Here is a 67,910-nt window from a genome sequence, read left to right as displayed (position 1 = left end):
ATTAGGTCACAAGCTTTTGTGGCTAAAACCCTCTTCCTCAGATGGAAAAAAAAGGTTTACAACACTGAATTTGTTACAATCCATATAAACAGGCAAAGATATTTATTATTTTTTCTTAACTTGTTTACACTTAGCACACAGCTATTTATTTAAATACTTGCAACTATGTTGCTTGCCCAACATTATTCTTTTCTTCCAGTGAACTGGTCCTAGAAATAACCAGCGTCAGCTGGGAATATGAGAGGACAGTCAAGAATATGAAAGCAATGCAAGTGCAGACAGATTAGATTCTTGCTGGGGGCATGGCAAGACACTTTCTCTACCCCATCCACAGTATGTGCATGTCACCAGATCCCATTATATAAATCATATGAACTGGCACGTGCCTGATTTTCTTTGCAGCTGCTAAAAAAAATTCAGACAGCTTTGCCTCTGGTGAGGAGCCACTTTAATGTCAACTGGCCTGTGAGCAAATACTGTTTAAAAAACACATAATGCTACGTCTCTCCTTTTGAAATTGATATAGTCTTAGTTATGCTACACCATAAAACATTACTGAATCAAACTGAGCATAGAAAATCTTTGTCTATCCAAATACTGGATCTCAGACCTGAACCGGTGAAATTTATGTTTATATACACTTGCAGATATTAAGCCTTGCCTGGATACTCAATTGCTCTTGTAACTGTTAATGTTACTGAATGATGTTGGGTTTAGACCAGGGGTCTGCAACCTGTGGCTCCACAGCCACATGTGGCTCTTTAAGGACATTTTTGTGGCTCCCATTATTATTAAAATTGCAAAGTAAAACAAACAAAAAAACCCAAACCCTTCTGATTATTTTCAATCAATGAACATCTAAAAGCCCAAAAATGAACAATTCATATCTAAATAGCAAACTATATGTGATCTTGAAACATTGGATAATGCCCCCCCGCCAGCATCCTCCATAGAGAGAGGAGGTTCGGGTGTGAAAGTCAGAAAGACAGTAGCATGCATACACACACGGAAAGTGTAAGAAAATAGCCTGTGTAAAAAGTTTGTGAACATCCTGCAGTAATCATGAATTGCATTACAAATCATTGTGGCTGTTTCTACACATGCCACTTTCCTCCAAAAGTGGCATGCTAATAAACCACCCAAAATATGCTAATGAGACGTGGATGCAAATTCCTGGTGCCTCATTAGCATAAGCTCATGGGATTTGGAGTCTGGAAGAGGTTTTTCCTGACTCAAAAACAACATGTAGAAGCATGGCCCTCAGGGGGTCTTCCAGAAGGAAGTCCTACTTCTGGAGGCCCCTTCTTCCCAAAAATTTTTGGGAAGACGGGGCGTGTGGAAGAAGGAATTCCTTCTGGAAGAACCCCCGGGGGCCGTGCTTCTACACGTTGTTTTGGAGTCCAGAAGAACATCTTCCGGACTCCAAATCCCATGACCTTATGCTAATGAGGCACCAGGAATTTGCATCCACACCTCATTAGCATCTTTTGGGTTGTTTATTAGCATGCCACTTTCCTCCGAAAGTGTCATGTGTAGAAACAGCCTGTGTGTGGACTGTTAAAATAGGAGTTACAAAAAGTATGTTTTGATGTTATTCATTAAGGACCATCTTGTATTCACATACATTGGAGCTCTTGAATTACTGAGTTTTTTACTGATTTAGAAAAATATGGCTTTTCTTGTTATTTTGGTTGCTGACCCCTGGTTTAGACTTAAAACAGACAATTGACATCTGGTATGCTTGAACAAGGAAGATGCCGTCATGGTTATTTGACAAGCAGCAACATTACTAGCATTGCAGGATAGGTTTCAACTACTGAATTCAGTTGCTTTGATTTCCTAGCAAGTTGTACAACATGATTCATTATTAGCTTCATCTTTCCATTGCTACAACATGACCCAGCTTTCTGAACTTGAAAATTACTGCAAAATGTTTGCTGCTGGTATCATCAATTTACATAATGTCCAAAACGGGGAGTGGAGGGTGGGGAAAAGTGGGGCGGGGGGGGGAGAGAGGAAGTTTACTTTAGTGCTTGGGTAAAGTTCTGAGCCTCCTAGACTATTCCCATCATAATGTTTTGAAACTCTTATTAAAAATGTCAGCATGTTTGGAAAGATCTATGAGCTGTGGAAACAAAACATCTGCTTATAAGGTTAAAAAAATACAACAGTCTTTTCTAGTCCAGAATGTCCTTGCCTGAACTTGCAAGAAATCTATTCTGTGTAACTAGTAAACAGGCTTGTAACTTACATAGAATGATACTTCCTCTAATTCAAAACCTACAAGTGTGTTTGTATGGGTGTTTGTGCAGGCCAGCCAATGTGTGGGGGGTGCATGCATGCACACAGGACAGCTGATGGGGTGTGTGTGTGTGTGTGTGCATGCATACATGTGTGCATGCACACGGAGCAGTTGATGATGGGTGTGTTTGTGCATGTGTACAAATTGGGCAGCTGCCCCAGGGAAGGGCAGAGCATGGTGCACTCAGAATGGTGCTAAAGGCTAGCTGTTCCCATCCCCACCCCTTTTGTCTGAAGCCCAACACCTTCCAGGAGCACAGAGCTGCCCCTGCCTTGGCCAAGGACCTGGCAAAGCTGTCATCCCCTCTTGTGCGCATGGTTACATCTACACATGCCCCTCCCTTTTGGAAGGGGCATGTAAATGAAGCAGATCAAAAATGCTAATGAGGCACTGATATGAATTTTCAGCACCTCATTTGCATAATGACAGCCACCCGGACCACCAAAAGTGCTGCTTTCAAATTGCAAACTAGTTGTGTAGATGGGGTTCCTTTGAAAGGAAACCCTAATTTCAAAAGCACCCATCCTCCCTGTTGAACTATTTCTTTCTTCCCCTCAGGTCACCCTCTTGAGCTGCCTGATCACACCCGTCTATTCCTTTCACTGTTTCTCTTGTTCATTTACTCCTACACTACCCTTGCTCACTGTCTTGCTTTTGATCCTAGGACAGCTGCATTCCAGGGTGCTCAAAACAATGGTTTTTGGCACCACCCAAAATCAGCCCTGTTATGAAATGGGTCAGATGAAAGACATGGTTCAACTTGCAGATTTATTTACGCATGTGGCTTCTCTGTTAGCTTTTGTTCTGTCCTAATGTCCACTGGTTCAAAAGAGATGAGTATCTAGCTCTAGCAGGTTACAGCTGGCAGAGAGTTTCAAAAAAACCCACACGATTATTTTGATAACAAATAGGGTACTTTTTTCCATGCCTCTGATTCCAGCAGAGTAACAGACAAATTGCTCTTTAGCCGAAGTTGCATTGCATTGAAGAGGAATTTTCACAACAGTCTGGAAAGAGGCTGCTGAACTCTCTTTTACATTCAAATTCGACATATTAACACGTGGTTTGAAGCGGGATGGGAATTTTCTGGATCATTACAGGGGCTGTTTTGCATACTTGGCTTAATTTAATTCTTGACTTCCCCCCAAACCCCACTTCTGCCCCTCTACTCTCTGATTTGCTCACCTTGATAATTTTTTTCTGATTTGGTAACCTTGATTACTATTTTTGGTTCTCTGTGCCTTAAATATTGAGTCTGTTCTGGTATGGCTATGGTCTGAAGAAGTGGGTCTGACCCACGAAAGCTCATCTAATAAATTATTTTGCTAGTCTTTAAAGTGCCACTTGACTGTTTTTTTGTTTTGATAGTATGTAGACTAGCACGGCTTTCTCTCCGTTACTGTAGTCTAATGGTGCATATCAGCTTGGTGAGTACATTACACTTCAGTTCTGAGATCTGCTAGTGTACAGAAAGCATCATTCAGTCCATTCATTTAATACAAAGCACTGGTATCATTTAAAATGTTGGTGCTCTCTGAAGTGTTGTTCAGATTCTGCTGCAAATAGAAAGTCTTGGTCACTGGATTCTTGATGTCAGCAACTGTGTGTGTGTGTGAATTATGATAACTCCTTAGAGCCTCTTCAGCCAAGTATGCATTTCCCCAGGGTCACTGCCCTCTTATCTTCAGTGACTTGGTTAAAATAATCTGTATTTGACCCTTGAGTCTACAACAAGCCTCACACAGACCTACCCCTACACCTATATAGGGTCCCATTAAAGCTAAAGGGCTCTGTATGATTGCTGGAGTTCATCTGTGTGGAGCTAGCTCTTTATTGGCTAGGGACCTAGATTAGTGCTGTCTCCATCCAATTTCAAATAGATGCAGAATTCTTCACTTCCAAACCTGGACTCCTCGACAGCGTAGCACTGCACTGCCAAGCAAAGGTACTTGCAATTCAATGGTGGGTAAGTTTATATCGCTTAACTTTGTAAAGCGTAGGCAGATCTAAAATGTTGTGTGTCAGCCAGATATATCTAATAGGATGATCAATTTTTAACATTGCCAGATCTCATCTGGAAACATGGATACTGAAAACATGACAATTTGAGAGAGCCTGGACTGATAACCACATAGTCAAAGATGCTAGGATAGTCAATGGCCGTGTCTACACTAGCCAAAAACTTCAAAATGGCCATACAAATAGGCCATGGCCATTTCGAAGTTTTTGGCTAGCGTAGACATAGCCAATAGGTATAGTCCATTTTTTGTATCTTTGGGTGGCACAAACTTGTATATAGGTTCAGAAGGAACCATGACAGTTTAAAGAATACAAAACGTACTCAAGTTTCTGTACAATACATTCACAGGTGAAAACACCTATTACCAATTCCCATCTTGACAGATGATGCTGACAATGAACTTGATCTTAGAAGGGGTAAAGATAAGTTATTCTAGCCTAAAAATGTAGGTTGTTCAAGAAAAGGTTTTTATAAAAATTTAGATTTTTTTTTTTAAATAGTGAACAATAATTGAAGTTCAAACATTCTCACCCTGTGCTGGAAACCCAGTCACATGAATGCAAGGAAAAACCAGAATATCCAATTTGAGTGAAAAGCAAAAATTAAACCAATGGCAAAAAGTAAGACAGAATTAAAATACACTTATCTATGGCTATACCAGCACAATTGGTTCCCAACTTTCTGCTTGTAGGTGAAAACTTGTAAGAGGGGCACTAAATTACCATTAAAATACATGTAAAAGTTTCTGATTGGTTCCTACTGCTCCTAACTTGCAAAGAAGTGGCAGCATGTGGTGCTGCTTTTGAAAGATAAGTGAACCTTGAGTTTAGGGGGGTCAGAGGGAGTTTTACACACACACACACACCCCTTGTACAACTGGAAGGGACCTCAGAAGGTCATGAAGTCCAGTCCCCTGCCCTTTTGGCAGGACCAAACACCATCCTTGACTTTTTTTTTAAAATCTGTTTTGCCCCCAGACCCCTAAATGGCCTCAAGAATTCAGCTTGCAACCCTGAGTTTAGCAGGCCAATGCTCAAACCACTGAGCTATTCCAGGTTTAGGGGGGTTAAAGGCTGGGGGCAGTTTGGGGCCATGATCGGGAGTGAGGGTTAAAACCTGGTGGCAGGGTGGTGCTATGGGGCAGACAGGGCGTATTAAGGTTGCAGTGGGTTGGGTCTGCAGGGCAGGTGGGCAGGAGTTCAAGGTGCTGCAGGTTGGGTCCAAGAGGTGGGTGGAGGCTTAAGGCTGCTGCAGTTTGGGGGTGTGGGCCTACGGGGGCGGGGTCAGGCTGTGGCAGGCTGGGTGTGCAGGGCTGGTGTGGGGGGGGGGGTCAGGCTGCAGTAGGTTGGCGCCACAGTGTTGGGGTTGTTCAGGCTGTGGCAGGTTGGGGCCATAGAGCATGTGGGGGTGGGGGCGGGGTTCAGGCTGCGGCAGGTTGGAGCTGCAGGGATGGTGGGGGGTAAGGCTCATATTAGCGGAAGGAGTTCACTCATCTAGGGAACAAAGGTAAGTCTATGTGCCCCTTGTTTAAGCGAGTATTTTTAAGTACAGTACTCATTTAAGGAGGGATGAGGGTAGTTGTAATAATAAAGTATTAGCTGTAACAAAGACTGGGGGATTTGTAAGCATGTGTTATCTGCATGCCTAGGAATCTTAGTGCTTACATTTCCAAATCTGATCATTAATTTAGCAAATTTAAACATTTTTAATAGATTTCATTAGAGGTTTTTCAAACATATAATTACCAAACTTTTTTTTTGGTGCCAGTACTGAGTATTGGCACCTTGGCAACCCCATCCATGGAATTGGCTGAGGTGGGGGCAGGGAGCCAGTAAGCTTTGTTTACAAAAGAAGGCACTGTACAATCATATTATGTGCCAACGCAGCACTATGTCAGTTAACCATCCAGTCTGAACAGCCCCACCTTACAAAAAGCATAGCTGAGCATTTAGATTTGGCAGATTCTTTCTAAGGAACAGTGTACTAAAGGCATTCCCACACGATCATTTTTGTTGGCAAAACTTCTGCTGCTTAGGAATGGAGAAAAAAAAACACCCCCTCTGAGTGATGTTTTCCCGCCCGTAAGTGGTAATGTACACAGCACTGTTGATGTGACAGCTTCTCTGGCCTGCATAGTTACCCCCGAGTGGGTGTGGTTTTATTAAATCACTGAGGCTGTGTCTACACTAGCCCCAAACTTCAAAGAGAATATGGTAATTAGGGTGTTGGGAGATTACTAATGAAGGGCTGCGCTGCATATGCAGCCCTTCATTAGTCAAAATTTCACTCCCCCCCCATCCCCTGGCAACATCCAAGTGTGAAACTTCAAAGCGCTGGCTTGCATGTAGTGGCGGGCACTTCAAAGTACCCGTGGCTGACCTGTGGCTGCATGCAAGCTGGCACTTTGAAGTTTCACACTTCAAAGTTGCTGGGGGTGGGGGGGAGGGAGGGATTTTGACTAATGAAGTGCTTCATATGCACTGCAGCACTTCATTAGTAATCTCCCAACACCCTAATTACCATGCCCCCTTCGAAGTTCGGGGCTCGTCTAGACACAACCTGAGAGAGCTCTCTCCCATCAGCAGAGCAGCTACACAAGAGACCTTGTAGCAGCCTTGCTCCATCAGTATGGCTGTGCCTTGCAATATCTCTAGCACACACACAGCTTTAGGAACTGAATCTTCATTCTGCTAGAGAATTGGTTTCCATTCTCAGCTTTTTTAACTCCATTTTTGAAGTATAAGACCTTGCTCACTAAAGGGTTTTGAAGGTCACAGAACATTTAGTACCAAAAAAATAGGACGGGGGAGAAAAAAGTCTAGCCCAATCATTTCCCTTAGGCCAAATGATATTTTGATACAAGAGACCAGTATATATTTTGCCAGTTTCATCTGTGTGTGATATGCTGCAACAGGAGTCTATGGCAATGCATTCATTGTTGGAATACTGAGGGGCTTTAGCAGGCAGTATTTAGCAAGCTCTACTCAGCAAAACACAGATGGGAAGCAGGAATTATTAATAGCTTGTAACTGCCCAAAATAAATGAGGTCAGCAAAAGGCACCTTCCCAATCCTAACATTACCATCTGGTGAACTTCCAAATACAAATCATGGAAAACAAAGGGGTCACTCGTTCCCTGCCTCCCCTTCACCACCCGAAACAAAATGTATCTAATGTTTAGGCAGTCTGAATATAAGGTTATTAAGGCTCACCTCTAAACCAGATACAAACTTGGTCTTCTATATAAATGTGTTCTATAAATAGTGTTTTCGGGACAGCAACAAAAATCACAAGAAAAGCCATTTTTTATAATCTGGTAAAGTCAGTAATTCAAGAACCATAATGCATGTGAATGTGAGACAGTCCTTAACATCAAACCATACATTTTGGCACCGCTATTTTAAGGAAAGCACATACACAATGGTTTGTAATGCAGTACATGTTTACTGCAGGACGTTCACAAACTTTCTACATATTCTATGTCCTCACACTTTACGTATGCATGTGCTTGTACTACAGTCTCCCTGACTTTCACTCTCAAACTCTCTCTGGAGGATGCTAAGGTAAATTATCCAACATTTTGAGATCACGTATTCATTTGACATTTAGATATGAGGTGTTTATTTTTGATTAAGCAATGGACATCTTAAAAGCTCAAAAATGATCAGTAAGGTTTTTTTAAAATTTCACTTTGCAGTTACAGCACTGGGAACCACAACAAAGAAACCCTTAAAGAGCCACATGTGGCTCCAGAGCCACAGGTTGCAGACCCCCTGCCCTAAGTGCTACTCATTGGGTGTGTCTACACTAGCTTCCTACTTCTAAGTGAGGATGTTAAGTGTCAAGAGATCATTAAGCTGATTCTCCCTCCCCCCCCAGCAACTTCAAAGTGCTACTTTCAAGTGCCAGCTTGCATGTACTTAGCACCAAAGTGCCTGGGCAACTTCAAAGTCCCTTTACTCCTCAAAACTTCAAAGTACCGTCAGGTTAGCTTTGGCTATATGTGAGGTCGCACTTCAAAGTTTAACATTTTGAAGTGGCCATGGGGGAGAATCAGTTTAATGAAGTGCTGCATACACAGAGCAGCACTTTATTAATGATCTCCCAACACCCTTCTTACCACGCTCCTTTCAACATAGGGAGCTGGTGTAGACGCACCCATCCTAACCCATCACTGATATACCTACATAGTGGCAGCTGTTGAGCCTGAAGCTTGGTGCTTGTTGTTTAAATGCTTTCTCTCACAAACTATTGGTTATGAGCAATTCACATTTTCTAGCTTGTCAAGTGTTTTTAAATCACTTCTCACAAATAATTTTGTAACAAAATGTTTTGTAGCTGTCTCTGTAAAGATCCTCAGAACAAAGGGTTTCTTTTTTTTTTTGTTAAAAAAAACCTTTATTTTCAACAAAGAAGAGTGATAGGAAAAATTAAATTGTTTTCCACTTGTTTTTTCAAAACAGTTCTACTAGGACATATTCAGCACCAAACTGGGGGAAAAAAAAAAAGTACAAACAGCAATAGAATATAATCCATAAAAGCAAACATTTAATATTGCACTTTGTTTCTCTTAACATTTTGGATTTTACTTGTTTTTTCCTAATTCAAAAATCTGGAGTCTATCTTGAATACAGGGCTAACAACTGTGACACTCAAGTTTTACAATATTAGGAATTGACCAATATTAATATAACAAGAAAAAATAATGCCTCTAAAGAATTATGTAAATACTTTAATGGAAACTATTTGACCTTTTTAGAACTTTAAATCTGACCAGTTCAGTGATGAAGAGCCAATTACTATAATAATGGTCAATCCTGCTTATGTCATTTTTCATTATATTGTCGTAAGTATTTTAATGCTATGCATATCCAACAATTGTTCCCTCGTCGTTTTCAAAAAAAAAAATAAAAAAAGGAAAAACACCAAATGCCCTTTTATACCAACAAGCACATTAGGTTCTCTTTTTTGCGGGGGAGGGACATTCACAAAATGGTCACAAAAGAAAAAGAAAAACCACACCCAACTTCCTTATTATCCAGCATATTAGACTGCTTGCTGAAGCCCGAACCCTTTAACTGAATCGCTTAAAACGCGACTCATATTTACACTGGGTTTTTTTCACCCTGTCATTTTTTAAACATGAAGCGTCTTCCATGTTTTGATAAAGGCCACTTATGGAAAAGCCTACTTTGTTTTTAATGAAGCCTTAAAAGCAAGACAACATTCTATCATTCCAACACGCCAGAGACTTAAATTTTACTTTTCAAATATTTGTAACACATAGCATTACATGATAGAATACACAGATTTTAAAATAGCCAATCCAAAGAAAATTTAAAAAAAACAAACAAACAAAAAAAAACACACCCTGTGCTTGATTTCTGAAAAGTTGATATATGAACAGGTTTGCAAATGGAATTCACAAAACTCCTGATATCCACATCCCCATACCTGTACTAATGGAGACAATGGTTCTCTACCCCAGTCCCATATACTCTGACAATTTACCTCTTCCATATTGCGTAAGGTGAAAGTGCCCAGCATGAAGTTTTGTATATAATTTTTATACACTTTATAGTTATATAATGTGGCTGTACGGTTGCAATCCTTTTGCTTGGACTTTCTTTAGGTTCAAGGGCACCCAGGGAATACAATCAGGGCAAAAAAAAAAAAAAAAAAAAAAAAAAATCGCTGCTGGCTATTATTCTAGTACAGCTGGTGATTGATTTTCTGGCCAAATTCCATTTTTCTGAGAGTCTTCTATTGTATTATAATTTTGTAAGCCCTGAAGATAGTCCAGTGATTGTGCACTTTGCTTGGCGTTATCCCACCAAACCTATACTCTTCTTGTACTTTATGCTTTTAGACTAGAGACTCACTGTGTAGATGTTTAGAATTGGTGATTAAATAAATTAATTTTCCCTTTTCTCACCCACTGGTTGAGTAAACTCACTACAGATCATGGACAGGGCATTACATTTTTTAAAAACTAATTTTAGGCTGGCGTATGATGGTGCTGTCTTCTTTTAAGCTTCAAAACTTGATCAGTAACTTCTGAAGTTGCAGAAAGATAAGAGAACGAGGGTGCACGTGTTACTTTTGGCATGTCCCTTCTCAATCCCCCTCAAATAAAAAAAAACTAAGAAAAAAAAAAAGAAAACAGTGCAACATAACAAAAAACACACATAGCATTCCAACAGTTTGGCAAGTGATGAGTTCACCTGAGTTAAGTGATTTAGGCAGTCTGTAACAAAATGCTTCTTTGCGGTAATAGTAGAAAGGCAACAAATTCTTAAAAGAAATCAAGGTATACAATCTTCCAGAAGTCTCTTCTTCTGATATTTTTTTTCCATGTTACTGTTGCTTATCTACTACAGTAGGCTGCAAGACATACAGCAAGAAGGATTGGCTTGAAGGCATTTGATGTTTGTAAATAAATCCACAAGAGGATCCAAGCTGAAGAGATGATACATGATCAGCCTACTAGGACAATTCTGAGCATGTGCATATACAGGTAAAGTTCAGGCTACATTAAATTAAAAGAAAAGTCAGTGCATTTGTCATCTTAAAGTTTTTTTTTTTTTTTCCTCAAAGCTTTCTTTCTGCTCCTTGTCGTGCGGAACACAAACAACTTAGAATAGGTAACAGTCCAGCATAAATGAGAAAAAAGCTGTAGTGACACTGAACCGCACAACGTAAGCAATGCGAATGTGCAAATTTTCAAATCAGAAGAGGACGTCATCCCTCTTTCACAACATGAGTGTTTTTTGACACACATTACTGTAGGCTACTAAGGCTGCTCCTGGTATGTGCCTGTAGTTACGGAACAAAAGCTCAGGTCTTCAAGCATGTGGAGCAGTCCTATGATGTTGTCATTTCAAAAGCATGATCACACTTATTCACTGTTTCACAGGCAAGAGAGCAGTACCACTTCCTTTCAAAGTATGTCTCCAACACTATGCCTTGATCCTCAGCACAGCAGTGATACAAATAAAAATCCAAGTCAACTCAGCTAGTGAATGATTTCTTCAGCGAGAGGGACAAGATGGTCTGTCTTCTGTGGGTTGATCTGGGTTTGGATCAATCTGAATGGAAGGGAAAAAAAGGAAATAATTTTCATTTACAACTCTTTTTAAAATAGCAAAGAATCTAATTCTCAAGTTACAGATGATGTGATAAACTTTGCCCAATCCAAGAGTTACTAGAGTGAATAGAGAGTGCTGATAACGGACTTTAGATCAGTAACCAGTGTTTCATACTGGTACGCATCTAGTACAACCATGGTTAGTTTTGCTTATTTTAAGTGTCGTGAAAGATTATAGCTGTGACCTGATAGCACCATGACTTTAAGCATAAAGAGCTAATCATATGATCAAATAATTATCAGATAAAGCCATTATGCACTGTCATTTCTAATTAGTAAGGTATAAGCAATTTTTACTTATTTGAAATATGTGGACTACTTTGCTTAAAATTGTATTTCTATAAAATAAACATACTCCTTGTTAATAATATAACTGAATATTACTCATGAACTTATACTCCACTGATTAATTAAATACAGAAATTTGCTTGAAAGAATACCAACAAAATGGTCCTTTCACTTTTGGTCAAAAACCACTTTAGAACAATTTGACAGTTAATCAAATTTTTTTCCACTGAGGTGTTTCCAGGTTATGTATCTGAGCTCTGCCTGTCTGCCTCTCATGTTTTGTAACTTACTAGCCTGAAAGAGAAGAACAGTCAGGCATTTAGTTATCTTATAGATAAATATATATTTATCTGTCTTACTGTACAGTATTCCCACCAATCCCTGTATTACCTATGAAATCAATGGGAGTTGGGCACTTAGGACTTTCAAAAATCTCACTTGGTGCCCCTTAAATCTGCTAATCCTGAACTACAATGAAAATACAGCATTCAGCTTATACCCATGATGCATGCTACCTTCACTCCTCATGTGTGAATGGGGATATATTTAGTGCTAATGATAGTTTTCTATGCTTCAACTGTAAGTCTCATTTAAATACCTCTGGAAAACCTGGCTTTGTGCTCCTTTCATGAAAAACAATACCTAAATTCACAGTGGATTGAAGTTCCTGTCTTGGAATCTCTAGCATTACAAATTGAAGCACAGCTGATTGTTAGTGTTTCAGGCATGGAAAATTACTATTCTACAACCTAGTAATGTTACTTTCTTAACATGTAGTATCAAACAGAAGAAGAGCAGCTAAGCAAAGTATGGTTTTTTATTCTGCACAAACAGTTTTTCCTCAAAGACATATAACTCAACAAGCATTGATACTGTCCACTCAGGTGGCATTGAAGAATTCTGTATTTAAGGCAGATTTTGTATCAACCTGATCCAAGCACATCACTTTTTAAAAATAGGCATCCAGTTAAGAAGTCCAATGTGTCAAAACCCTGCATCAGAGGGACTTTGCAGAATAGAAAGAGACAAGCCAAACAACCAGCACTAGCTGGCCTGAGATGGCAGGCAGAAAGAAAATAATCTGAAGGAGATATTGTGGACCTAAACAATGTCAAATGATCTATACAGCAACAAGAAACCCAAGTCAGATAAGTACTTTAATGGTAACCAACCAAATGAATTATAACTGGAATCACAGGCCTAGTGAAGCAGCCACATGTACATAATAATGTATCTGCTTAGGCCTTGCTGATCAACATGGTATAGCCCTTTAGTAATCCAATAAACGAGCAATATGAGATATGGACCACTAGCCTCTCCCTTTCCTACCACACTATGGTTTTTTACCTACTATTGAAATGCCTACAGACAGACAAAGAAGGTACTGAAAAATATAATTTTATTACATAAAGTAATTACAAAAGCCAAATTCCAGAGTAAAACCAATATCCTGGATAATTTAAAAGTTGACTGAATTAGGAAGAGAGTCTGCCAAGGTCCTCTAGGTTCTCAAGAGCTGATACTCAGGAGATCAAGGGCAGACAACTATCACCACCACCAAATATACACCCTTTCAAACATGATGTAAAATGACGACTGCCCCTGATGTAGGCTAGTGAACTTCTTACTTTGGGCCCCACTTTTCATTCCTCCAATTAGCCGTACCCCCTCATAACCTATATAATAAAATCCAAACTGATGGAAATGTCATTCATGCTCATATGAAAAAAAACCCTTTTGGCACATAAGAAAATAAGTATATAGAATGTAAAAATGTTATTGTTATATATATGTGAATACACATTCATAAAAACAACAACATATTTCAACATTTTTAATGAGATGGATGAGGCTGAGACCCAGCAGCCAATCATGCTGCACCCTTATGAAACTTCACACCCCTCCCCAGCGCACCTGCCCCCCCAGTTTACTCACACCTTGCCTACATGATGGGTATAAACTGAACACTGATGGAAGAAGTATATTTTTTATGGTTTAAGATGAGCAGACTAGAAATTACAGATTAAACCTCTAGTCCAGCAAGATCTGTGTCCAGCATGATTTTAGTTATCTGGATGTCCACTTACAATGGGTGTGGCCAAGCTTCCCACAGACTCAAAGTTTGTTTACAGACATTTCTCCTGGCTCTCATTTAGGAGTAATTTATTCCCAAATGTCTTCCAAGAGCCCAGGAAGCAGTGGAAGTGTTGGTAATGCTGACAAATAATATTGCTTTCCTGGGGTTCAGCAAATTCTCTGGTTCGGTACTGGTCAGGTCCCAAGAGTGCCAGACCAGAGGTTCAACCTTTACTAGCGGCCCAAGAGAAACAACAGTAATGAAGAAATGAAGTGATCAAAGAATAATCAGATCACTGCAGTGAGTAATTTGAAAGACTAAGGCATATCTCTTACCCCTACCTATGTTAGTGTCGTATGTGGGTGCTTGAGAGATCAGGAAGAGTCAGGCACCACAACAGAAATGTCCTACTATAGGACTAAGGCCAAAATTTTCAAAGCAAGGTGTCTTAAGTTTAAATTTCAAACCCAAATTTCAAGGCACCTTGAAGTAAAAGCATCCTCATTTTATTTAACAGAAGTGGGCCCGATTACTAAGTCAGCTGCACTAGTGTAAATCTTCCTCAGTCAGTGAAATAAATGAAGTACAGTACGGTCTCAATATTTGCGAACCTAGGGTTCACGAATGGCTGCTCCAGGGGCCCTGGGGCAGGGAGCGCCGGCAGCCGCTGCTTCCCGGGGGGCTCCGGGTGGGAAGCACCAGCAGTCGTGAGCTGCCATATCTGCAAAATTCAACATTTGCAAGGGTTCCCAACACAGAACCCTCACAGATGCTGAGACCCTACTGGGCTTCAGAATTATATAGTGTAATAAAAGCAAATATTGTTCCATGTTTTGTTTTTCATTAGTGGTTTATATAAATGTTCAGGTAGTGGAATACACACAGACATTCTCATTTTCTATCTATTAATAACCTTTTTCACTAGAAAGGAGACTGCAAACACGTAAAATTGCATTTTTGTTTACTTACCTCTGAATAGAGAGGTGGAGGCAGAAAACGAAACTCCTGGATGTATGCAAATAATGGTCCTTGAAGTGCCCTCTCAAACTCATCACAAGCAGCAACGGGTACAAGGCTGGACTGCCTTTGCTCCTCTGTGACCACTTCTGCATAGCTAGGAGGTGCTGTAGGGAAAAGGTACACGCAGTTCGAACAACAGTTCTTATGCATGTCAAAATACATAATGACAAATATTAAACATCATAATTTTCACTAGACAGAAATGTTCAGCAACAAATATTCAAATGGTTTTGTGTGCAGAAACAGTCCATAAAAAAATTCTCCACACCTTAGTATAAACTTATCTACTTTGGCTTGACTGCCTCTGTAAAATCCGAACAGGAAACATACATGTTCTGTAGATGGGAGGGCCACCTTGCATTCCCCTGGATCACACAAAGGAGCCCTGTGACCTAGGATTCATATAGGGAGCTGGTCTGAAGACCACGTAGACCAAAGGATGAAAAAGGGATGGATATAAATGTTTCCCTCCAACCTCCACCCACCTCCAATGAAGTGGGAAATACCCATAAAAAGGCAACATAGACAGTTACCTTTCACCAAAACATCTATTACCAAGAAACATGGTGTCACCGTGGCAGCAGAGATGCACTGTCTGAGACAGAAGTACTCAAATGCCACACAGATGGCCCTATCCTTCCATGCATCCTATGCACTATTCCATGGAACCTGCCAGGTGCTGGGGCAGACAGGACCCAACTGCCTTTCTGGATTGAGGGGGAGAGAAAAAGGAACTCTAACTGTATGAGATGTGGAGGAAATCTCACTAAGGTGTAAACCTTGATTTCCTTCTGTCCTGTCACATTTATCATAGGAGTATATTATCTGGGTCCTAATGAATCAGTCAAATGTTTATCATGCTAAAAATCAAAAGACCAGTGAATCGCTTAGGAGTTGTATTGTCAAATTACCTTCAAGTCTCTCATGCAGTGTCAGACCAAGCCAGTTCATGTTCATGCTACACTGGCTGCTTACACTTGATGTCCTGCTGCCAAATGGATGTAGCGGAATAGTACCAATGACAAGTGGTAAATTAAGGAACAAATCCATTGCTCCAGGAATATCAACATACACCTAGGAAGTGACAAAAAGGCTATGATTAAATGCTGGAACAGCTGTCTTTGGTATGCAGTGTGAGCTCTTTGTCGGACGTAACGAGCTACATGCAGATCTAAGATCCACATGGGATTGCTTCTGTTCCTCCTCCAGCTCGATTCAACCAAAATAAATGGAAGCTGAAGAGTCATTAGCTCTGAGCATTAGAGCCCAGCTTCACAAGTGTTCTGCTTACATTATATATCTGATCGCTGATAAGTATATAGGTTAAAAATTTGCCATGGTTCAAACCAATCACCCTTAGTAAATTTCCTGTTGTGATGTGCACTTGCAACTATTCACTATAATGCAGTGAGGATTTACTGCTGAAGATACGTAGGTTTACTAGAGAAAAATATTAAGTTTATTTCAAACTTGGGTATGTGTCTTCATAAAAGTGATTCAGAAATGTGCTTTGGGACAATGAGCATTTTACTTACCATTAGTGAGTATTCTACACGGATTATACTACAGTCAAGGATAGATGGGGAAACAGGAGGGATTTTCAACTGTTTGCCATTCCAGGTCTCCGTCTTCCCAGAGGACAGGGATTCTCCACGCAAGTTGGCAACAAGCTGTTTTACTTCCTTCATTTTTCCTTTGGCATAGAATGCCTGTGTTTGGTAAATGGCTGCCTTTGGCACCACCATGCGGGAAGAGCAGTTTTCAATCTCAGCAAAGATCTGAATTGATTCACCTGGAAGAAAAGAGAAATTCATATTGTTTCTGTATTATTACACAGGAACGCAATAACACTCTCAGCAATCCAAACACAGTTACAATGGGCCAGATGCTGCTCTTACTGAATTTACTGGCAACAGACCCAATGAGTTCAACAGAATCATGCAAAACATAAGGAAATATAACAAAATATGCTGTTTATGTACTGTAACAAGCTTGAAGACAGCTACCACTTAGTCTATTTTGATTAACAGCATACTCACAAGTACTTATTTATATAAGGCCATACATGATAAAGGGTACTTAGAAAAAATAATTATTTTTTTCCTATAACTCGTCTGTTACATACCTGGGGTGTAGCCCTTCCTTTCTATTTTGGCACTTAAGGATATCGGGCCTGAGGTACAAAACCAACAACAGAGAGTCTTTTCTTTTGTGCCTGCTTGGGGTGACTGCAAAGAACAATAGACACCCAGGATTAAGTTTGGGTTCAGTGCAGAACAAAAATAGTTCTACAGATCTTTACATCAACACAGAGGAATAAACAACTCCGGCTGCATGTTCTTACTCATGAGAATAGGCTAGTTCAGTTTAACGCATTATCAAAATAAAACAAGCAATTTCTATCTTAATGCCATTGCAGCACTTGCGGTGGCAATTAACCAAAAACCTACCCCAAGTCATGCTCATCCTCAACTCTAACCTAAATTTAAATTTGAAATTACTGTATACACAACAGTGGCTTTTTAGCCCCTATATCCAGAACCTGCTGTCAAGGTAAAGTTTCCACTTAATAATCTGTAATTAAGACACTGTTCCACATTCCATTTTACATGAATATAAAGAATTAAAACCAAACCCTGACTATTTTAAATCTTGAATATTAGCATTACCTTTCCCTTCACACTGATCCTACTGCCATTTCCATCTAAGTCAATGGTATTTCTGTTGTTGCATTATATGAGACCATGGTTAAAGGCCTGAACAAAAGCCCACCAAATTCAACAGAAATCACTCCACTGTACTCAGTGGAGCTTGGATGAGCACCAAGTCATCTAAGAAAAATCCATTTTTTTCCAATCCATCCACAAAAGAAACTGATTTCAATGGACTTTATTTTCTGCCCACATTTGCCATTTGAGCAAAGGGGGAGGTGGCGTGGGAAAGGATTTTAGGCCACATTGAAATGAGAAAACCTCTCAGATCTTAATGAGATGTCTAAAGTGAAATAAAATTTAAAGTAAATATTCTTCAGAAGTGTGATAATTTCTCCCCGCTGGTAGACAATATGCATACTGAAGTTATGAATAATGCACTGTAGCACACTTTTACTTTGCATGTGTCAGTTCGCAGTCTATTGTGGAAAGATTCACAAGAGTAACACTTCTCAGGAAACCAAATTATTCTTTATTAAAAATTGATAATACAATTTTCTCTTGAAAGAGAGATTTGATAGTTTATCATGTATTCAGTTCACAGCTGAAATTAAATATAGGTAATTTAAAGATAAACAACTCCAAATACTTGAAGTTAGCTTTCAAAATGTCAGCTATTCTGAATAGTTCAAATGTGGTATTTGAAGTATAGCTGCAGTTTAAAGAGCATATTAGTAAAAATTGAGGATTTTGATTTTTTTTTTGGTTATGCCAAAAAACAAACAATTAGTAATTCTGTCAATTCTTACCAGTAATGAAGGAGTGTTGATATCTATATGTTCAAAGACTGTAAATTCCTTCTTTAATTTTACTGGTAAAAGCCAAGGCCTGTGCAATTCGGCTTTCACCCAATAGCGCACACTGCCATGTCTGCCTTCGAATGAGGTAGCAAGTGGTCTGTGCAGGACACAAAGGTCAAAACTGAGTAAGTCTTTATCCTCTCTTTCAAACAGAGATACAGGTAGCTGATCAAAGTAAGTATCAGTAAGTTGTATTGAACTGTTTATGCTTGAATATGCAACAAAGTTATTTGCAAACTTTTCCATATTTCAAAAGGGATTAAGTTTGGAAAAAAAAAAATCTATGTAGTTTAATTTTAATTCATCATATAGTTATGTCAAAATTTTCACTATTACCACAGGAATTTTGCTGGAACATGCCGTCAGGATACATATTCCCTTTAAACTTGCAAAAGGCTACTTTTAAATCTGAAATATATAAAGTTCTAAGACAAAGTAACGATAACCGTTTTAAAATTAAAATAATTGTTATCACTGTCTGTGACAGTTCTAGTTTCTAGATTAACTATTCTGAGTACAGTTAAATTATCTCTCCGTTTCCATAGTGTCCAATTCCTCCTGGCCTAGTAGTTGCCTAGAGCTCAACACAGTGTAGTTTAGACAATCCAAAAAGCTACCTTACCAATCCCCACACTCATTCTACACTGTAAAATAACTAAGGACCTCAAATCTGAATTATTCTGATGATTTCTGCATTGTACTTTTATATGTCTGCAGTATATCCTAAGACAGGGGTCAGCCATCTTTGGCTCTCAGCCCATCAGGGTAATCCACGGCAGGCTGGAACACAGTTTGTCTACATCGAACATCTGCAGACAGAGCTTCTCGCAGCTCCTAGTGGCCACAGTTCATCGCTCCCAGCCAATGAAAGATGTGGGAAGTGGTGCAGACTATGGGGACATGTCCTAGAACTTCACACAGAAAAGAGGAGTTAAACACAGCCTTATGAAGTCCTCAGGTACTTTCTTCCAGCTTGGTTTTACACCTTTATCTGCACATCTGAAAAATGCACTTACTTCTCTTAGTACTACACTCATCCCTTGCTATACAAGCTCAACTGGTTCCCAAATTTCTGCTTGTAGGCAAAAACTTGTAAGAGAAACACTAAATTCCCATTAAAATACACGTAAAAGTCTGATTTGTTCCAAGTGCTCGTAACTCAGCTGAGTGGCAGCATGTGGCACTGCTTTTGAAAGATAAGTGAACTTTGGGTTGGGGCGGGGGGGGCATGCTGGGGAAGGGTAAAGGCGGTGGGCAGGCTGGGGCCATGAGTGGGAGGGAGGGTTAAAACCTGGTGGCAGGCTGGACCCCTGTGGTGGGGGAGCGGATTAAGGTTGCGGTAGGTTGGGTCCAGAAGGAGGGGTTCAGGCTGCTGCGAGTTGGGTTGTGGGGCAGGTGTATGTGTTCAGGCTGCTGCAGGTTGGGGCCTTGGGATGGGTGGGGGGAGGGGGTTCAGGCTGCAGCGGGTTGGAGACGCAAAGCCGGTGGGCGGGGGTTCAGGCTGTTGCGGGTTGGGCCTGCAGGGCCAGCGGGGTGTTCGAGCTCCTGCAGGTTGGGTCTGCAGGGCCGGTGGGGTTTCAGGCTGAGGCAGGCTGGGGCCGCGGAGCCAGCAGGGGTGTTCAGGCTGCTGCAGGTTGGGTCTGCAAGGCCAGCGGGGTTTCAGGCTGCCGCAGGTTGGGGCCACGGGGAGGCAGGGTGTTCAGGCTGCTGCAGTTTGGGTCTGTGGGGCTTCAGGTTGAGGCTGCGGTGAGTGGAGTAAGGTTCGTATTAGCAGGGGGAGTTCACTCCTCTAGTGAGCAAAGGCAGGTATGTGTGTCCCTCATTTTAATGAGTACTCATGAAGTACAATACTCGTTTAATAAAGGATGAGTGTATTAAAAATCCAAATTTAATGAATTTATCCATCAGTCCTGTTTCTCAACATAACCCTATTTAGCAGCACTTAACCACTGAGTTTATATAATTTCTTAGTCTATCTTCACACCTTCCACTTGCTATACTAAGTTAGCGTTCAGGCTTACATTATTATTTCTCTCATTCTAGTTTTTCCATCAAAAGCTTATTTCAAAGTCGCTTTTAAGACATTAACGCAGAGGGGAAAAAAAGACTTTTACCAATCCTTGTATATACTATTTGTCTTCTTCCCTCTCAATCTCCTACATCTCCAAACTATAGCACCATTGGTTTTGATCTCCAGTCTACTACTCAGGATATTCATCTATATCATGTATTCTTCCTCATCAGTTTACTCAAGTCTAGTCTCAATTACAGAATGGAAAACTTTTTTTTTGGCAAAATAAGAACAGGATTTTGTGAAAACGAGGAGTCCTGTGGCACCTTATAGACTAAGTTTTTTGGAGCATAAACTTTCTTGGGGAAGACCCACTTCGTCAGATGCATGCATGGATTTTGTGAGAACACAAGCAGAGTCTGTACAATAAAATCTGACAGATTTCAGCCACAAGAGCATTCAGGATATTGGTAAACGAGGTTCTCAACTGAATGCTCAGCTGATTTTCAGACTACTCGTAGAGTGTTGTTTCTGAATATGTTTCTAGTCATAGCATTCTCAGTAGTGTCACAGTAGTCCAACCGAGCCTAAACAATGCTGAACATCTGCAACTTCCATCAAAGCCAATGAGAAATGCAGGATCTCTGCATTTCTCATAATCAGGCACTTTATTTGTTTTAATAAGGAATACAGAATATCCTATCTTTCATGGAATTTAGCCAAGATTTTCCTATCTCAATTACTTCTGTAATTTTGATATTTGTCTCCTCCTCTGCTACTGTTCTTCCTGATCTCTTATAATTACTCTCTCTCTGTCATTACTTAATATCCACTGATATTTGAGTTAAGCCCAAGATGTTGAACCCCTCCATATATATGACCAGATTTTATATTTGTATGTATATTTCGGCCTTTTTTAAGAGGCTCTATTTCCTTAGCTCCTGATTACATTTTTATTAAAGTAATAACATTGCTTGGCCTAATGCTGTTCCTTGCTATCCATCCATCTTGTTTTCACTCTGCTTTTTTGGAATACATCTCTTTGCCCCATTTACTCGTCTAAATGCTCAAAAGGTCTCTATCCCCACTTTATCACATTTGTTCCAAATAAACCCAGATTAGTATTATATTCTCTTCTTCTCACTAACTGTGCTTATCTACCTGGCTCAAGTGGCACATTGAGTCAGCTAGAAGGAAACCAAACAACACTGCAAGGTCCAGCGGTCAACTGGTCTTTCTATCCACTGTACAGGGAGCAAAACATTGCATGTGATGATTAAATGACACACGTTACACTTGTAACAGGTCACAAAAGGAAAAGATTCCTGTCCTTCAATCAATAGCTCTAATTTTCAAAATGTCTACACTAAGAATAAAAGCAACCTCTTTAATAGTTTAATAGGGCTATATCCTTGTGGCATGTTTTAGTGCACTGCCTACTAGCATAGAGAAACTGATTTTTTCTCATAACAGCATTTATTTTTGTAACTATGTATTTCGTATGGCATTGGTATTACATACGGCACTTACGTCTGTGGAAGCTCAAAGCTGAATGCATATTCGTGCCTTCCTGAATGAATAGTGTTGAGGCCTTCTTCAGAATTGTCATCATCTAGAAAAGGAAAAAAATATATATATGTTACACAATTTTTAACCATTTTACAGACCAAAATATATTACATAGGGTTTCTTGCTTGTATTTTATGGAATTAACACCTGAACTCTCAATGGTGGTATTTCTTACAAAGATAAAATTTATTTGGAGTCAGTGAAACAAAAGGTTGTTCAATACACACAGCACATTTAGAATCCATGTACATATTATCCACAATTTTTATAGTGAATATCCTGACGTGAACATAGACTTGGATATAACTATTACAATTCTAGAGTCAAACTAAAAATAAATATTACAAAACTATAATGGTAATCACTTTTCAATGGAATTTCTAGAGATGTAAATGAAATTGAAACAAAAAAGCAATCATGTAGCACTGTAAATCACATTGGTTAGTAATATTAAAAAACCAACCCCGAATTATAGTGACTATGGAGTCTGCACCAGAAGATTAAATTTAGCAATTCATCTCCTGTTTATTTCCTACCTAGCAACAGACTTCAGAAATTAGATGCAAAAAATATCCTGTGCTGTAAAAAGAAACATGGAAAGTACCAGCAACATCAAAATGTGTGGAAGCAACTACAAAATAGTCAGCATTGTTTCAAGCCAACTCATCAGAGAGCATCAGACAGGTATTCAGGGTAAATCAGGGACTTTCCTCAGTTCAAGATAAGTTGACCTTCCTTGTTCTTCGCCCTGGTTAGTCTGAAGTCCTAGCAAATGGTATTTAATTGTGAACTATATTAAACTTGAGAAAGTCAAATTGTCCATTTTTAGGGGAGTCTATTAACACCTCAGTGCAAAAGGTAACAATAAATCAAATATGTGAGCGGGTGGATTTATCTCTATTCACCACTGTTTGACTGAGAGCCCCCACTCCGCTGAAAAGGGGAACAGAAAAAGGATCTGTTTTGTTAAGATATTTGGTCGTATCTATCCATCCAGCCCCCCAAAGTGGCTGCACTCGAGACTTCACTTAACCAAGGCAATTCTATGAAGGTGTGACAGCGACAGGATCAGCTCATCTAAAGCTACTGCGGGAGATTTATGCACATCTCCAGCATGCCGTGTCACCGCCCGGGCACCCAGGCTCTTCCCAAGGACATTTCAGCCTTTATCCTTTGCTAGCTTTTAATCAGTTTCTGGCCCTTAAGTTTCTCTCCTTTTCCCCCTTTCTGCCAGCTCAGCACTCCCATTGAGCCGCCGCAGCAGAACTGTGGTAAACAAGTACTGAGCTGTCAATCACAGACCAGACTGGAGCAGGAGAGGACCGGCCTAAACCGGCGCGAGCAGCTCCCCAACCAGCCAGCCGCTCATATACATACAGTATACATTACAGCAGCGCCTCCCCCGCGCGCAACCCAGCGTGGCAGGCCGGGGGAGCCGCCCCTCGCCGGGCCTTCCGCCTCCCACGCTGCCGGCAGTGGCTAGTCACGCCGCATGGCTCCGGCCCGGTGGGCCGCCCAGGTACCCACCGCCGCCGGCATCGATCGCTAACCTACAGAGCGCACGAGGGCGGGCTCATGTACCCCTCTAAAGCCGGGACCACCGGGCGCTGTCCTGCCCCGACCTGGCCCCGCGGGGCACGGGACTCAGGACAGAGGCTCTCCACGCAATCCTGCCTCCACCCAGCCGCCCGGCACCGGGACCAGTGGCTCTAACCGGGGGAATCTGCCACCCTCCGCCCAGCTGCAGGAACAGGGCGACGGGCGGGCGGAGGGCCCGAGCCTGCGTCCAGGGCGGAGCGGCCAAGCCTCTCCGCTCCCTGGAGACAGGATCGGACCCCAGACGCTCCCGGGAGTGCAGGTTGTGTCCCGCCAGCGGGGAGAGGAGCCAACCCAGGCAGCACCGAGCGAGCGGCCGCCGCCCACACCCCCTTTACAGCACACGTTGCGGCCCAGGTGGCGAAGCCCCTCTCCCCCTCCTCCGCCCTGTCCCGCTCCGCCCGAATTGCCTCCCTCCAATGAGCGGCTGGCATCGCCTTAGCAACAGGCTAACAAACCCCACCAGTCCAATGGCTGGGGGAACACTGGGCGTGGCCTCTGTTACCAGGCTAGGCTGAGAAGTGCCAGAGCTAAGTCATTGAAACTCCCTTTTTTTCTCCCATTCGGCATCAGCGCCCGGGAGCAGCAGGCTCTGCGTGTGCTGCAAAGGGAGCGGATGGCTGAGCTGCTACAAGCTCACAGTACAAGCGAAGGCACAAACTGCACCAGAGTGCGCTCATCTACAAGTGCTTCTCATTTGAAAGCTTCAAATCTACTCCACCTTCCCTACCAGTTTCCCGTCCAAATAGAGATATGTGAATGGGACTAGTGGAGAGACGCTTAAGATAAATACACGTGCAAAGTCTTAAAACAGCCAGTGAAACCGCTGGACCGAATTTGTTCCTGCGCCCTGCTCTGATGCATGTATTTTTGCACCTGTGATATAGGTGGGGGTGTGTTTCTGGGCTAAATATAGGGGAGAAAACAAATACACTTTGCATGGATGAAATGTTTGCACGATAGGAAAATAAAAATCCTTTTACGTATAAGGCTCTATCTACTTCCTTCCACCATAGTAACTGAAACCTTTTTTATGACTGTAAAATACTCAACTTAAGAGTCAGTGCAGCATCCACTATGTAACTTATCCACTGATATATCTTAAGGAAAGGGGAAATGCGCATTCATCTCTGCAGCAAAACTACTGCATATTAATGTAAAAAAAAGAGACAAGCCGAAAATTACATAAACTTAACATCATTTTCTTGTGCTAGGAATTAAGTCATCGCCGTCACCTGACGCGTGTAAACCAATCTGCTGCGAGGAGAGAATGAGCACCCCCTCCCTCTCCCCAGTACTGGTCCCAAACAGGATTGAACCGCTTCTAACAAAGGGTGGAAACTTCAGAAAAACAAGCTTAGTGTCTATACTTCCACTATATAACCATTCAAACAATAGAAGAACGATCCTTAGATCCATTTCTCTCCTGAAAATGCTTTTTCCTAACCTAAATCAGATCCTTTTCCACAGTACTTTTCATTTTCATTGGGGCTCGACACAGGAGGTTTCATTGAATGCAGGTTGCAGAACTCCTTAACTTAGAAAGGGTTGTCTGGTTATACAATAATGGACTCTACATGGCCTTCCAGATAGACTTCTTTACAACTGTCTCACTGACAAGGTGTATTTAAAACAAGCATAATTTATTTTACTAACTTTATAAGCCAAGGGGAAAAAAACCACACGTGGAATGCTGACTGCATATGTCAAAATAAACCACATGGAATCCTTTATCTGCCAACAATTATCCATCCTTCTAGGGTTATCATACATAATTTGAAAACTGGAATTGTTTACATGAAGATCAAAAACAGTTCTAGGTATAAATACTGAGAGAATTAATGACGAGATTACAAAGATTAAATCATTTACGTATCTGATTTCTGATTCCAGTTTTTCTTAATATCTTAAGAGAAGCAAAAGCCTTTTAATGTATATCAGTTCCATAGGAAAATAGTATTTTTACATTAAAATGAAATCCACATGTATTGGAAGTGCGCATGAAAGAGACTGTTTAAGGACAGGTAGTTGGAAAGTCTTGTGTGTAGGCACTTTGCAGCTGCATCTCAGTACAGTTTTAATTGGAAAAGTCTATATAAGCTAACGCTCAAAAAGTGGCACTGTACTTTTACTTCCGTATATGCTCCGGCTTTTAATAACTATACATTAAAAATAAATAGGTTGTAATAAAAAACTCTTGTATCCAAAATGATTGTCTACAATATTGTTGTTATAATAAAATGACTTACCTCTTTCGTGCCCAATTAAGATGTCTTTGTGGTTGAAATATTCTACTTCTTCAGTGTAATTCTGTGTGTAGGCAGTGTTGGATCCAGCATTTCTAGATTCTGTCCAGCGTACTTTTGCATGTCCCCGTGCATGAATTTTAAGGGATTTTACTCTAATTTCCCCAGTAACTTCTAAATTGACCCTTCCAGAGACTGTGTCCCCACTAGAATAGACGGGGACATTGCTGTCATTGAGACAGTCAAAGCTTATTGTCAAACTCTTCACCTTTCCCAGCACCATGTTTTGTAACAAAGTCTATAAAAATATATTGTAAGAAAAAAACAGCAGAAGTCAAGATCTCATATGAAATGGGACCTTCACTTAACACTGATCAATAACTCCGCCATGCAAAAAGCTTGCCGGCAGGATCAGTGTATTCTCTACAAACACTTCATTGGGATTACTAAAAAGTAACAGCACTAGACGCTGCGCGCAGCTCTGTGGTCTCTGTACAAAGACGGGTTGGCTGCAGCCTGCCAGCTCACTTAAGACTAGCTTCGTGAAAAACAACACCACTGCGCATGAGCGGGCTGCTGCTGCCTCTCTTCCTTATAGGATAGGTGTAGCACAGAAGACGAGCCTGCTGTAGAACAGAAGCTGGTGTCCTCTCCATTCTCTCTCTCCCCCGGTGTGCTCGCTACCACAAACTCGTTAAACAATCTTTGCAGATTAGTTCCAAATGGCTTCTAGTAGCAGGCATGCAGCATTATACTATAAGGACAGGGGGAAGAATAGGCTGGGAGCCAGTGCTTCAAATATCTGATAAAGAACATAGCCACAAGCTCAGACCTCCTAGGGCATTTGCTTTGGAGCAGTGTTGTGCTGGAATGGAGGTGAGGGAGTTTGGACAGAAATAAGGCACATATTGGGGGATTTGGGAAATCCTTCATTCCCAAAGAAGGCATTTTCATTTAATTTACTGTATCTGGTGCATTCCCGAAAGCAAAATATTTGCTCTTCAAAGTATTTCAGTGAAGTGGAAATGGAAGTCCATCTTTCAAGAATGGTTTAGCACCAGCCTGAAAGTTGGATGAACTACACCAGTTTCAGTGAAATCCCTCTTCCTTTTCTGCCATTCCATTCAATCTGATTCTGGAGACCAAGAGACATGCCCCCACATAATTTCAGTGTATTCCACAGGAGATTTCTCTGCCCTCTCCTGCAACATTTTTTTAAGTTGGTATTTTACAGGAAAAAAGGAGGGGGGAGTTTAGCTTCATACACAATTATGCCAATTACAAGAAACCACCTATCATTTTTGTTCAGATTATTTCCACTAATGTGTTTTATGCCACGGGCAGTAAAACAGCTGAGTTTAAAACCCTCCAAAAGGTTGGCATGAGTACATATCAGACAGTATTTTTTTAAAAATAAAGATTCTATGAGAATTCATGCAACCTGATATGTATATGAAAGAACAAAAAGTTTACGGGCTTCTAAATTATGCAAAGCCTTCCATATAGCTTGTCTGGATTATAAAAATGTAACTAAGAGACTTTTTAAAAAATAAACAAAAACACAAATATCAGGTACCTGAATTAGTGCAACTGGAAATGTTGTACAAAACAACTTATTAAACATGCAGCAAGGTGAAGTTTGTTTTGTTATATTTTAGATCTGTTTTCTGGAGGGTGTAGTGGGGTGATACTGTTATTGCTTAACTAATTGGCCAGATTAAATTAAAGGCTGTACCTTTCTTTTTCAACTTCCTTGTTTATTGAACTAAGCAATTCAGTATGATATATAATTTAAACAGTTAATATTAAACAGATTAATAAGTGTTGCTAATTATGGGTCTGTAAATTATGTATCTCAAATGAAGCTTAGGGAAACGGCTTTGCTTTGTACCATTGTGCCTATATTATTTTCTTAGAAAAGTCTTTCAAATTTTCCCTTACAGTACACCTGATGGAAATTCTCTTGCATTTTAGTCTTCCAGTCTCATAATACATTTTATGTTTCTGCACCATCTTGTGGCAGATAGGGGGAACTTACACAGGCACTTTGCAATGGTATTTCATCCTTTCTGACACTCTGTGGTTTTCTTACCTTAGTCCCAAATATGTGTGCAGATACTCCATGGCTATGTCTACACTAGGGAAAAACTTCGAAATAGCCATGCTAATGGCCAAATCGGAGAATACTAACGAGGCACTGAAATGAATATTCAGTGCACCATTAGCATGCTGCTGGCCGCGGCACTTCAAAAATGCCACATTTCACTCATGCACGGCTTGTCTGCATGGGAGTCCTTATCGAAAGGATCCTGCAAATGTTGAAATCCCCTTATTCTTATCATTTCAGCACCTCATTAGTATTCACCAATTTGGCCATTAGTATGGCCATGTCAAAGTTTTCCCCTAGTGTAAACACGGCCCATGTGCAGATCTTCCCTCCCATGTGGAGGGAGATGGTCATCTGCTTCAATGGGTCTTCATTAGTCCTCAGAGACCCATCAACGGGTCTCTAGTCTGCTTTGGGACAATAGATGAAGACTGGTTGGGTCATGTGTCTATGCCCCCTCCCACAAACATTAGCAAGAAAACTTTATACAACCTGGGCTGTGTTGTCTTTCTGTTGTGTCCCTCCAGGGATTTGGGGGGCAACCATGGCCAGGAATAGTTCATGTAGGTAAACCCTGTGGCACTAACCTCCTGTGGATCCTCTGGGTTTGAGAGTAGATCAGATTAGAGAGTAGGTCCTGAGACTCATAAATGGGGAAGCTGCTGCTAGGCCAATGGAATAACATGGAAATTTCTGTTCCCGCAATTTCCTGCATGGGAAGGGAATGATCCAGCCCACAGCATTTTTCTGATTACAGAACACTTGCTTTACTATTGTTTTATTTTTGACAGCATTTGCTTTCACTATTGATATATTTTGCATGTATTAGGGGTTCCCTGCTTGGCTTATTTGAGGAGAATCAAATATTCTGCTAGACATCAAGTTGCATCACCTTCAAGTACACCCAGAACTGCTTTGCTCTTTGCCCATTGCAAAATGGGGAATGACAGGGGCAGGAGAGCTAAGTGCTACAGCAATTCTGTGCTGGAGATAGCCAGGAGAATTTAGGCCCTCCAGGCTTCTGCTGCGGTGCTGCTTCTTTTAGGAGATGAAGTCTGAGACTAAGCCCATAGACATTAGTGGAACATCCAAGCAACCAAGGAATTCAGGTTCAGGCCCTTAGACTTTGAAACTTTCAAATTTGCGTGCACTATGCTGTTGGTGTTTTGAGTTTCAACCGTGCAAGTTATATTTGACAAAAATAATTTTCCCTTTCAGTTTTTAAAAAAGAATTGTAGGCCCTAGATATCCTGATTAACCTGATATATAGATGGCCACTTATCAGAGCCAGTCCTAAATTGCTGTGGCAGCTTGTGCAAACAAGGCTTATGTCCTGTTTCAGCTGAGCCATGGAGCCATTGTATATGACTCCATTGCAATATGAGGTGTGACGGCAGGTTTACTCATGGTTAAAATGGCAGTGGAGGTGTGGCAGTGTGGACTTCAGTGCATGCTAGCAATGTGACTAAGTACCGAGGACATGTTTATATAGCCCTGGCTGAAGCCTGGATCGACATATCTGCACTGCTGTTTTTAGCTGTACTACTGCAGGTGTGTCTGTCCAAGGTACAGTTACACCATGGATCACAGGAGAGACATACCCATATATTCCAGTTACTTCTGGTTCGGAATGAGTCACAAGAGGCTGCAACTCCCTTAGCTCCTGCCGCCTACGTCTCAGCACTACAGAAAGTGGCCTCTTTTTTTGAAGCCTACCAGTCTCCGTAGGCTTCTCACTCACCTTCTCCACCTGCAACCTTTCCATCTCTTTTTGCCTCTCCCAGCTTCTCACACTGACTCCCTGAAGATCATAGGGTGTGTGGATTGAGAGTAATGACTCCTGCATCTGTTCTCACTGGTGATGACAGCCAGAATCACCTGTGAGAGCCAGATGAAAGGAATTTTGGGGCCCTGTGCAGTAAGGAGTTTGTGCCCTCCCCCACCTTCTTTCAGATGTGGCCCACTGGCCTACTAGTGATGACAGAAGGGTGTCTGGTCTAAATCTGAGTGTTGCTGTGGCCCTGATCTAGTTCTGCTCCAGCTGCTGCCATCCCTTTGCAACATGAATAGGATCTGCTCATGGGGAAAAGCATTCTCGCCCCTGCACACCCCGTCTCACACAGATTGCCTAAATGCCTCTATCATGCCACGTACACCCCAACAACCCTGCATGAGCCCTCCCAGCAGCTCTGACATATCTCCCTCTCACCACAGCCCCCAACAAATCAGCTCCTCTAGTCACAGCCCCTAGTATTTCCCACTCCCCCCCAGCACCTTCCCATGTCATTGCAGACCCCTACACGTCACTCCCCACTAACCCCATAGCCCCACAATCTTCCCCCTTGTCCCCACTCACCTCTCCCAGGATATTCCTGGCTATCCACTTATGACCCCGTGGCTCAGTGCTCCATTCCTTTTTCTAGTTTAGGGATGCTCCACCCTACCCTGGCTAACTAGTGGCTCCACTTGTTTCCATCACCTGCACTGCACTCACATAGCCCTGGTCACATTTGAGTGAGTAGTACTGCCAGGTTATAACACCATTTCATTCACTCAGATTTGGCTGGCTCCCTCTCCACTGTGACAAGCGAGAAGCAGCCAGGCCAACCCTGAAAGGGCCTGCAACCCCACCCACCATGTCACAAGCGCCACTCTGATATTGTCTGTCACCACGCATTCGTATCTGGTGGGTAGGTTCCCTCCCCCACCTCCCAGTCTACTGCCTTCTTCACACTGCTCTGAGATGGACTCTGTGCAAGAGCACAAGGATTAATCCAGGTCTGCTTCCAAGTCCCAGAGTATTAGATGTTTGTCTCAAAACTCCAGGTAAGAATCTCAATTTTCAGTGTTAAAAGATATATTTCCTCTAAAAGGCCCCCAGGGTAGTGGAGAAAAGCTTGCAAATGTGTTCCAAGTACACCCCAGAGGCTCAGAAATTGGAAGACAAAATGAGTTCAGCATGTATTATTTAAGTAAATGCCTGTGATTCTTTGAGGGCAAATCCTATGGTTTTTGAATGTATGGGACTGGAAATACTGTAATAAACGTGTTAATTTATGACGGGTGTGTGTTGTACTCAGAGGCTTGTGAAAGAGGTCACCAACACGAAAGTTTGAGAACCACTGACCTAGCACCTTCTCCAGTTTTCTATCGCTTCTCATCCAGTCCTGTTTGCCACATATCCAGGCTGCATCTACACTAGCAAGTTTTTTCAGAAATGCTGTTCCTTTTTTGAAAAAAACCATGGAGTGTCTACACACAAAATGTGCTCTTTCAATCTGAAATTGAAAGAACATGGCCCCTTTCTCAGGCGGCCCTGTTCCTCTCCCCGATGAGGAAGAGCGCCTTTTTCCAAAAGGGTCTTTCAAAAATGAGCTTGTGTAGACACTCTGCAGGCCCTTCTCTTGAAAGAGCAGTCCTCATGGTGCCGGATTTTTTGATCTCTGGCCTGTTCTTTCAAAAGAGCAGGGGCTGTGTGGATGCTGTCTGTCGAAAGAGCAGACTGATTTTTCTATCTCTTTTTTTGTGTGTGGATGTGATCTTTTGCAAGAAGTTTACTTGGAGGATCTCTTCCATAAGCACATCTTTTAAAGAATCACTGTGGTGTAGACACAGCCCCAATGTACTATTTGCCCATCCAGTTCTCTTCCTAGTCTTCTGTCTGTTAATTCTGCTAGCCAGCTATTAAGTCTCTCTCCCAACTCACAAAATATGATCCACTCTTCTTCCTGCCCAGCTTCATCCACGCTCTTTCCCTGCTGGGCTGTTTGCCACTCATTAAACCCTTCCACCTTTCTCTCATCCAAGATGCCATCCAGCTTCCTACCCTCCCACTCACACTACTTACATGCTTCTATCCAGATTTTCATCCAACCCCATCTATTTGTTGTAATGGGTATATATAATTTAACTATGCAGCGCTAGACAAACTAGTGAATGCTGAAAGTCTCTCTTGTATCCGATTCATTTCAGCATATATGGGAAATAAAGTTCAGACCAACAGCTTTGCTTAGAGGCACTGTGTATGTTCACATGCGTACATATAAGTAAATCAGTAAATCATTTATATATTGGTCTTGATGTAAATTCTAATCTGGTTTTGCCCTTGAGAAGTTTCTTCCGGGCTTTTGAAAAAAATTATGTTCTGTGCCATCTTGTGGTAAAGATGCTGAACTGCGTCCCTTAATACCCACCAGTATTCCTCTTACATACTTGTCCTCCAAACCTGACCAACAACTATCATTCCCTCTGTTTAGTGCCATTTCTCTCCTCAGCCTCCATTCCCCATATTTTTTAAATTTTAAATATTTTAATGTTTAAAATGTTTTAAACATCCACAGGAGTTTTATTTCTATTTTACAGATGAATTTATTTGATCTGAATTTGGCTAAAATAACCTTTACATAGATCCTGAAAGAGGACTTTTAAAATCTAGGAAAAATTATGCTCAAGCCCTTTTAGATTTTAAAAAAGTGGACAAGAAAACCTCATCTCACTCATACTGAGTTCTACTATGTGTGTCACTGCACGCCTAGCACACCAAAATTCCAGTTAATCTGATTCTGTAAACAAGAGGCCTATTGGGTATTGTTACTCAGCTAATCTCAATTTCTGGGTCATGGCACTTCTTGCAATTATTATTTATGCAGTGTATTATTATGACACTAATTTAATAATAAATTCCTTTATTAAATCCAAAGGCCAAATGCTTAAAAATGCTTAAGAAGCTTAAATAATAAGTGATTTACTGAACTCAAAGGCCATGTCTACACTAGCCCCAAACTTCGAAATGGCCACGCAAATGGCCATTTTGAAGTTTACTAATGAAGCGCTGAAATGCATATTCAGCGCTTCATTAGCATGTGGGCGGCTGCGGCACTTCGAAATTGACGCGCCTCGCTGCCGTGCAGCTCATCCTGACGGGGCTCCTTTTCGAAAGGACCCCACCTACTTCGAAGTCCCCTTATTCTGGACTTCGAAGTAGGCGGGGTCCTTTCAAAAAGGAGCCCCGTCGGGACTAGCCGCGCAGCGGCGAGGCGTGTCAAATTCGAAGTGCTGCGGCCGCCCGCATGCTAATGAAGCGCTGAATATGCATTTCAGCGCTTCATTAGTAAACTTCCAAATGGTCATTTGCGTGGTCATTTCGAAGTCTCGGGCTAGTGTAGATGTAGCCAAACAGTCACAAAATATTTATAAGCATTTGGTCAATATCCCTACAAACAAACTAAACCCAGAGATACTTAGACCCATATTGGACAGTTGCAGTATGGTCAGTCAGGTATTAGTAATGAACCCTGTGTCTAGTTTTATAGCTCTTAAGAAACAAGTGATATCATTGCTAATTATCAGGCTTTAGCTGAGGCCAGATGAATCAGTTTCTTGTATAGCCAATTATTTACTGCATCCGACTCTGATTTAATTGTGGTTTTTTCCTATTATTTCAGACTAAGCCTTTTAAGATAGCACTGGTACTACAACTGGTTACTACGGATTAAACACAGCTCCTCTTTTTTCTCATAGTATAATTTTTGGTCTCATGCTTTGGTCCTATTGCTCATGCTAATGTCCTGATTCAATTTCAAACCATAGTTTTCCCAAATCAAATGTAATCTTGTATTGCTACATTTTTGCACAGGAAAGAAATCATTTCTAATGCCTGTCCTACACCTGGAAAGTTTTCCCAGCATAGCTGTGTTGGTTGGGCTTAGGAAAAAAATCTCAATCCTAACCATGTTTGAGAGAGGTAGCCATGTTAGCTTATAGCATCACAAAAAAGCAGTCCTGTAGCACCTTAAAGACTAACAGTTTTATTTATAAGGTAATGAGCTTTTGTGGGTAAGACCCACTTCATCATTGTCTTATCCACGAAAGCTCATTATCTCATAAATAAAGTTGTTAGTCTTTAAGGTGCTAGAGGACTCCTAAGCAACATAGCTATGTCATCAAAAGTCCTGGTTCAGACAGCACTACGTACACACATGGCATACCAACAAAAAATAAGAATAAACACACACAGTATTTTTATCAAGATAACATAGTTTGATCAGCACGCTGCTGCAAAAAATATATTGGCAAAAGAACTCTTCTACACTAGCAGGGTTTACTGGTATATCTATACCAGTATGGTTCTATCATGGAATCATAGAATACTAGAATGGGAAGAGACCTCAGGAGTTCACTAAGTCTAGTTTCCTGCCCTCGATGTGGGACCAAGCACCATCTGTATCATCCCTGTTGGGTATTTATCTAACCTGTTCTTAAATATCTCCAATGATAGACATTCTGCAACCACAACCATCTCGGCAATTTATTCCACCCTGACAGATAGGAAATTTTTCTAATGTCCAGTCTAAACCTTTCTTACTGCAATTTAAGCCTATTGCTTCTTGCCCTATTTTCAGAGGCTAAGGAGAATTTTTTTTCCCCTCCTCCTTATAACACCATTTAGGTACTTGAAAGCTGCTACCCTGTGCCCTCTCGGCCTTCTCTTTTCAAAAATAAACAAAGCCAATTTTTTAAATCTTCTCTCATAGGTCATTTTCCAGACCTTTAATCATTTTAGTTGCTCTTCTCTGGACTCTTTCCAATGTCTCCACATGCTTCCTAAAATGTGGGGTCCAGAACTGGCCACAGTACTCCAGCTGAGGCCTCATCAGTCCTGTGGAGAGCAGAAGAATTACTTCTCGAGTCTTGCTCACAACATTCCTGTTAATGCATCCTAGAATCATGTTTGCTTTTTTTTGCAACAAGGTCACATTCTTGACTCATACTCAGCTTGTGGTGCACTATGACCCCTAGATCTCTTTCTTCAGTACTCCTTTCTAGGGAGTACCTTCCCATTTTTTATGGGAAGTACTTGGGATGCACTCTCTAAGTGCAGTACTTTGCATTTTTCCTTACTGAAGTTCATCCTTTTTGCCTCCGACCATTTCTCCAGTTTGTCTAGATCCTTTCGAATTCTGACCCAGTCCTCCAAACCAACTGCAGCCCCTCCCAACTTGGTATCATCTGCAACCATGATAAGTGTACTCTCCAGGGGTGGGCAACCTGCAGCTCTGGAGACCCATGTGGCTTTTTAAGGAGCCACCTGCGGCTCTGAGTGCTGCCACCACTGGCTCATTTTTCAGCTCTGGAGGCTGCTGCTGCTTATACAAAAAAAACCCATTCAGTTGCCTGCCATTAAACCAACTGAATTTAGGTTTTTTGTTTAATTGGCAGCAGCCTCCAGAGCCACTGAGCAGTCAGCTGTGGCAGGGAGCCCCCAGAAGAGAAAGCTGGCAGGGCAGGGAGGTGCCTGTGCTGCACATGGGGGAGGTGCTAAGCCCACAGGAGAGCTGGGGGGAGGGGCGTCCGAGCCTGCCCCTGCCGGAGCTGCACAGCCCCACTGAGAAGGAGGAGGTGGGGGGGGGAGAACAGGAAGTGGGGGAGGCAGCAGTGGTGGCAGCTGTGGAGAAGCATCATCATCTGAGGCAGATTAATCCTGGAGATGGGGAGGGCAGGCTTGAGGCTGAAAGGGGTTAAGCCTGGGTATAGGGGGTGGCTTGAGGGTGAGAAGGGTTAAGCCTGGTGGTGGGGATCAGGTTTGCAGGATGGTGGGTAGAGCTTCGGGGATAGGGTGTGGATTTGGGTGCTGAGGTGGGTAAAGCTCAGAGATGGAGGTAACAACTTTCTAACTGGAACAAATCATTGTTATCAAGGATGTGAGTGACGTAAGAATAAATTTGAATATTGATTAGGCTAAGTCAGTCACACCAGAGCAATGGACTGGACTAAAACTAAGTCCTTTCCAATGCTCCCAGGATTTTACCCCGCGACCCTGCTCGCCGTTTACGGTGGGTCTAGTCACAACGGGGTTTCAGGGTGTGTGAACTGCGCTGCTACGGTGTGTTTACCCAAGGAAGAAATACAGACAAGGTGTCAGGTTCAAACAGGGAGAAAGGGTTTACTTTATAACACAAAAGTATGGATTATGGTAAGCTAAGTAGCACAAGATATGTGGACCCTTGTTTTTCTGAAATAAGCACAGGATTTGAATACTAATTGGCTTATAGCCTTAAACAATAGGTAACTGCTATAACAGCACTGCTATCTAACCCTTTAGCTACTTACTGCGCTTCCGGGACGGGCCGTGCAGCCTTCGATGCGTGCTGTAAAATGGAAAGATTAACTTCAGAGCTGAATATTGTATTTATTTATTCCTGGATCTTCCTGAGGTTCACCAGGTCGCTCAACCCTTGGCCAACTACCGCGGGGAGCAGATCTTACTTAGAATAAGAATTTGCCTGCACTAAGCTAGGTCAATTCTCTAGTTAAGTGGGTTGCCCTGCTGGCCAAGCAGGGGAGAGCCCAGTATATGCGGGGTTTCCTTCTGAGAGGTTATCCCCTTAGTTAAATGGTGGGGTTTTCCTAGTTAAAGGTTATCCCCTCAAAAATGGTACTGCCTATTTCGACCACCTTGTTATGGTAGCCCTTTATTGCAGACCTTCATTACCCTTAAAGGGTTACTAAGAATGCCAGGGTTTTCCCTTTATAGGGTTATCCCTGACCGCTCTACCCTCCTAAATAGGGGGGAGTTTATAGCTCTGGATTATAATTATAAAGCAGTTTGCCTAACTACCCTTCTGTGTGCATGTAATAGTTTTAGGCTAGACCAATAGCATTGGCCTCCTGTGCCTTTACAAAGAGACAAGGAGTACAAAATATAAGACGCAAATCATGGATTTGGGAAAGTCCCAATCCACTTTCTGTTACAAAACTATATAAAAACATTAACTGCTCACCTAATTACTTATATTAGCCTTAAACCCAGAGCACCAATACCTCCTTATTCCTGCTCTGTAATCCAGGCGCTGGGCCTGTAGTTCTCTTCGAGCTAGGAAGTTATGACCCTCATGGCGCGCTTGTACGGCAGCCGCGTCAGGTCAGATAGTAAAGGAGAAAGAAAAAGAGAGCCAGGAGGAAAAACCGGCTTGGTTAACAAAAACCTCCTGTGTTTTTTTAGGAACGACCGTGATATTTCAGACACCGGCCTGAGCTAGGGTCGGTGACTGGAAGGGCAGGGTCGCTGCTGCGGTTTCCCCGTGCAGGGCACCGTTGTTTGGGCAGTGCGGTCTGCCGGGCAAACCCTCCGGATAAAAGAACCGGAGCCTTACTAGTGATTTTTCGCTCTTTGTAGGCTGGAGCTCTTCTGGTCTTCTGGCTGGAACTCTTCTGTTCTTCTTCGGCCCACGGCGGCTAGCGAGCGATGACTGACACGCAGGTCAGCTTCGGCTCTTCTGCCAGCGATGTTCGGCTACAGGCTCAGTCCAGCTCTTAGCTCAGTCTTTCTCTGTAGTCTTCTTTCTTCTTCTGCTCTCCTCCGAGGTCTGGTCCGGAATGCCCCAAGCAGGGCTGCTCTCCTGAATATAAGCTGTCTGGGTGGACCTGTTTGACAACTTCTGCCTGCTAGGTCCTCCTCAGTGCCACAATGTATCAAAGGGGCATTTGACTACTACACATGTATAAGGATTCTAAATTAACCAATCAGTTTGAAACCTTTCAAACCATAACTTCATACATATTCATAGCCCGCCGAATATTAATTGCAACTGTCATTCTCTAACTGTCATTTTCCAGCGGCCATTTTGTGTATCTAAACACCATTTTAACAGTAAATATATTTTTCAATGTATCTAATTTTGATGTGGTTTGTGAGGGAAATATGTCACCACTGCTGGTAAAGCAGATTATAAATTTTAAATGCTTAGCTTAAGGGCTGTTTGGTCAGGATGCAGGGCAACCACACAGACACCACGGCTCATGGACAGGGACATATAAATCACCTCAGAAGAGGATTTTTCTACAATTGTGTGTGCACTGGCCGTCAAATGGGGTGACAAAAAGTAGGGGTTGATGTTATATGTTAAGGACTGTCTTGCATTCACATGTATTGATTTTGTAACTGCATTTTCACAAATGGCTCTTCTCGTTATTTTGGTTGCAGACCCCTGCTCTGTGCCATTATCTAAGTCATTTATGAAGATATTGAACTGTCCCCCCACTGGCCCCTGCAGAACCCCACTTGTTATTCCCTTGCAGTCTGACTGTGTACCATCAACATCTACTCTCTGTGAATGGTTATCCAGCCAGTTATGCACCCACCTGCTAGTAACCCCATGTAGGTTGCATGACCCTAATTTACTGATAGGAAAGCCATGTGATACTGTGTCAAATGCTTTACTAAAGTCTAGGTATACCACATCCACTACTTCCCCTTTATCAACAAACTCTTTCCAATGTAGATAAGGCCTAAGGTAGGCAGGATTCTTACAGTTCTGATCAGCAGAACAGTTCTGATGGACAGCAGCCTGAATAGTGTAACTTGGGTGCACATTGTGTAATAGCAACGCATATTTCTCACTGTCGGGAATTTTCAAATGTTGTGTATGTGTAAGCTTGAATTTACACCAAGATGCTTGTTTTTGTAGTAGAGTTTCCTTCCTCTGATTGAGTTTCAGCACACGGTTGCTCACTGAATTGTAGCAGTGCTGATACAAGCCAGGAAGGAAGCAGTTGTCATTACTGGAATCCATATTTCTCTGCAGGATGGAAAGGTTCTAGCTTCTATAAGGAAGGAACATTTAGCAACTCTTGCTCATTCAACCACCTCCCAAAGTGCCATCTCCCTTTCTTTAATTTCCTCTTTTTTGGAAAAAAATATTTAGGCTGTTACAGGTAGAAAATTCCAGCAGTGTCTTGAATCTGTAGATGTCTGAGCTTCTTCTGTTTGATTTTAGCCTTGACTATAGAATGGACACTGCTCTGACTGTCTTGACTGATTATAACCTTTAGAGATATCTGAAGTACTGTTGTCAGTTATGATCATTGACCCCAATATGGTTTTGATACCAGTAATTCTTAAGGTGCTATTCAGCAGTCCCATTACTTCCTTTCTGAGAGGGTCCCTAAAAAGGAGGGCAGTCCAATGGTAAGGATGCTAGGTCCATGTTCTGTCACAGGTTTCTACCCTGATGTTGCAGTCAAAAGTTATCTCACATTCAACACTGGGTTCTCTGAGTACAAAACACGCTAACAAGATATCTGTTAAACAAAAGCAGTTTATTCCCTGACAAGTTTTAACAAATGCCTTAACTGAAAAGCATGACAGGAAAGTGGCATCTTACATCCCTTTGGCAAGCTGGGGACCCCAGTCAGCTGCAGGTGAGTGGGAGTTCTTTTTCAAGTCTGAGGCACTTGGCCATGGCCCATTGGTAAGGTCCAAATTGCATTGGTTTCTGTCTCCCCCCACCCCCAAGCAAACTTCTGTTTCACCAGCAAGTAGTCATACAGGCAATTTCCTCAGACACACCAGTCTTCTTGTGTCACCACCAGTCGCATTGCTTGTACATATGTGTGAGCAGTTCCCACTGATGACAGGGTAGCCTAGTGGCTGGGCCCCCTTGCCAGGACCTGGGGTGTGGGTCTTCAGCTGCACCTGAGAGTGTATGGGATAAGTTTGGGCCAGAGGCCCCAAGAACCTAGTTCCCCTTCCAGTGGTAGAGGGGTTCCCTGGGAGGGGCTTCTGCCCCCCCATGCCTGGGGGAGGGTCCTGAGGCCATGCCTTCAGGTGGCATGGTGACCAGGTTGCAGCTCTGACTTGGGCCCTGCTGCCTCAGAGCCAGCTCATGCCCCTTAGCTGGTCAGCCCCAAACTAGGCGGGCTTCCCTCCCTTTATACCCCTCCAGGCCTGACACTGGCCGCAGGTGAACTGGGGTGGGGCTTATTGCGCCAACAGGCCCTGTTTAACCCCTGCCCTACCTGGCCGTCCTCTGACACTCTTACAGTATGAGAGGTTATGAAAAATAGTCTCGTTAAATAAAAAGGTGCTTCTGATTCCAAAGGATCAGCTACAGTCTTAGGCCAATTTACAACTTAGAATGTTACCCAAAAAGCACACAGCTGCCAATCCTTTTATAATCTAAAATCTAACAGTTTATTCATTAAAAAAAAGGGTGAAAGGTAAAATTGTTAAAGGAATTAGATACATACAACAATTGCAAAGTTCTTGGTTCAAGCTTGTAGCTGTGATGAAATAAACAGCTGACTTATGTCTCTAGAGGGAATTCACCATTAGGACAGGTCATTCAGTCCTTTGCTTAAAGCTTCAGTTTGTAGTAAAGATCCTCCAGAGGTGAGAAGCAGGTGTGAAGACAAAAACAGAGGCATTCCTATGACCTTAAGCTGTGATTAGACCATCCCAAGATGATGTTGGGAGTCACATGGGCAAGTCCATTCATGACTCAGTTCTTTACAGGTAGAAGCCATTGCTCCCATGCTAGTCTGACAGCTCCTCAGATTTGGATTGGCCCCTCCCAAGACTGTTTGTCAGTCGAGTTCTACGTCTCTCAGATAGTTGAGATATTGGCTGAGCCTTCTGTAGGTGTCTCCCCAAAGATAACATTTGAAATGCAAGTACATAGCCAATACTTATAACTTCAAATACAAAAATGATACACACATAAGAATAGCATAAATATAACTAGCAAATCATAAGTTTTTATGGATAGGCCCAGTCAGTGCAAGGCAAGGTGGATGCCTTGGGCCCTGTGCCTCAGGGCCCCACATTCCAATTGATTTCAGCATCCACTGCTAACCAGCTGGGCCCAGCTGTCAGCGTGCCACCTTGGGCTCTGCCCACTGGCCTCTGTTTATAGACATTCCCCTTGATCCACTTTGTATATGATTTGTTGAAAACATCTAACAGTGGTTGCGACAATATGATCACATTACAATCCAACAATGTCACAGAAAGGGAGCAAGTCTATCCCTTCTTCATTTTAAATGGTGCTCCACAGCCACTGAGCCAGCGTAGTTTAGCGCCTCTGACATTAGTTGAAGGGCCCAATGGACTGTGGAGTGAGTAAGAGTAGAAAGCAGAAAAAAAAATAGGACAATTGCTTTCCTTTCTCAGCACCAGTGTTTCTTTGAAGATTTGCTAGAACCCCTTACATAAGGACAGGAAGAAGGGCTGAATTGTAAACTCTGGATGATCTCAGAGAGTGACTAAGCTGAAAAGTTAAGAGATCCAAAAACTGTATTGAAGGCTTTTCAGAGCCAGACTATGTTGTGCAACATCACTGAGAAAACTTGTTTCTGTGCTCTCCTTGGTGAGGCAGGACTTAGCTTCTGGATCCTTTCTCCTGACAGTAGCGAAGACCTGACTCCTCCATGCTGCTTTCCCTTTCTCAACTCTCAGTTCTTGTCTCATTACCACTGGCCCCTCTTTTAATATTTGTCCCTCTTTTCCACTCAGTCTGCTGGCAGAAATCTTTCTGTGTTTCCTAGGGCACATGTGAATTTGTGTGTGCATACTTCCTGGTCTTTCTGCCACTCACTCTATGCCCTTTCCCTCCAAACAGTAAAGAGAGACCAGATTTGTGATCAGAATTCAGTTGGAAAGACATTCAGACTTCAAAACATCTGCTGCAAAATAGCTTTAAGTGGTATTGTGGAATGTATTTTTTCCTCTCCTCCTTTTATCTAGTAGAATAACTTTGTAAACTCAGGTAAGTTTCTGGTACACAGTGTGCTGTGTTCTTTGGGTTTTTAAGTCCTCCTATGCATACATGAGTAAAATCATTACTTAGGGGAAGGATGTGAAATAGTAAAGTCTGGTCTTCTCTACATGTATAGGTAGATTGATGTTCCAGAGATCGATCTCCTGGCCGTCAATTTAGCTGGTCAAGTAGTGTTATGCTAAATCGACCACTGCTCCTGTCAACCCTGATACTTCACAGGGTCACGAGGAGTAAGGGAAGTTGTCAGGAGAATTTCTCCTGTTGACCCTCCCATACTGGGGACATCATGGCAAGTGAAACTAAGTTATGTCAACGCCAGCCGTGCTATTCATGTAGTTGGAGTTACATAACTTCGTTCAACTTTGTCACTTAGTGTACACCTGCCTTCTCTCTTGATACCCAGGGGCAAAAAATGTGTCTGTGACAAACTATCAGTGCTTATAGGTCATTGACAGGTATTATTGTTATTGGTCATTCATCATTGATAATGATGACAATATTGTTGCAATTCTCATACAGGGCTACATACATCAGGCTGAATCCTGATGCACAAAGTCAGCCACACTAAGGGCATGGGAAGTCTATATCTATGATGTCTGATGATGCAGCTCTGTCATGCCAATTATGTGCAGCCTAGAAATAATTTTGACAGTCCCACCCAAATTTGTTCTGTGCTGATAGACCACCAGTGATTCTGTTCTGAACCATTTGCTCATTTGCTTTGATGATGAATCGTTTGCTTTGATGCCAGCCAGAGGTGACTGTTGAAGGGAAACCCAGGGTCCCACTGCCAATGTGTGCCCACCCCAGTGCAGGGAAGGGCTGGGACAACCCCCCTATGCCCCAGGTCCAGCCCCTGGCCTACCTCTCCCCACCCTGTTCCACCTTGGCTTCACCTCCACCCCACTTCTTCCCCCAGCTGAAGTGTCTCAGGGGATTAACAGGGCCAGTTCAGCAGCAGGAGGCTGTGTGTCACCCTCCCCGCACTCACTGGAAGTAGCAGTGGAAGCACAGCAAGGCTGCCCCAGGACACACTGCTTCCCTGGCCTTGCTACTCCACTTCCTGTTGGGGATTGCAGGGGTGGTCCCACCGCTACCTCTTGAGCCATGCGGCTGCAGAGCAGCATGAGCTAGGACTGCCTTGCTGCACTTTCCCTGCTGCTGCTGGTGAGGGCAGATGGGGCGGGAGAGGCAAAGACTTCTGCTGCTGGTGCCTGCCCCCCACCCCTGCTAGCCCCTTTGACAGCTGCTGGTCAGTCCCTCCTGCCTTGAGGGGAGAGGTGTATGTGACCCCTTGTGCCTCCATGCATTGCCCATGTGCCAGCCCATTGGAGACTGCTCTTCAGATTATCTTTGAAGCACTTAAATATCTTTCTTTTGCTGTGACTCAGCTCTCTGTACAAAATCTGTTTTGGATGACAATGGTCTTCCATTCTGATGACAAGTCCAGTCCATCTAAGTTGTGCTCTCAGAAACATTTCCTCAGTCATAGTTGTGCTTACTCTCCCAATGATCTTAATACTGGTCACTCTGTCCGGCAAACAAATGCTTATTGTTGAATCGAGGGAATGCATGTGAAATTGCTCAGCACTGTTTGATATGATCTCTGTAAAGACTTCACATCTCAGAACCATACAGGAGAGATGCTAGAACCACTGCACTGTACATCTTCAGTTTGGTGGAGGGACAGATGTCGGGTTGGTTAAGAGCTTTTGTTTGATGTTGGCCAATGGCCTGGCTGACTTTACAAATTTTGAAGGAGATTTTATTATCGAGGAAGCCATCTTCTCTCTGCAGACAAGAGCTGTTCCTCTCTCAGACCTTTGTGCATTGCTTTCATTCACAAGAGGAGTGGATTTTACATTATCCAAGGATGATTCTTTTCTTTCTCGTTTTTCAACCACTGAGGAATGATCTGCTAGGTGCAGTACTTTGACCAAATATTATGGGACAGGCAATTGTTAGGTCACCTTTTCATACCCTTTCCCTTAAAAAGGGGATTAGGAAGGGGCAGTACCTCTGCTGGAGGACCATGTCATGCTTCTGGGGGAGTAGTTCATTTTCTTTGGTCTCCACTTACACCCAGTGCTCCTGTGTGTCTCCAAATAGCTGTTTGCATGTGAAAGCGGCCATACCCTGGGAAACTGCTTTGATGAGCACACCAAACCAGGTGAGGGTAGCCAATGGTCTTGTGGCCTTGGAGAGATAGGTAAACTGCCTTTTTCTAGTATGCAAAGACTTATCTGGAGGGTTGGGCAGAGGAAATCAGTTTGCAATTCCATGGATATGAGGGCAGGTTGGCAACGTGCTGTAGGACACAAAGAGCATGACAAGAAGATGTCCTGGTCACCCTCTACTGCGAAGGGAGCCATTCCTGAGCCATAATGATTTTTTTGTGCCACTGGAATCTGGCTTCCACAGCCAAAAGAGTGGGACAGCCCCTGTGCAACAGCTTTTTCACTTACAATTTCCTGCATGGGTTTTCTCACAACTTTTACCCCATTAATATCATATTAACTATCATCAGCATCTTATTATTAATTCAAGTCCTACAGCTGTGGGGGTGTGGCAAAGTGACAGGAAGAGATGACCACTGGTAGTTGTAGTCACAATGAATCCTGAATGTAGAAAACCTTGGGACTAATGGCCATTCAGTTCTGTCCCCGGGGCAGCAGAGAAGATTGTCAGCTTCCTAGGTGACTGAGCAGCCCCTTTTTAGGATGCCATTGACAGGTAGCTATTAAATAACAGTGAAATAGTGTGAAGGCAATAAAATTAGTGATCAGTCATAATGTGGGTTCCTGACTTAATGCACTTACTTTATTATTTTGAAAGCACCTAAAGTGGTACTTATTGGTAATGCAAATGGAAAGATAAGGTTCTTCCCCTGAAATCCTGACAGTTTCATTGTTTATGATGCAGAATATATGGTGGTAATTAAAAACTAAGACAGGAAAGGCGTGATGAAATACAATGCTTTCTGTGGTCCTGTGTTTATTAAGGTAGGTTGGTATGTGCAGATTCAGTATTTATTTATTTTATAGGTCTATAGTATTGACTCAACTCTTATGGGTTTTTATTACTACAATACAGATCCTTATACTGTGCCTGTCACAGTCCACTAGTGCTTGATGCAATGTGATGAACATCTGAAATTTGTTAATATAAATACATACTTTACATATTCTTTTAAATCTGGAGGATTTAGAACCTTTGACTGTTCGATTTAAAATACTAATATTTGGCCATATTTTTTCTATGAATAAGAAAATATTTATTCACAACTAATACTGCTTATTGTCACCTATACACGAAGCTTGTCAACTGGTTATTTTGTGCCACCTGGTGGCTGACTCCATGTATTTCAGACAAAATATATTCCTCATTTTACACATTGTCCATGTTACACAATAAAACAGAAGTAGCAAATCAATATATAAAATAAGCAAGGAAGTGAGATCATGTGGGCTGAAAATGTACTCAACATAATAGCTGTGTCTACACGTGCACGCTACTTCGAAGTAGCGGCACTAACTTCGAAATAGCGCCCGTCGCGGCTACACGCGTCGGGTGCTATTTCGAAGTTAACTTCGACGTTAGGCGGCGAGACGTCGAAGTCGCTAACCTCATGAGGGGATCGGAATAGCGCCCTACTTCGACGTTCAACGTCGAAGTAGGGACCGTGTAGACGATCCGCGTCCCGCAACGTCGAAATTGCCGGGTCCTCCATGGCGGCCATCAGCTGGGGGGTTGAGAGATGCTCTCTCTCCAGCCCCTGCGGGGCTCTATGGTCACCGTGGGCAGCAGCCCTTAGCCCAGGGCTTCTGGCTGCTGCTGCGGCAGCTGGGGATCCATGCTGCAGGCACAGGGTCTGCAACCAGTTGTCGGCTCTGTGTATCTTGTGTTGTTTAGTGCAACTGTGTCTGGGAGGGGCCCTTTAAGGGAGCGGCTTGCTGTTGAGTCCGCCCTGTGACCCTGTCTGCAGCTGTGCCTGGCACCCTTATTTCGATGTGTGCTACTTTGGCGTGTAGACGTACCCTCGCAGCGCCTATTTCGATGTGGTGCCGCGCAACGTCGAAGTTGAACATCGACGTTGCCAGCCCTGGAGGACGTGTAGACGTTATTCATCGAAATAGCCTATTTCGATGTTGCTACATCGAAATAAGCTATTTCGATGTTGGCTTCACGTGTAGACGTAGCCAATATGTGCTCAACGTACCTATTTCAAAATAAGCCAGTTGCTATTTTAAAGTTATTTTGAAACAGCAGTTACATTGTGTAGATGTCAAAATAGTGGCTGTTATTTTGAAATAACTTTGCCATGTAGATGTATCAGCTGCTTCTACACTAGCCCTCCCCTTCGGAAGGGACATGTAAATACAGTTGGTCCAACATGCAAATAAAATGCTAATTTGTATATTCAGTGCCACATTTGCATAATGACGGCCACTTGCAGTTCTGGAAGAGCTACTTTTGAAATTTAAAATGGCTGGGTAGATGGGGTTCCTTCTAAAGGAACCCCCACTTTTGAAAGCACCCTTCTTCCTAAATTTTTTCAGGAAGAAGGGTGCTTTCGAATGCAGGGCTTCCTTTCCAAGGAACCCCATCTACCCAGCCATTTTGCATTTCGAAAGCAGCTTAAGTGATCGTTGTTATGCAAATAAGGTGCTGAATATGCAAATTAGGACTTAATTTGCCTTTTCAGTCGTTTGTATTTACATGCCCCTTCTGAAAGGGAGGGGTAGTATAGACGCAGCCATCCTCCGAGTCTGTGTATGCACATTCTTCCTGAGAAGCACTGACAGTGCTCAAAGCCTGTTGACTTCGCTGGCTGCTTAAAGTGCTCTGTGCAACGCATGATTGGAGCTTGTGCCCTCACATCTTTTTTTTTTTTTTTTAAATTTTGGTGCCTATGGCTTAACATGGGAACTAAGTGAATCATTTCTGCAGAAATGCTGTATTAGCACTAAAGGACCATTGCACAGGTGATAGACTGTAAGGTCAGAAAGTACCATTGTGACTGAGTCTTACCATGTAAGGCACAGGTGAGGGGATTGGCTTGATTTAACCTGTTGGAACTAGAGCATAGCTTTAAAAATCATTCTGTGTTGATATAAACATGTCCTGTCATAGAGAATCCACCACAATCCTTAGTAAATTGTTCCAATGGTTAATTACCCTTCCTTTGTCACAAAGGGAAAGCTTGTTTGAATGTGTATACTTTTATTAACTACTTTCATTCTACTCAATATTTCAAGAAATTATTTTTGGCAGATTATTCTTGAATATTCACAAGTGTAAATTTGACTTGGTATAAAGAAATACACACTAATTTAGGAAATAGGTATCATAGAATCATAGAACACTAGGACCGGAAGGGGCCTCGAGAGGCCATTGAGTCCAGTCCCCTGCCCCGACAGCAGGACCGACCACTATCTACACCATCCCTGATAGACATCTATCTAATCTGTTCTTAAACATCTCCAGCGAGGGAGATTCCACAACCTCCCTTGGCAACTTATTCCAGTACTTGACCACCCTGACAGTTAGGAACTTTTTCCTAATGTCCAACCTAAACTTCCCTTGCTCCAGCTTAAGTCCATTGCCTCTTGTTCTCTCCTCAGAGGCCAAGAAGAACAAGTTTTCTCCCTCCTCCTTATGACACCCTTTAAGATATCTGAAAACCGCTATCATGTCCCCCCTCAATCTTTTTTCCAAGCTAAACAAGCCCAATTCTTTCAGCCTTTCTTCATAAGTCATGTTCTCCAGACCTTTTATCTTTCTAGTTGCTCTTCTCTGGACCTTCTCTAATTTCTCCACATCTTTCTTGAATTGGGGTGCCCAGAACTGGACACAATATTCCAGCTGAGGCCTAACCAGCACAGAGTAGAGTGGTAGAATGATTTCTCGTGTCTTGTTCACAACACACCTGTTCATGCATCCCAGAATCATGTTTGCTTTTTTTGCAACAGCATCACACTGTTGACTCATATTTAACTTGTGATCTACTAGAACCCCTAGATCCCTTTCTGCTGTACTCCTTCCTAGACAGTCTTTTCCCATTCTGTATGCGTGAAACAGATTATTCCTTCCTAAGTGCAGCACCTTACATTTATCTTTATTAAACTTCATCCTGTTTACTTCAGACCATTTCTCCAATTTATCTAGATCATTCTGAATGTTGACCCTAACCTCCAAGGTAGTTGCAACCCCTCCCAGCTTGGTATCATCTGCAAACTTAATAAGCGTACTTTCTATGCCAATATCCAGATCATTAATGAAGATATTGAACAGAACTGGTCCCAAAACAGACCCCTGCGGAACCCCACTTGTTATGCTTTTCCAGCAGGATTGAGCACCATTAAGAACTACTCTCTGGGTATGATTAGCCAGCCAGTTATGCACCCACCTTATTGCAGCCCCATTTAAGTTGGACTTGCCTAGTTTGTCGATAAGAATATTATGCGAGACCGTATCAAATGCTTTACTAAAGTCTAGGTATACCACATCCACTGCTTCTCCCTTATCTCTTGTTATCGTGTCAAAAAAAGCTATCAGGTTGGTTTGACATGATTTATTTTTTTACAAAACCATGCTGGCTGTTCCCTATCACTTTACTACCTTCCAAGTGCTTGCAGATGACTTCCTTAACTACCTGCTCCATTACCTTTCCTGGCACAGAAGTTAAGCTGACTGGCCTGTAATTTCCTGGGTTGTTCTTATTCCCCTTTTTGTAGATGGGCACTATATTTGCCCTCTTCCAGTCTTGTGGAATCTCTCCTGTCTCCCATGACTCTCCAAAAATGAGAGCTAAAGGCTCAGCTACCTCTTCTATCAGCTCCTTGAGGATTCTAGGATGCATTTCATCAGGCCCTGGTGACTTGCAGACATCTAATTTTTCCAAATGGTTTTTAACTTGTTCTTTTTTTATTTCAAAAACTAACTCTACCCCTTTTCCACCAGCACTCACTATGTCAGGCTTTCCTTCAGACTTCTCTGTGAAGACCGAAACAAAGAAGTCATTAAGCATCTCAGCCATTTCCAAGTTCCCCGTTACTGTTTCTCCCTCCTCACTGAGCAATGGCCCTACCCTGTCCTTGGTCTTCCTCTTGTTTCTAATATATTTGTAAAAGGCCTTCTTGTTACCCTTTATGCCTGTAGCTAGTTGGAGCTCATTTTGTGCCTTAGCCTTTCTAATTTTACTCCTGCATTCCTGTGTTATTTGCCTATGTTCATTCTTTGTAATTTGTCCTAGTTTCCATTTTTTATAGGATTCCTTTTTTAGTTTGAGATCATGCAGGATCTCCTTGTTAAGCCAAGGCGGTCTTTGCCCATATTTACTATCTTTTCTACATAGGGCAATAGCTTGTTTTTGGGCCTTTAATAATGTCCCTTTGAAAAACTGCCAACTCTCCTCAGCTGTTTTTCCCCTCAGTTTTGCTTCCCATGGAACCTTACCTACCAGCTCTCTGAGTTTACCAAAATCTGCCTTCCTGAAATCCATCATCTCTGTTTTGCTATTTTCCCTCCTACCAGTTCTTAGAATTGTGAATTCTATGATTTCATGATTACTTTCACCCAAGCAGCCTCCCACATTCAAATTCTCGACCAAGTCCTCCTTATTTGTTACAATCAAATCCAGAACAGTTTCTCCCCTGGTGGCTTTTTCAACTTTTTGGAATAAAAAATTGTCTCCAATGCAGTCTAAGAACTTATTGGATAGTCTGTGCCCCACTGTATTAGTGTCCCAGCATATATCTGGATAGTTAAAGTCCCCCATCACCACCAAATCCTGGGCTCTGGATGATTTTGTTAGTTGTTTAAAAAAGCATCATCCACCTCTTCCACCTGGTTAGGTGGCCTGTAGTAGACTCCTAACAGGACATCACCCTTGTTTTTTACCCCTCTTAAACTAACCCACAGACTCTCAACACGTCCATCTCCTATGTCCACTTCCACCTCAGTCCAAGTGTGTACATTTTTTATATATAAGGCAACACCTCCCCCCTTTTTTCCCTGTCTATCTTTCCTAACCAGGCTGTAGCCTTCAATACCAACATTCCAATCCTGTGTATTATCCCACCAAGTTTCTGTGATGCCAATGATATCATAGTTGTATTTATTTATTAGCATTTCCAGTTTTTCCTGCTTATTACCCATACTTCTTGCATTGGTATATAGGCATCTTAGATATTGATTTGAACTTTCCCCCCAGTTTATAGAGGTGTAGTTCTGATGGAGTCAAGTGAAAGCTATAATAGTACATAGGTATTATTGTTTGAAAGAATAATCTCGGGCTGTTTGATAGTTTTCATACCCAAGGCCTCTCCAATGCATCATCAGTGATCTGCAACCCATCCTGGACAATGATCCTTCACTCTCACATACTTTGGGAGGGAGGCCTGTCCTTACCTACAGACAACCTGCCAACCTCAAACAAATTCTCACTAGCAACTATAGATCACAGCACAGTAACTCTAAACCTGGAACCAATCCCTGCAACAAACCTTGCTGCCAACTCTGCTCACATATGTACACCAGTGATATCATCACAGGACCTAACATCAACCATACCATCAGGGGCTTCTTTACCTACACATCTACTAATATAATATATGCCATCATGTGCCAGCAATGCACCACTGCAATTTACATTGGCCAAATTGGACAGTCTGTACGTAAAAGAATAAATGGACATAAATCAGACATCAGGAATGGTAATGTACAGAGACCTGTGGAAGAGCACTTCAAGCTCCCTGGACACTCAGTAACAGATTTAAAAGTAGCAGTCCTAAAACAAAGACATTTCAAAAATCAAATGGAGAGAGAACTCTCTGAGCTGCAATTTATTTGCAAATTTGACTCCATCAACCAAGGATTAAACAGAGACTGGGAGTGACTGGCCCCTTACAAACGCAGCTTCTCTGCCCTGAGTGTTAATATCTCCCCATTAGATTCTGACAATGGGTCAGCTCTGGCCATCCCTTTTACTGGGACCCCACGCTTTACATACCCCTCTGGAAACACCCTCCCCCCACTCATGCATGTGACAAAGTGGTCTTTGCCCACGAAAGCTTATACTCCAAAATATCTGTTAGTCTATAATGTGCTACAGGACTTCTTGTTGTCTTATTTTTGTTATTCTTTGTTCAACAACCTTCACAGAGTCTAAGGAATTTTTTGAAGTGATTGTGAATTAGCAGTTGTACTGTGTAGATGATAGGAAAGTTATTTTGAAATAAAGAATGTTATTTAGGAATAACTTTGCTGTATAGACATATCCTGTGAGTCTGTGTTTGCATATACTCCCTGAAATTTGGCCAGGCTACTCTGCTAGATTAGTTTCCAAACAAATCTGCTGGTTTAGTTGTTTTAGTTTATTTTATATGTTTCAGGAGTAGGAACATAACATTTCAATTTACATTTCATGCATTTGTCCTGATGCTGGCCCAAAATTTACATATATGCAACACCAGGGAATGTTTAATACTGGGGTGAAATTCTTGTATGATGAAAGACTCTGGCTCTTGGTGTTCAGTCTAGTGACTGCTAAAAAAGAAATATATAATATGAGCCAACATGATCTTTTCCATAGTACCAGAAAATTCAGAATTTAGGCCTGATTTGTAATCTGTGTCATCAACTAAATTTATGCCCTGTACAGAATTTGCTTCTTTCTCTCTAGCAGCCAAGGTGCAGCAAAGCAGTTCTGTCCCTTGCCGCAAATACACTTCAGGGCAGAACATTTTCTCGTTGAAATGAGCATGCGTGAGTTTATGGGTTAGCCACTGACCTATGGTTGAGGATCAGTGGGCATATTTGAGGAGACACTGGAGGAGGAAGCTGAGGTGGTTTAATGTCTGTGCATTCTCCTACTTCTGGGACTGTCCAAGCATCTTCAGTCTGTTTTATTACACTGTCCTCAGTGGCTGATTTGACACAAGTGTGCAGGAGAACCTCAGCCACGCTCACTTTTCCCTTGCAACTGCTTCTGTAATGAACAGAGGAAGGGCAGGGTGCAGAGGAGCAGCTGTATTACCATTTGATATTCTCCCTAACCTGGGCAAAGGCTGCTATGACAGCTAAAACAACTGCAAGACTTGCATCTCTCTGTGGATACAAAGCAGCCCAAATGTTCTGGAGAATCAGACTTGTTATGTTCATTCTTTCTTGGCACTGACAGCCAACATAGCAACAGCTGGATTATAAACTTGTTCGACATCCAGAACACAGGCACATCCCTTTGTTTTACTATCTGCACATAACTCCCTTAATGCTCATAGTATTTATGTCCGTTTTTATTTTTAAAAATGATTGCAAAGACAAGATTATTATTTATTGGATGCTGTCAGTGCATGGCATTATGAAACTGCAAAGGAAGAAATATAAGACACGATCCTCCTTATTTGCAGATGTAGCACCCACCTTATGACTGTCAGGTCTGAATCCACAAAAGATCGTTACAACTCTGAGCTGCAAACTTTGAGGTTTACCGAAAACCAGTGGGATTGACAAAGCTTGGGTTCAGCATCTAACCTTCCAATGGTATGCGTGGGCAGAAATTGGTGCCTAAGAATGGTATTCACAAAAGCCAGCAAGCTAGGCAGGGAGCTGCCTAAGGTAGCTAAGGAAATATACTAAAAAGAAGGATATGTCCTCAATCCCAACTATCTGAAGGAGTTAGGAATTGAACTCTGGGCTGGAGAGAGAAACTGATCTCTGCAACTGAGCTTCAGCAGGGAGCCATTCTCCTGTTTTCAGGAGGCTTCGCACTGTCTGCTATTCTCACAAGAAATGGCAGAAAAGTAGACAGTGTCCCTTTACATCTTTAGCCCAGTCGTCAGAGCAGTCCCAGGATGTGGGAGACCTGTCTCTGAGGGGGAGAAAGGATTTGAGCAGGAGACTCTCACAACTCTTAGAGAAGTGCTCTGACCCTTGAGTCGCAGGATATTCTGATAGCTTCAGTGTGCCCGACTGAAATGTTTTACTGCCAATAAATACTGAAGAGTCATTGGCCAAAGAGCGTGTGAAGGACTCTGTAGCTTGGTGGGTAAAGCACCCACTTGGGAGATACAGAGTTCTTCCTCCTCCTGATTTCTGAATGGAGCCCAATCCAATAGGCTTGTTCTGCGCTTTCTTGCTGGAACGGGAGCCACAGGTGAGATAGGAATTCCCCCACTACCTTTTCACCTAGTTTGAAGATTGTGCTGGGACTTAAGCACCTGGGTAGCTAGAGTGGGACACCAGTGCATGTGCCCAGAGGCAGAAACTTGTGCAGTTAGAAAATTTTACAGCCAAAATTTAGACACTGAGTGAATTTTAACACCTACAGCATTAGGTGGCAGCCAAGGCGAGTTTTCTGGATCAGAGTGGCACTCAAATCAGTATCCTTTGTGGATCTGAGCCTAAGGTCTCTGGACAAAAGACCGCCTTATACTTTTTGTGAGCACAGTGGCCCCTAATCTTAATTGGACTTCTTGGCTCTACCAGAATAAAATAACGTAATTGATGCCTATGGAGTCTCTCCTCATGCACACAAATCATAAGTGAATCAGACCTTTACGGCTGAAGGTCCAGTTTCTGTCTTGTCCTTCTAAAAATGTATAACGAGTAGGGAGGGGAAGGAGGATCAGGGAGAAGGTGAGGCAATGGATTTGCCTGTCAATGGGTATAGAAGGGATGCACTGGGTGTACTGGTCCCAATGGTCCCTGTGGTTCCAAGTGGCCTACAGTTATTGGCTGAGCTAAAAAGGTGCAGTCAGATATGGACTATCCATTAATGTTGTTCATCATTTTGTGAATACAGTTTGGACATGCATAACGCACCTGATGAAAGTGTATCCATGAAAGTTTCTTTGAGAAAAGCTTCAGAGATAAAGGAAATCACTGTAAGATGGATTTGAATGAAAATAGGAAAATTATTTGGTGAATGAGGGCGCCCTGAGCATAATGAGTAGCTTGGAAGGGACAGAAAGATACAAAGGATGTTTCTAAGACAGGACTTAGATGAATGGCATAAATAGCTCTCCACCATGCAAACTTTCAGATGGCAGTGTTGACTGGATTCAGGAAGTTGGCCAGAGAAGAACCAGTCAGACTCACCTCCCTTATCCTATATTTATCATCAGACGTTTTATGACTAAGGCAAAAAGTGGTAAGTATGGGAGTGAAAAACAGGTAACAGCCTCTATTGAAACCATCAAGGGTTAACAAGGTGGGAAAACTCAGGTAAGTACAGGTGAATTAAAAGGACTTCTTGGCCTATAACCAAAAATGAGGTTAACACACAAAGGTGGGGCACTGGTTGTGACTGTTGAAGATAACATCTTCCTCCCACAGAGGATCCAGGTGAGTATGATGATGGATTAATTCATCTCCTCCATGTCTGTTATCTGTCCCAGACAGTGTCTCAGCAGAACCAGGACTGGATTCACAGAGGCAGGATCTCAAGGGAACAGTGATGGTCACTCATTTGAATGGATAATGACTCTTTGTTCCTTGCCACATCATCTGTGAGTAAGAATCAGGAAAAGGATGGTAAGTGTGAGCAAAAAACTCTTCCTTCCTACAACCTGAAAATGTAGTACTATGGCATAACCTCCCTGAGGAAAGAGAACTCAACATTGATGAAAAGGGCACCAAAATGCACCTGGAGGTGTGGAAGAAGGATGCCCAAGATGGAGTTCCTGTTGTTATGAGCATGAATCCAAATGATACTAGGACCAAACAAAAATTTCCTCCTTACAGCTGCACTGAGAAAAATGGGTGTAGTTTTCTCTTACTAATGACACATCTTCCTGAAAAAGAAGTGAAACAATACAGCTAGCTATTTAGGCCTTACTAGCCTGTCAGTAATTGTTTATAGCAAGAGGATAGTCTAGTTATTGCATTCTAGATATCCAGGGGATACAATCTTCTCAGGTTGTTCCCTACCTTGTTTTGGGCTAGCTCATCCCTTCAACAACTTTTGTGATGGATCAAGGGAATTGGGAGACTGTGCCCCAGTGCAACTGACACTGTCCTTTTCTCTTGCCCATTCTTTTCAGACCTTGTCTTTTACTGTCTCTGTTCAGTGTGGCTTTCTGTTCCCATCTAAAGTCTGGCCCACTAGAGAGATTTCTGAATCTGCTACTGCCTTTGCTGTGTCTGTAGGTTCAAGAAGGAGAAATTCATGCTTTTAGATCTAAACATCCCAGTTTCACTCCTTTTTGTTCTGTTTTGCTCTTTCCCTTGATTATTGCTCCGACTTTCCAGGTGTCTGTCTATTCCCCATGCACCAGAAGGTTATAGGTTGCTGTACCTGTGGGTCAAGACTTTATCTGCTATCACAGCTGAAGTCAATTCTGCTGGAGCAAAGAAGAAAAATGGTCTGGCCTCCTAACTCCAAAAATATACCTTGGCCAGCTGCATTAGACATAGTCTGGGATGTAGGGGAAGGTAGGTGGCTGATTTTCAAGGAGCTAGCAGCTGCAATCTCTACAGTCACAGGAACACAGATGGATCTGGACTCAGGTAGCTTTCACAACTCCATTACTGTTCTCTATCCTGTGCTTAATGCCAAGAAGTTGCCATGTGTCCCACAGACTTTGACATATTGCTCTAAAATGAGCTTTATTCCGGCACTGTAGGAAAGGCGATAGAATTGAGCTGAATTTTAACTTGACTTTATTGTAGAGAGTAACTCAGAGAAATATCCTTAGAGCAGGGGTCTGCAACCAAAACAGTGAGAAAAGCCATTTTTTTCAAGTTCAGTTACCAAATCAATACGTCAAGAGCCACAATGCATGTGAATACGAGCAGTCCTTAATAAATATATACAAAATAATAAATAAAGTCAAACTGTACTTTTTGTAGCCCCTCTTTTAAGAATGGAGCACACACAATGACTTTTGGCAGTTAGAAAGTTGTTACCCCCCCCCAGCTTTACCTCCCATCCCGCAAACCCAACCCCCATCTCCAGGTGTAACTTCTCTGAGCCCCAAACTGTCATCTCAACCCCAGCATTTACCTGCCTCAGCTGATGAGCTCCATGCACTGCTGCAGCTCCCCCTGCCGCTGCCTCCACGCAGCTGCGCAGCTCTCGCACAGCAGGCTTGGCCACCCCTCCTCCCAGCTGACCTTGTCTCGGCTTCCTCTTCCAGGGCTCCCTGCCCTGCTGGCTTCCCTCCCCCCACCACAGCTGATTGCTCAGTAGCTCCGGAGGCTGCCTCCACCTCAACAAAGAAACTAAGCTGTGGCAGCCTCCAGAACCAGAAGTGGAGTCAGTGGTGGAAGCGCTCAGAGCCACACGCGGCTCCTTAAAGAGCCACATGCGTCTGTGGAGCCACAGGTTGCTGATCCCGTCCCTAGGGTGATTTAGATCAGGGGCGAGCAAAGTTTTTAGGTCAAACCTCCCTTTTTGGCCCTGCAATTAGCTGGGGCCCCCTAACCTGCGGCCCACAGGAAGGGATGTGAGGGAGGCGTGCTTCAAAATGGGGTGGGATGCTCAGGAAGGGGTTCCTGGGAGGCTCCAGGGGGTGCCCTGAAAGGGGAAGGGTGCTTGGGGGAGGACTCCAAGAAGGTGACTCATCAAGCTGGGAAGTTGCCAGCTGCCCCCACCACTTTTCTCAGGGCCTCTGTGCCCCATCTCCCTCCGCCTGGCATGGCGCAGGCAGGCTGTTCGGCTGGGCAGGTGGGGCTGCACAGTGGCCTGGGGGCTCAGGTGCTGGGTGGGCATAGGGGGAAGCACCGGGGGGCTGGGCCGGCTGCAGTGCCACAGAGGGAGCCTGAGCACTGGGACACCCCCATCCCTCTGCCAGCCAGCTTGGCCCCCCTGTTGGGAACAAGTTGGCTCACCTTGGCAGCAGGGCAGGCACCATAGGTGTGCCAGCCCCACTCCCTGATTGGTCCAGCAGCCGGGGGGGTGGCATTCTTGTAGTGATGCAGTGGAAGCTGCGGGGCGGGGGGGAGCCGATTGTACTGTGCCCTCCTTACAAAATATTGTGCCCCCTCTGGGGGGAACACTACCCACTTTGCACACCCCTGGTTTAGATTATACTATTTTTTCAGGAGCTTGCTAAGAACTTAATTATGAAAAATAAACATGATCTATTGTTTCACTGAGTTCCTCTAAATAACAGAATAATTTGGTCAACACTGCTATCTAAATAGGCCTGGAAGCAAGTCAAATCACGTGCAATAATTGTAGTGGCTAGGAGCAAATTAACAAGGAGTTTGTGTGCTTTGCACAAGCATGCCAGAGCAAAATCATACATTTGAGGAATCCAAATTTGTTTACCCAGAGTGTGCAGATCTGTCTGATGCTGGTGGGAATGTCTTTCACGCAAATTTACTGAAGCTCTGAGGCTCAAGCGGCTTGTAATTTAACTTATTGTGGAGGCAAACTAATAAGACCACTGTTTGTATGTCTTAAACGAACTGCTGATTTCAGATTTAGCAGTCTCTGACTGCTTTATCCTGTATGATGGTTGTGTTGGTATATATTGTCCAATTAATACTTGGCAGCAATGAAATAGTTAATATTAATTCTGATAATGTCCCATTTACCAGCATGTACATAACTACCATAACAATTCCATTATTGTGCACAAAGTTACAACAGATCAACTTCCCAAGCAAGGGGAGCTATCTCTAGTTCTGTCACCAGGCTATTTATGTGGAGTGCCATGAGCTGAAGGCATGTAGTTCTGAATCACTTGGTGTGAAAGAAAGTAATTAAGAAGTAGCTTGCTCATCCCATTGTGAATCCGATCTTCTCAACTCCACTGTCCTCTTTATTTCCCAGGTCTAGATTGAGGTGTTTGTCGGGCTCCCCTCTAGCCCTCTGTCCTCACACTGATGCTGTAATCGAAGTCTGCTAATTTTTCCTCTACATCACTTCTCAAACATCCATCCTTCTCCTTTGCCACCAATAACCCTCATCCAGCACCTTGCTATTTTCTCACATGAGCTACTGCAATCTGTTCCTTTATAGCCCCTAGGCTCCCACCTCTTGCTTCTTCAATATCTTTAGACCACTTCAGAAAAAACAAAACAAAAAAACAAACAAATAAAGAAAAAAAGCCCACACCTGCCAGGCCTGTCATTGTGACTGTACTCCGTCCTTTTAATCCTGCAACTGACCTCCCCTCACAGTGACAACATTAGCATTTAATACCACAACTACAAGATATTCTTAAACTAATACCCTGCTCCTGGTGTAAAAAAATATGCTCGCTCTTTTCCAGAAGTCCCAAAATAAAATGTCACTAGCTCTTCTCCACCATGAATGCCATCTCACTCTGCAGCCTACAATTTTAATACATAAAGAGGATGACAAGGTTTGCCTAAACACTGTGAGCATCCTAATTTTCAGAGCTGTCCCTTTGTCCCTGTCAGTTTTCAAAAAAAACTGCAGTGCTTTGCAAGCCCCAGTAGACTGATTGCTTGCAGCAATCTCTACCCTGCCAAGCAGGTGAATCGGCAGTAGGTGAAATGAGCAAATATGTAATTTGAGGAACACTGCCAGATTTGTCCCAGCTGTTTCTTCATCCCTGCATGGAGCATCTTAGTGAGTTTACCCACCTTGCGCCAAGTCTATCCCAATACATATCTGAGGATCCCCTGTTGTGTTTGTTTCAAGCATACCAGAAACCAGAGCAATGCTGTGTTCTTCTCCCATTCATAGAACATAGTATCTGTGTTGGAGATTGAGGATTTTATGCTGAAGTAATCCTAGTGGCTAGAGGTCACACCGGCTGCTCAGCAGAGGAGCTCGTTCAGCCAAAGACATTGAGTTCGTGGGGAGCATGCAGCGGCCCCAATACCAACAGGTACAATTTATGCAAAATGTAAGAGCTGCCTTGATAGTGACAAGTTGCATTATAATGAGTTTTAATCAGAAAACAATCCTGATGTGTTTAATCAGTCTCACTCAGGGTCCAGATATACAGCCTCTGCTCAGCTAAAAACTCCCATAAGGACTCTGGCCAGAGGAAAAACTACAAGATCAGAAGTTCTGAATCTTAACCAGATGGGAACATTGAGCTGTGGCAGGGTGAAGCCATCCTATTTGTACCTGAGAAAGTGTAGGTTTATCCTGATTTCATCTCCCACAGGGATTAACAAAATAGGGGAGTAGACTGAAGACCCAGTCGGGCACTCAAAACGACCCCAAAAACTCTATTAAAAACATTTGGGAGATGCAGAAGGAAGGTGTCTGAGGAAACTGTGTCACGTGTAGTTGCTAGAGGAATGGGTCATAGCTTGAAATGGAGGGCTTGCTGCTTGAATATTCATTTACATGAAACACTTTGTTTCCTGTGCTGCATCCTGTGTGCTCTAGGGCTAAAGAAGAAGAAAAATTGAACAAAACAACATGTATGAAGAGACTTCTCTATAGCTGGCCCTACTTGTTCACTGTATTTTCATTATTGAAAAGCAATCTCTATCAGCCTAATAAACTTACTGCTGCAGGATATCAATGAGGGAAAAATCATAATAGTGTTCAAGTATGGATTAGATGCTATTATTAGCAATAAATTGCATTAGTTAGGATAAAAATCTATAAGAAACAGCCATTGACTGACATGGGTCAGGAAGCAAGCTAGCCACCAATGGTTAGACTGTCAAAGGAGCTCAGCATCCAAATTTTTCTTTTGTAAATTTGATCCCTACTTTGATGCTGCAGTTTGTGGATGCTGAATTTTTTTGAACATTTAGGCTTTGTGAGGGCATTTGAAAACCTTGCACTATTAAACAACGACACTAAGCCCAGGTAGTCCCCAACCCCTCCAGACCAGCTGGGTATGCAACCCACTGGATAAGAAGCTTCAAAAGTGAACAGTCTAGCTTAGTAAGCGGGAGATAGACCCCATCCTTAGGGTTGCTGGACAAGGGTGCTCAAGAAACCTCCTTGGGGGAAGTGGGACCAAATGCTGTACCTATAGGAGGCTGATGATTTAATTGCCATTTGTGACTGTGGTTTCAAGAGAGCCAACAAAGGTCACTCAGTCAGGGCCAACTTGCAAACAATGGTGCAGACAACCCCCAAAACTGGTGGTTATTTCAATACTTATATTTATCTAGTGAGCACAAAACAACTTCTATAATACCTCACTGGTTAACCAGAAGCCAATGACACAGTTTCCTTAAAGCAACTCAGCCTCAGGCCTCCACCCAGACACCCTAATCAAATATCACTGAGGATCACTGAAAATCTTATTTGACATATAAAAAAGTTCTACCAGTCCCAAAGGATCAGGCACATTACTTCCCAGTTTAATGATAATTCCAGTTATTATCCAAATATATACTTTCAGCCAATTCTTATTAACTAAACTAAAATTTATTTAAAAATCAGAGAGAGAGAGTTGGTTAAAAGATTATTATCCGGGATCTATGAGTTCAGTCACTGGCTTTCAGTTTCATAGCAGAGACAGTGAACTTTGCAGCTGCAAACAGTTATTTTAGAATTTAGTTAATAGTTTATAGTCCAATGTCCCACATAATAGTCAGGGTGATCCATTTTAAGACTGGGATCTCAGTCCTTATTGCTTAGGCTTCCTCTGTATGGAACATTTAGCAGATCTGAGATAAAAAGGATCAGGTCCCAAGAGGTTTTTGTACTGTTTCCTAGCAGCCTCTTGACCATTCCACCCTGGCGGATCAATAGGTAATCATGGAGCCTTCCAAATAGACCTATTTCCCAAGCATTAGTTATACAGATTAACATAAAAGGCTGTTGCTTTCTGCCACTTACAGATGGTTTGCCACACATTGAATACAGTACTGACAGAAATCATGTGGCTACATTGTTAACCTCTGATAATCTACATGCAAACACACAAAATCAAACATTATCTACCAGTATGTCCATAAAGGTTGAATTTGGGTCATTTATCCTGGAGGATACTTAATTCTTTCTTGGCCATGTGTCACATTTTTTTTTCTTTCTTTTGTCATTTTATACTAGACTTTAAGCTTTAGGAAATGACAAAAGGTTGGAAGTGACCCAAGAAGGATAGCTCTAAGGGCAGTTCAGGATGCTCAGTTCATCCTGAATCAGGATGATTCAGGATCTCAGAGGGCCCTTGGTTAGACCCCAGTGGAGTAGAAGGGCCCAGGTTCCTCTAGCAACTCTGCTGCAGAAGAGGCACATTCCAGTCTCATGTCTCCTCTGGTAAGAAGTATGCAAGGACATTGCAAAACTAGGAGAAGCTAAACCCAGCCTCAGGTCAGGTACTGGGCAGAACTGGATACACTACTTAGTAGACCACCTGGGCCTCTCAGGGCTGTGTTACAGATACATTATTCTACAGTTGCTAGCTAAGGAGATTTTAAATTTATCTCTGCATTGGGTATTGACAACTGCCAGGTCTAGGAAACTGGACTAGATGGAGTTTTTAGCTGAATTGGTAAATCATTCATTGTATTTATAACAAGCCCCAGATTCCTTTGCTCTGAGAACTATTTGGCTTTGTCTACACAATAGCATTGTTTTGGAATAAAGGTGAAGTAATCCTTTACTGGTATAGAACATACCAACTAGGTGGGAAGAGTAGTAGTACATGTGTGTGGCTCCACTTTATAATCCTTATTTCTCTGTGAAGGTGCACAATCTTTCCCTCATTTAGTCATAAAATTTGGATGGCATTCTTTTTTGTAAGAATGCTTATATATGTGTGAAATCAGACATTCTCGTAGCTTTGGAAGTCAGTGGTATTTGTTTTGTTGTCAGTGTAGGGCAAATTGGAGACTATCATGTACATAGTGTATCAAATGCTATAAAATAGTATCATATGACAGCCTTTCCAGGCTTCCAGATTTCTTCTTTATTGTAAGAAAAACATCATCTACTCAGAAAAGTTGGCAATTGTAAGTATGCTTTAAGGCCTGTATGATGATGGTGAATAATATCCTCATCATACTTGGCAAGTAGACAGTTCTCCACAATATGGCACATTTTTAGTTCAGCAATTAAGTTATTGTGGCCTTTCTTTTACCTTATCCAAATATACAATACGATGGATAACAGGATTCAGACTTTGGGTGAAAACCAATGTTTTTAAAGTGCATTGTGATTCTTGTATGGAAGATAAATATAAGTGCAAAGTATTTTTACCAAACTCAGATACCTACATTGAATAAATCATTTTTTCAGTCTTTAAAGTGCTACATTACCGCTGTTCGTTTTTGTTCAAATACCTTCAGTTTGAGCAAACAATTCTGGCAATATCAGTACCTTTATAAAGAATATTTTCTCTTTTAAAACTATCTCTTTTTGATTGAGGGAGCTCCACTTTAACCAGCCCCAATATAGCCTATTTTACCTGTCTTTGGCTCGGTCTACACTTGTCCCCAACTTTGAAGGGGGCATGTTAATCAGGGTGATGGGAGATAACTAATGAAGTCCTGCGGTGAATATGCAGGACTTCATTAGGCTACTTCTCTCCCGCAGCAACTTCAGAGTGCCGGCATGCATGTACCCGTGGGCACTTTGAAGTGCTCGCGCTACTTCAAAGTCGTTTTACTCCTCAAAATTTTGTTATCGATTTGAAAATTATGAGTGATGAAAAATCCACCACAACCTTGAATAAATTGTTTCAAGGTTGAAAGAGGAGCTTTTTTTTTTAAAGTATGACTTAATTCTACACTGAATATATTTGGCTTCAGCTTTTATTCATTTGGACATGTTACTCCTCAAAATTTTGAGGAGTAAAGGGACTTTGAAGTAGCATGAGCGCTTCAAAGTGCCCGCGGCTATGCACATGCCAGCACTTCAAAGTTTTAAGTTTTAAAATTAGCCTAATGAAGTGCTGCATATTCACCGCAGCACTTCATTAGTAATCTCCTATCACCCTAATTAACATGACCCCTTCGAAGTTGGGGGCAAGTGTAGACAAGCCCTTTCTGTATAGTGACGTTGTACTCTGTGAAGAGAAATACTTAATTTGTGTCTTATTCTGATATTACCCATTTATGGTTTTTTTTGCTAAACTTTGAAATGTGAGCTTTCAGACTTACTGATCCTAGTGTCTCTGAATAGATTTTTTTCTAAGAACCTGTTTTTTTTCTACGACCTGCTACATTTACTTGCATTTGTAGCCAGTGGCATCTAACAGGTTTTATGTCTACATACTGCCTAGTTAATAGTTCAGGTTGCAACTCTGGGATTTCTGTAATAGCCAGTGTCAAAGAGTAGATAACATAGAGCACACTTCAAAGGAAACTCAGAGAGTGGCATGCACTTATTGTTAACCTGCAAGACATGCTGTAGTTCAAGCAGGAATTACTTTAGAGAAATTTGGCTTAACAGCGGCCATAGTAGGTCAGACTACATGATCACAGTTGTCATTTCTGGTTTTATTGGCTAATCTCATTACAGAAAGAATACAGAAAAGAAGTTATATCTATATCTATATACAGGCATACTCCTTACTGCCAGGTCTACACTCGATCTGAAGGTCGATCCTAGATATGCAATTCCAGCTACGACAATTGCATAGCTGGAATCAACGTATCTTAAGATCCACCAGGCCGTCCTCACAGAGGGAAGTTGATGGGAGAAACTCTCATCAACCTCCATTACTCCTTGGGAAAATTAGGAATACCAGGGTCAACTATTGAGCCCTGATCATTTGATTTCACACATCTCCACTAGGTGCACAAAATCGTACCCCAGAATTTCAGCTTTGACTGTGTTGATCTTCCGGTAAGTATAGACGTACCCTTAGATGTTATATTGAAAGAGGTTGCAAAAGTCACAGCTGGGAGGGGTGAACAGCTTTTGGGTGTGTGTGTGTGGAGAGGTGATACTCTGGAACTATAGCCTTAACTTTTTTTTTTAAGATTGGAATATCCACGACATCAGTTTCTTTACCCTTAGGGAGAAGAAGCCAGCCTGCATTTTCCTCTGCACCCAGCAATTCTTACTTGCTGTGTCAGTTCTTCTGGCTAGTCAATCCTCATACACAGTGGCTTGATAGCACACTCAAGATCATTGGGTTGCAGCTCTGTGTCAGAGATTTTTATCCCTCGGACATTATCACCCCCATGGGTCAGGGGAAACAAGCCTTTGGCCATTAAACATCAATGCAGGTACAAGTAGAATCTAATGATACATAGGCTGCCATTTAGCAGCCCCCTGCAACAGTCACTCTGAGTCAGTTGGTTTCCCCGGTAACCTGAACTCATAAATAATTCATGATCATGGATTTGAATTCCAGGCCCCTGATTGGGCACAGGTGGGCAGTTTCTGGAAACTTCCCATCTCGGAGGACCTGTTTGAAAACAGGTGTTCAGAACTTTCAGTATGGTAATCAGGTCATAAATATTTATGAATCTGTTCTATAAATTCAGGTGCTACCCACCATTCGGTGGCCCTGGGAGTGCTAACCCTATGGGAGTGCTATCATAATAGCTGCTGCCGCATAGGGGAGCATCAGTTGCTGTGGCAACGTCTGCTGACCCTTAGGCCAGCTCGAGAAGAGAGTGAAGAGGAGCTGAAATCACAGAGGCATCTGCCCTTTAGGGGGCACCGCCTAGAGCTGAAATCACAGAGGCATCTGCCCTTTAGGGGGCACCGCCTAGAGCTGAAATCACTGCAGCACCTGCCTCTGGGCGGCGCTGAAGCTGAGCTGAATCACTGGAGCTGCAGCTCGCCTCAGGGGCAGCTAAGCCCTGAAGCTGCACCGCCGTTCAAGCGCCTCCCCGAGCCCCAGCACCGCCCTTGCATCTAGGAGCAGCAAGTGGGCCTTCAGGCATACTCACTGGGTGGCAAACTGGCCCATGGCTTCTGCCACGGGTACTGCGTACCCTGTGAGGAAACCGGAGGCCCACCAATGCCATCTCATCGACGCCGCTCCTACGGCCATAACATCGCCTGGCAGTGCCTACCTGGACCATCTCATCTGCGGTAACAGCACCTCCGCCATTTTAACTAACCTATCTGACCACTGGCCACTTCTTCACTAATTATTCCAAACACCGGGCTTGACTATTTACTTAAATATGACTACTGGACTTGACCACTTACCTTAGACGATTACTGGACCTGACCACCAACTCTAAATAAACATTACCGGACTCATCACCTTTTATTTAACCTTTACATAGGCCGGGCCTAAAAGCCCAGGCCAGGTTTCCCCGTATAATGTAAATATTAATGTTTATATTAAGTAAGTTTAATTATTAGATAATATTATTTGTATTAATAGTATTGTTAATAAATAAGTAGCATAGACAATTAGTATATAAACAATTAATTAGCATAAGATCATTGATTACCCATCCTATCCTTTTACTGCTGAGATTCCCAAGCTATCACCGTACCGGGTGGGGAGTAGTGCCCCCACCGGGACTCTCTTAAATAGGCTGGTGACCACCAGGAACTCCGGGCACCAGCCAGTTGGGGTCAGGGTATTTCCCCAGCCCCCGGTCAGGCGGGAAGTAGCGCCCCCGCCTGTACCCTTAAGGTAACTTGGGAATCGAAGCACCTAGTCCCATTTGCCTTAATCAATGTATATTTTTATATATATATATATATGTATATTTAAAGTATAGTATAGTATAGCATAATACAATATAGATAGATATATAGGCATTATCAATAGATAGTTGCTTATTTAATAAAGATAGTACTTTGTTTCACTGTTTCTCCTTTGCCTTGGACTTTCATTCTCCCCGGCTCCGCTAGCTCCTTCCCCCCGGGTGCTATTTGGGCGGGGTCACGTGTATCTTCCCGGGGCGGTGCTCTCGCTTAACATTGCACGTGGGGTCGCAGCTGGGTTTGGCCGGGTCCTTGGACCCCTAGTGGAGGAGAGGGTCTCGCCTTCCGGTTGGCTAGGCAGGGCCAGCCGGGAGCTGCCCAGAGCGGGTGGAGAGGCACCTAGTTCCATCATCTCCCGACACTCTGAAGGCTTCTTGGCATCCTTCTTCAATGGATGGCTGCTTAACTCACTTCTTCTGCATTGTTGAAGGCTAGCCATTTGGCCAAGTGCATTATTTGCTGGGAGGAGAGGCTGGATTTTTCCACATTTTCTTGCTGTGGAACCCAGAAGTATTCCTCCAAATCCCTTTCACTCACCAGTTCCAGCCCTTTCGAGCTCACTTTGTAGGTCAGAAAAGTATTCTATAATCCTCATTCTCACACAGTAATCAGAACCCCTGCTTAGTATGGTGTAATCTGAACTCCTTCCATTCAGATAATGATTGCAGAAAGTACATTGGGAGATTTTCCAGGGAGCAAAGTTTATAGAGATGAAGCAAGGAGCACAAACTTCAAAACATTTAGCTTTGGAGGCAAAAACTGTTTAACAGTTAAATACTATTCAAAATGGAGCTGATTGAAAATTATTTGATGGCACAGTTTTCTGTTGAAAAATCCTGATTCAATGACATTGAAAAGTTTCAAGAGAATGTATTATTGAAATGCTTCGTTTCAAGTTGATTGTTTTGAATTTTGTTAAATTCAAGTAGCAGTTCATTATGAAGCCTCAGTCAGGAAGCTATATAGCAGAGGAAGCTCCTGAAAAGACAGGCCTTTCTGGGGACCTGCAGGAAAGGTACTCCAGAGGAGTCTCCGTAGAGCAAAGAGACACCGCTCACAGGAAGGGGCTCGATGATCAGCCAAGGAGAACTAATAGTCTGGGATCCACTGGGGCAGCTGCTAGGGACTGGCTCAAGCAAAGTGTGAGGCATTGTTGAGGAAAGACTGACATCCAGCTGTGTGGATGGCATTGTTCCAAAATCCAAACATGGGATTCATCCTGAGACTACTCTGACGCCAGTGGGCCAAAACACAAAACTGATTAACTCAGAGATGGAGAGGTCCTACTAGAGCAGCTGACTGAAGTTTGGCTTGATTCCATCTTGTCCTTCTAAGTTAAAGAAATGAGACCATCTAAAGCTTTAGTATTAGACAGGCCTCCTTAGACTTGTTTATAATCTGGGTGAGGGGAAACAGAGGCAGGAGCTCACTTGTGGCTCCATACCTGACTGTAGGACATATCCTGGGATACCCTTCTGCAATTAAAGTCCAAATTTCCTGTGGAACAGCAGTTTGACCATCTTTACTCAGCTCCTCATTGAACATTAACCAATTGAATTTAACAGTGTAGCGTTCATAAAAAATGTTGTACTGACATCATAGACTGACACCCTTTGTCTTTTCTCAGAATAGTTAATGATAGACCGCACATCAACCAATTTATGTGGCATTTCAGCTGCATTGCTGCATTTTTTGGAAAGGTTATATTTTGCTAGTAGGTTATATACTTTGTCCATTTTGTTCTATATCTTCATCCAGAATATTACCATACACACACTCGCTCCCCTCATTTTTCACTGTAGTAATTCAGTTGATTCCATGTAATAGTTGGATTAACTGGAACACTCTTTAAGGGATTTCTTTCTGATGCTGCTATCTTCCTATATACTTCATACATCAAGCCCTTGATAAATCATTTAATATCTAAATTTATAAGTATATACACTAGTGGCTTTTGGGTGAGCTCCTAGATTTAAACGTAAATTAGTGTAAATCACAAATAATTGGTATTCTCCCTTCAAATAGCAATTTCATATCTCTGTGACACTTCTGCCAAAGGATTTTGAGCACCTCAGAATATTTATCGCATCAAGTTCATACAAACTGTTTTAAATTATTCAATTTGTATCTGTTAAGTATTCTGACAAGCTATAATATTTTCCCTTCATGTTTTATTTTTAATATTTCTCATGAAAACAAAGCAGATGGAAATGCCTTTGAATTTTTTTTAAATGAACTGACCAGAGAAGGTTTCTGAGAATGGGGTGTTTGGACTCAAATGATGATACAGGTCGAACTCCTCTACTCCAGCACTCTCTCATCCAGCAACATCTGTAATCTGGCATGATTTTTAGTTAGCTTTAGTTTGTTTAGTTTAGTTAGCCAGATGACCTCCTATCATGGGTGTGACCAAGTTTCCTGTGCTCCCATAAAGTTTTTTCACAGCCACCAGTCCTGGCTCTCAGTGTTCTGTGCTGTAATTTAGCTGTAGTTTATCCCTAAATGTCTTCTCAGAGTCCAGTAAGCACTGGAAATGTTGGTAATGCTGCTATTGACCTCCCATGGTTTGGCAAATTCTCTCATTTGGCATTGGTCAGCTTCCAAGGATGCTGGACTAGAGAGACTGAACCTGTAGTTTTCAACAATGCCTCCACAATGGCTTTAAACAAGGACGGGTGTAAGTATGAATGTGTACAAAATTGTGCATGACTGTTTTCAAAGTTCATATGATAAAATTGTTTTCATATTATTTTAATTTCACCTTTTTGCTACTTTATTCCATACTCCATCATTCACAGTGGCAAAATAATCACTCAAGCCTAGCTTCTACTGAAAAGCTTCTATGGAAGCAATAAGAATGATGGGCCTTGAATACATTACCAAGAGCAGAGAAACAGAGATATATGAATGCCCCAGGTTTTGGTTTAAATTCG

General features: G+C 42.4%; 1 protein-coding gene across 5 annotated transcripts; it reads right to left on the bottom strand.

The window, feature by feature from the left end:
* Positions 1–7,643: 7,643 nt before the first annotated feature.
* Positions 7,644–26,262, bottom strand: ARRDC3 (arrestin domain containing 3). Of its 5 annotated transcripts, XM_074995334.1 has the most exons (8): positions 25,791–26,262; positions 21,907–21,988; positions 18,315–18,462; positions 16,980–17,082; positions 16,390–16,646; positions 15,766–15,928; positions 14,804–14,958; positions 7,644–11,410 (listed from the first exon to the last, which is right to left on the bottom strand). In XM_074995334.1, the coding sequence occupies exons 1-8, from the start codon at positions 26,068–26,070 to the stop codon at positions 11,354–11,356; spliced, it is 1,245 nt and encodes a 414-aa protein (XP_074851435.1). In that variant the 5' UTR covers positions 26,071–26,262; the 3' UTR covers positions 7,644–11,353. The 5 variants fall into 5 exon arrangements, with proteins under 5 accessions (XP_074851435.1, XP_074851437.1, XP_074851439.1 ...); XM_074995337.1 differs by lacking the exon at positions 18,315–18,462 and having other exon boundaries at positions 7,646–11,410; positions 25,791–25,810; XM_074995335.1 differs by lacking the exon at positions 7,644–11,410 and having other exon boundaries at positions 14,816–14,995.
* Between the last annotated feature and the right edge of the window lie 41,648 nt (positions 26,263–67,910).

The sequence above is a fragment of the Carettochelys insculpta genome, chromosome 5 (assembly GCF_033958435.1).
Source record: "Carettochelys insculpta isolate YL-2023 chromosome 5, ASM3395843v1, whole genome shotgun sequence".
NCBI lineage: Eukaryota > Metazoa > Chordata > Testudines > Carettochelyidae > Carettochelys > Carettochelys insculpta.
This window is presented reverse-complemented; position numbering and strand designations above follow the sequence as displayed.

Bases quoted from the DNA above. Each gene is read 5' to 3' on its own strand.
- ARRDC3 (XM_074995334.1), bottom strand. From the start codon at position 26,070: ATGGTGCTGGGAAAGGTGAAGAGTTTGACAATAAGCTTTGACTGTCTC. The intron at 21,989-25,790 runs GTAAGTCATTTT...TTCCTTTTCTAG, and splicing joins CTTAATTGGGCACGAAAGAG to ATGATGACAATTCTGAAGAA. The intron at 17,083-18,314 runs GTAAGAATTGAC...TGTTCTTTGCAG, and splicing joins TCAACACTCCTTCATTACTG to TCACCCCAAGCAGGCACAAA.